The sequence below is a fragment of the Parasteatoda tepidariorum genome, chromosome 5 (assembly GCF_043381705.1).
Source record: "Parasteatoda tepidariorum isolate YZ-2023 chromosome 5, CAS_Ptep_4.0, whole genome shotgun sequence".
Classification (NCBI taxonomy): domain Eukaryota; kingdom Metazoa; phylum Arthropoda; class Arachnida; order Araneae; family Theridiidae; genus Parasteatoda; species Parasteatoda tepidariorum.
In genome coordinates this window covers 39,616,535-39,688,623 of record NC_092208.1, presented here as the reverse complement: position 1 = coordinate 39,688,623, position 72,089 = coordinate 39,616,535, and the positions used below count along the sequence as shown (strand labels likewise).

The 72,089-nt window shown below is 29.6% G+C and overlaps 1 protein-coding gene across 3 annotated transcripts; it reads right to left on the bottom strand.

The window, feature by feature from the left end:
- Positions 1–16,565: 16,565 nt before the first annotated feature.
- Positions 16,566–51,515, bottom strand: LOC107444614 (Lk6 kinase). 3 transcript variants are annotated; one of them, XM_016058826.3, is made up of 12 exons: positions 50,709–51,515; positions 32,801–32,950; positions 31,417–31,514; positions 30,148–30,269; positions 28,205–28,236; positions 28,023–28,127; positions 25,132–25,187; positions 24,112–24,204; positions 22,414–22,517; positions 21,682–21,772; positions 19,556–19,764; positions 16,566–17,497 (listed from the first exon to the last, which is right to left on the bottom strand). In XM_016058826.3, the coding sequence occupies exons 1-12, from the start codon at positions 50,863–50,865 to the stop codon at positions 17,269–17,271; spliced, it is 1,446 nt and encodes a 481-aa protein (XP_015914312.2). In that variant the 5' UTR covers positions 50,866–51,515; the 3' UTR covers positions 16,566–17,268. The 3 variants fall into 3 exon arrangements, with proteins under 3 accessions (XP_015914312.2, XP_015914313.1, XP_071037429.1); XM_016058827.4 differs by lacking the exon at positions 50,709–51,515 and adding an exon at positions 36,621–36,918; XM_071181328.1 differs by lacking the exon at positions 50,709–51,515 and adding an exon at positions 35,387–35,522.
- Between the last annotated feature and the right edge of the window lie 20,574 nt (positions 51,516–72,089).

Sequence of the window (72,089 nt, the reverse complement as noted above, 5' to 3'; positions counted from 1 at the left end):
TTAAGATTGAGTCCTAGAAAGTGAAAATTAGATCATTAGGATCAAAAGTTTTTCAGGTTGGTCCCTTTTTTATTTTGCGCACTGTACGTTAGACCATCTGTCTCACAGTTTTTACACAGCAAAACAAAATGCAATGTTTAGTGAAATACGTTAGTTAAAAACGATAAAAAAAAAATCGTAAAATGACACTCCTTAAGATTTTTTGATAGAGAGATAATGTACAAATGCAATCTTTAAAAAAAAAATGGGACTTCGTTTTCATCAATGATATCGGAAATGCGTTTGCAATTCTGTAGTTGAAAGATACTATTTGTCAGAATTATCATGGAATAGAGGTAAATTAACTGCGTTAAAAAACGAAGAAAACTGTTTCTTTCTTTTATTGAAACAAACAGATTTAATGGGATGCAGCAGCATATTTCGCTAGATGAATATAATGGTTTAAACCAGGTGTTCCAAGCTCAGAAATTCTCCGAATTCGGATCGAAAAAAGCACTTTAGTTTCGCAAAAGAAGTGGAAGAAAAGAAAGGTTTCGTGTTAAGTCAATGCACACTCTTTTTTTTTTTTTTTTTTTTTAGATAAAAACTAAATATATGAAGCTCATGTTTTAACCTTTACTAATTATAACCTTGCATTCTGAAGTCATTCGTATTTTATTTACCTGATAAATCTTTATACGAAATTTGTTTCAAAAATACTATCGTCCTGCAGCTTAAAAGGAAGTGAGAAAAACAGGTATAGCAATATTAATAATAACAGATAACTAATAGTAAATATTTAAAGTTATAATAATAACGTGCTGTAATAGTAAAAACAGGACAATGATTAAAAATGGTTACAAAGTATCATCATAACAGGTTATTTTTATTTTATTTTGCAATCGCCGTTGAACAGCTGACCCATTTCTGAATTGATGACTATCAATGTTCAACTCCGTAGCCTTGAACCAACACAAAAGACAAGGTAACTCATAGATCTAGTATTGGGACAAACTAGCCTTTGTGGAGGGCTTTTTTGAAGGAACTAACCAGTAATTGCGTAACATTGAAAGAAAATCCACGAGACCTCCCACGGTTACCCCAACGACAAGGTGACTCTAACCTATGATCGATTTACCAGTGAGAATATTTTGCGTCCGCACTGTAGTCAATGCGAGCCGGGAGCAAAATTCGCATCAGCCAGCCACTGCTGTGATTCAAACCTGGTTCAACTCATTGGGAGGCGAACCCCAGAACCACCGCGGCCTTAAAACAGGTTATTGTAATAACTAATAAAAATGATGCTACAAGAAACAAATAATAAAGAATTAATAAGAATCGTAACTTAAAAACAACAATTTCTTTTGCCAATTTCTGCATAGCTCATACATTAAATCTAGAACGTTTTTGAAAATATTTGTTTTAAAATGCTCAGACATGTAATTTAAATATTTATCTAGGTATCCATGTTCGTTTTTCTAATTAATTGTGCAAAAACAATGTATTTGTAAATACGAACTATTCCAAATTTTTAGAAAATTTTATTTTTATTAACGTGGTAGCTAAATTCATAGTTGAGTATGTGATTCTTAATTTTAAAAAAATATAACGAATTTAATTAACTACAAATTAAATAATTGTTCAAATTAAATAATTTAAAAAAATTATCATATTACTGAAATAATATTTCAAATAAATATAGTCGTTAAAAAAATACTTTTTTCTTATGCACGAAAATAAATGTTGGAATTTTTTTTTATTTAAATAAAGATCAAAAATGCTTTTATTTTATTTTTAATTCTTTGAAGGTTACCTATAATTTTTCCCATTTAAAATATAAATAGTGTCTTAAGCTTTTCAGGTGCAAAAGGGGAAAAAACTATCCCATTAAATTTTTACAGGAATATATTGTTGTTGTTGTTGTTATTCAATTACGTCGCACTTCAGATGCACAGTGGGCTATTGGCGACGGTCTGGGAAACATCCCTGCGGATGATCCGAAGACATGCCATCACAATTTTGATCCTCTGCAGAGGGGATGGCACCCCCGCTTCGGTAGCCCGACGACCTGCACGAGAAGTCGAGCACTTTACGGTAGAACAGTTTAACGAGGACCAATAACGCTCACCCTCAGTCCCTACGCAGACTGATCCAAGTGGTCACCCATCCCCACTCTGACCGCAGCCAGTGATGCTTGACTTCGGTGATCTGCTGGGAACCGTGTCTTAGCGATCAGTCCACTGCGGGACTTACAGGAATATATAAATCGCTAATGTTTTCTCTAAAAGCAAGCGTCCCGAAGTGGACTGATCGTAAAGACACGGTTCCCAGTAGAACACTGAAGTCAAGTATCACTGGCTGCTGTCAGTAAGCGGGTGGGTGACCACTTTGGTCAGCCTGTGTAGGGACCGAGGGTAGGCATTATCGGTCCTCGTTAAACTGTTCTACCGTCAAGCAAGGGAGCCATCCCCTCTGCAGAGGATCAAAATTGAGATGACATGTCTTTGGTTCATCCTCAGGGATGTTTCCCAGACCGTCGCCAATAGCCCATTGTGCAGCTCTATTGCGACGTTAATAAAATACCTACCTACCTATTCTTTAAAACTAAGCGATTTTTAATCACCGGTTCGAGGTCTCCTTGACTGGAGCAGTCTCGTCATTTTGCCTAACACTTTGTTGCGTGGGAGTAGCGGATTTGATTCTCTTATTAACCCTGGATGCATCTTAGTGATGTCCTTCTCTAATTTTTTATAACTGTTCGTGACAAAGGCTTATAAGCAGTCTGTTAAATGCGTAAACAAGCCTCCCTATGTATTTCTCTAAATAACAGAAAAACATAATGATCGTGGAGGTAGCGGGTTCGAATCCCGCTGTAACCCTGTGTGTATCTTCATGCTGTCCTTCTCAGCATTGTAGTTGTACTTTTATTTACGTCGCACTAGAGGTGCACAATGGGCTATTGGCGACGATCTGGGAAACATCCTTGATGTACAAATTACATTAATACACTGTCCCGTAGTGGACTGATCGTTAAGACACGGTTCCCAGCAGATCACCGAAGTCAAGCATCACTGGTTGCGGTCAGTGTGCGGGTGGGTGACCACTTGGATTAGCCTGCGTAGGGGCCGAAGGTGTGCGGTATTGGTCCTCGTTAAACTGTTCTACCGTAAAGTGCTTGACTTCNGGTCCTCGTTAAACTGTTCTACCGTCAAGCAAGGGAGCCATCCCCTCTGCAGAGGATCAAAATTGAGATGACATGTCTTTGGTTCATCCTCAGGGATGTTTCCCAGACCGTCGCCAATAGCCCATTGTACAGCTCTAGTGCGACGTAAATGAACAACAACAAATGTTATTTTAAAAGATTATTACTTAGAAAAATTACTTATCTTCACTAATAGGCCTTAAAGAAACATAAGAAAAATATTTTGACGTGGGAAGTGGACGTTCAAGCGTAAGGAAGCAAAATTCTTTTTATATTTAGTATTTATGCTTAAAGTGAAAAATTTTTAGAAAACTTTTTTTGCTAAAGAAACAATTATTGCGAAGGAATCATCAGGGCTGATGAGCGGCAGTCAATAGAGGGCTTAGCCCCCTAATAAGCAAATAAAAAAAATCACCAGCTGTCCATACAATAAACACAATACTTATCGCTCTTCTTGACTAAAATTTTGGTTTTAAATAAATATTTCTGCTCTGTTGCTCTGCAAAACGAAAAAAATGACTATCTCTTGAAATAAATAAACAAATAAATACTTAAGTAATCCGGTAAAAAAGTCCCATAGGACTCGCTCGAAGGAAATAGGATAATTTTTCTTTACGAAATTTTTCAAATTCTACTTAAAGTTCCGGTTTCAATTACAGTTTTAATGCTTCGAAGCGAAAAGAAGATTCAAATGCGAAGCTTCACTTTTCCGTGATAAATTGAAAAAAGAATATTAGCTGACATCCTGAGAAGGTGTGAAATATGAAAACGTCTTATAGATATCGTGAAAATTTATGCATGATTTCACATTGCAAAAATGTGAGCTTATCTTTAAAATTTGTATAAAATAGAGCACCATACCATTAATTTTTGTATGCAGAGGCCAATTTTCAGGGCAAATATAAAAAGCATATTCGAATTTTATTCCTAATATCGCATCTACCATTTATTTTAAAATATTGTTTTTAAAAAAAGCCACCTACATATCTGGGATATTAAATGCCCAAAATTTTCAAAAATAAATACATAGATAAACTTGATAACCAATTTAAGACTGTTCAAACTAGTTTTAAATTATTTCACTTTTTCGTGAAAATCCTTCTCTAGCCTTCATAATAAGAAGTTTACTCTAACAAATGTTCTATTCCTAGAGTTAATTCAATTACGTAGTTTAAGGCTAAGCATCACTCTCAAAAAGAGAAGAAAAAAAACGCTAGTATTTCAAATATTCATTACTATCCTTTGTCACAGGAAGGCTAGTTATTTATATCACCGAAAGAAAGAATTCACTTTAAGTAAACTTTTACAACTTTTTAATGAAAATTTAACGTCATTCCAACAAATAAAAAAGCTATAATCAGTTTTCCCCACCACCCTCTCAAACCACCCAACCATACATGGACTTTTCCAGCCCAATGCAATATAGTTTAATTAGTGTATATTTTGAATTTCTAGGAGACGATCGAAGAAATTCACTGATCTGTCAGCCAATCTTCAAACGGGAAACTGAATCTTAGCCCCCGACTTAACACGCCGACCGAAGGGATTCTGTACGGATGAATAAATATCTTGTTGAGCAATAAGCAGCTCAATTAGTAGTAGAGCATAAAGAAATCGATTCTAGAATATGTCAGAATTTGAATCTACTAGATCCTATGCTCTACATTGGTTCGGAGAGATACATACATGCCGCTTGTCCAAGAAAACTCCAGTTAGTTCTAGCTATGAGAGTGTATATTTGCAATTGTAGTAAGAACAGTTTCATATATGCAAGATGTACTCCTTGTTTTGCAGGAATCAAATCTGCTACTACCCCTTTGTAAACAGAATGTGCCTGGGCAGAAGGACAATTTTCCATTTTTAGTCAAATGTCAGTAAACTCTGGCATGTCATTCGATTTTAAATGTTTATAAGATTCTTCAGTGACTTCCACCAATTTGGAATTTTTTAGATCACAATCTTTGACTTTATTATCTAGGCTTCATTTGTAGAACTTCCCAACTGCATTTAAGGGTTTGAATGCTATTCGCTCGCAAACGCAAAAATTCTACTATAGTTTTGGTAAACCAACTAGAGACCTTCTTAGTAACAGTTCTTAGTAATTTCTGGACTTAATTGCATTCATACCTAAACAGGGTCTAAGCGCACGCTAAATTCGAGTATAAGAAGCAGAAATTAGAGGAGTGTGCTTTACACCCAGAAATACGACAAGAAACGAACCCGCTCTCCTCACTTCCCCTTTCAGAGCGAAAAGTTAAAAGACATTACCCAAATGGAGCCCAATGGAACTATTTATTAATGCATTCATATGCAAAATTTTGTGGGGTCAATACATAGAACGATAGCATCGCATACAAACATCTGAGATTACGGTAGAACTCAAGACTCAAACCTGCGACCTCCAGGTTTCAAAGTGCTTTGTAGAAAGATGATCCCCATCTGCCCTCTGTCTGACTGTTTACTCATTTTATTTGTTTATTGTTACGCATACATATGCCGATTTGTGTGCTCATCACAAAAAATGGTTTATAAAGCTCCATTTTTCAACTTTATAAACTCATAGTTTATGAATTTGAGGAACAGATAGCACAAGTTAGAGAAGGACATCGCAAAGATACATCTGCTATTACAGCAGTTTTAAAAACTCGCTACCTCGAAGCTTCATAATATTTTGGTGGAATGGCGAGACAGTTGGGGCTGTTGTTGTTGTTGTAGTTCATTTACTTCGTACAAAGCTGCACGATGGGCCATTGGCGACGGTATGGGAAACATCCCTGAGGATGATCCGACAATTTTGATCCTCTGAAGAGACGATGGCATCCCCGCTTTGGTGGCTGATGGACAACCTGCAAGTGAAGTCGAGCACTTTAAGGTAGAATAGTTTAACGAGGACCAATACTGCACACCCTCGGTCCTTACGCTGAATGATCTAAATGCTCACCCATCCGCTTACTGACCGCAGTCAGTGATGCTTGACTGTGGTGATCTGCTGGGTAGTTGTAGTTGTAGTTAATTTACGTCGCCTTAGAGCTACACGATGGGCTATTGGTGACTGTCTGGGAAACACCCCTGAGGGTGATCCGAAGACATGCCATCACAATTTTGATCCTCTGCAGAGGGGATGGCACCCCCGCTTCGGTAGCCCGACGACCTGCACACGAAGTCGAGCACTTTACGGTAAAACAGTTTAACGAGGACCAATACCGTACACCCTCGGTCCCTACACAGACTGATCCAAGTGGTCACCCACCCACACACTGACCGTAGCCAGTGATGCTTGACTTCGGTGATCTGCTGAGAACCGTGTCTTAACGATCAGTTCACTACGGGACGTGATCTGCTGGGAACCATGTCTTAACGATCAGTCCACTGCGGAACCGAGACTGTTGGGGCCGAGATACCTCTGCAAAAATATATTTATTTAATTTACTGTTAAACACAAAAATATTTTGGCCTGCATGCTGATAAAAAAGACGGCTTAAAAAGCCTCGACAAATTGAAGAACAAATAACACATCACAAAGATACATCCAGTGTCACGTCGAGAATCGAACCCGCTACCTCCACACTACAATTGTAAAACAAGAAAAGATTTCGTGAAATAACAAAAATAAGCAGACGAAAGCATATTTCCGGTAACTCAAACAGTTTCAGTGTATCGTGTTTCGTCATTCATTATTACCTGAAATAGTCAGTGCAAAATAATAAAGTTCCTTCAACGTGATGAATTTTTGTTTACAATACATAAACTCTTTAAACATGAGCGAACAACTCTACAATAGTGAAGAACCTACCAGCAACTCAGAAATTACAGCAGAAAATGCTGTCGTTTTCAACTCTAAATCCAACAGTAGCGCAATGGATTATGTTCGTGCAATTTCAAGTATCATTGGTTCATCTAAGATTCACAGTGTTTTTGATAACGGAGAAACATGCAAAGTGTACCTCAAGGATAAGAAACTCATCAATATTATCATTGAAGCCGGAGTCGCCTTCAAGGGTCAGTTATTTACACCGGACTACAATGTTCCACCAGGTATTAAGGTTTGCTTGCTGAATGTGGATCCTATACTTCCTAACTTTAGCTTGGAGTGTGTTCTTAGTTTTTATGGTACATTCGAATCTCCCATCATACGTCAGAAGCTTTCCGAGGAAGATGGTTTCTCACATATAGAAAATTCGACGAGAATAGTTTACATGAAAATATTCGGTGGTAGGAGATTGCCTAGCAAGATCCCAGTATATCATGCTGGAAAATTGCATGAGATTGAAATTACGATTGAGACCACAGGAAGTCCTTACGAGCCGCAACAATGTGAAAGCGATGTTCAAACTTTGGATGATTAGACATTTTTTTTAACTATTCACTGAAAGAACAACACTAAAATAAATATAAGAATCATTTTGTGTTGAACTGAGGGAAAAAAACTTTTTCCAATTAGATTTTTTGTGATAATAAGTTTAAAATGTTAAAGTTTGTAAATTGTTAATTTTGATGATAATTTGTTGCTGCACTATATTAAATTTAATTACTCCATATCAGAATTATGCTTAAATTGGTGTAATAATATTAGAATCTATGTCCTATTAATAACAGTTAAAATATTTTTAAACAGTTTCATTTTCTAATGGAGTATATATATANTGTGCATCTTATATTCAGACATGAAAAACTGAAAACTAACAATAAAACGGTTGTTTCGTGCGTGAAAATTAGTTTATGACAACGTTCGATCCCGCAGTGAACTGATCGAAGATCACCCAGTGGATCACCTAAGTCAAGCATTACTGGCTGTGGTCAGTGAGCAGGTGACCACTTTGATCAACCTGCGAAGGGACTGAAGGTCTGCGGTATCAGTCCTCGTCAAACTTTTCTACTGTAAAGTGCTTGAATTCGTGTGCGGGTCGTCAGACTACCGAAGTGGTGTAGCCTCCCCTCTGCTGAAGATCGAAATTCTGATGGCATGCCTTTGGATCACCTTCGATGTTTCCCAGACCTTACACCAAAAGCCTACAGTGTAGTTTGAATGCAATGTAAATAACATTAGTTTCCCGCAAATTTCAAACAATGATTTAACAATAAACTACATAAGTTCAAAAAAATTTAACGTTACTCTTAATAGGGATTTTTTTTTTAGAAAAGTTACAATGCTATCGTAATCTGCCAAACCAGTGTTTGAAAAAAAAAAGGGGAAAAAAACTAGTGCACGAAACGCTATAATGTGTGTGTTTGCGAGAGAATATAGGACTTCGGAGATTACTTTATTAGAAACACTTTTAAGTTTCAACCTGCAATCAAACAGGTTTTTGATGTTTTAAATACAAGTCTTTCTCAGTAGGAGATATCCTTAAAATTTCAATAGCGTTTGATTTTTTATTAATTAAATAGCAATTTACGATCCCCATAGTGAATATTTTTTGTCTTCATTTTTGTAAGATTTCTAAGAGTGTATATATTAAGGGTGATCTTTACGCAACATCCAGTGTACATATACAACAAAAACCAACACGTATGAGGAAATTCTGTTATTTACAAAATGATTTCAAAAATACCTATACATGTAATGATAAAACAAAAGCGAATGATTAACTATTGAAAACATTTATGAACCTTGAACTGAAGTCATGATTTGTGTAAGCAAGCGAAAAGAAAAGTTGGAATTTTACTGAAGACATTATATTTAAAAAGCTTTAAAATGATTTTTATCTTCTCAAACGACTAGCAACTTTTTCAAGCAACTAAAATTTTTTCCCTAGTTTTCGAATCTGAGTGTATTTTATAGCAAAAGAGAACATTAGTGAAAAACTACTTGAAACGCATTCCTAGTTACAAAAATACTGAAAAAAGAAAGAAAATAATTTCGAGATTTAAGAAGTAAAATAACGCTTGGATGATACAGAAAAGTTTGCGAATATGTTTCGATGTCTGATTATTCATTTTAAGTTTTTACTTAGAAACGAATTACGGCAAACGGTGCATGAAATGATTTCCTCAAAACTAAGAATTTTTTTTTTCACTGTTATTTTATTACCTTTGCTCATTAAATCATTTTGATAAATTCTGAATATTAATGTATCACAATTTTTTACTTTTGAAATGAGCTTATTAAAATGAAAACTTTTTGACGAATACAGTTACTAATAAAAATTTATTTGAAGTTTTCGGTGAGTTTAAAAGCATTATTCCAATGATTATACCAAGCGTAAAAATTAGTTTTAAAAAATTAAACATAGGAAATGAATATGGCTAATAATAAAAGGCATTTGAATGAAAATATATTTAACTTAAGCTTTTAATTAAAAAGGTCATTACGAGCTTATGATGATCCATTGCTGTCTTTTTAAAACTGAGATTATTGGGCTGCAATCTTTTATTACCAATAGAAAAACTACTATAAAATGATTATAAATTAATGGGAAAGTTAGCGAATATGATTTTTGCTTCATTTAATAAAATTTCAAAAGAAAGAAAGAAAGGGAAGAAAAAAAATCGCATATCTTTGTCTTCCAGTCGGTGTGATGGGTTAAGTCTTCACTAACCAAGGTTTGAACCTGCGTTTAATTCTCCGTGTTGTAGGCTGAGTGCAACTGATCGGATTGTATTTTTCTGATATTGTCTTTTACTGGTTCAGAATCTAAGGTAATATCCCCAGCAGTTTTAGAGCCGGTAAAATCCATGCACGGTTTGGCGACTGTTTACTACCATCCCTTAGAAAAAAAATAAGGTATTTTTGAAGTTGTTTTGAGGTTGACAGATGTTAAAAAATACACCCGAAGGTAGAAAATGAGGTTATGTTTTGCAACAAAAATAACCCCATTTACACCTCACAAAATCAACCTTGTATGTAAATAAATATATATACCTTGAATATATATATAGATATATATCAGTAATAATTTTAGTTTAGAACGGGTGAGATTACTCACTCCCCACATATACGTATTTGCTTAAAGTGTAGAAAAAATAATCCGTACACCTCAAAAACCTCCCTGAGCTGGTTGCTCGAAAATAGATTTTCATCAACCTCAACTGTGAATAAAACAACTTCATACACCTTGGGAGGTTGATATTTTAAGTTTGCTTTTAAAATCAGCTTCTAATAAACCTCAAATCAACCTTGACACCTCAAAACAACATCATATAAACCTCAAAAATACCTTCAATTTTTGTAAGGAATATGCCCTCCGATGTTAATTTAAGTTATAACCGGCGGCTCTGAGTTTACAACTCTCATCGTTTAACTCCGTAGACTAAGTAATTTTGAACCCAACACAAAAGACAAGGGGACTCCTGGACCAAGCCTAGGGAGAAACTAGTTTTCGTAAAGGAGTTTTGTTTTAGAACTAATCCGTATTTTCGTTGCATGGAGAGGAAAACAACAACCTCCCACTGTTTGCCCGACAACAAGAGGACTCTAACCCATGATCCATCTATCACTTGGGATATTTTACATTAGCACTATCGGTGTGAGTCGGGTGCAGAATACATATCGACCAGCCATCGCTGGAATTCGAACGCCACCTCATTGGGAGATCGCGCCTTATCACCTGAGCCAGTATATACATACGCCATTATTGTCTTTGTATCATTATTATCATGGATGAATCGCAAATATCCCATTAATGTAGCCCAAACCAACCCAAGCATAAAATTATTTAGAGTATTTATTAGAATTCAAACATTTTCTTATTTTCTAAAACTTCGTTTCAGTTTTACTCCGATTTCCTTCTTTCAAACGCAACAAACAAAACCAATAATTTTTTATTTTTTCACAATAGTGTTATGTTAGTTTTAATAATTGCAATAGTTTTAAACTAAATAAATCTGAAACGTAATGCTCATGATTAGGGCCTGATAGTAGACAACCAGCCAAATTTTCATTTTCCAACGTAGCTAAGTAAACTATTAATCGAGTTTATCGGATCATAAACAAAAACTAGCGCTGAAGCGAGCGAAGAGATTTCCCCTTCTTTATAAATAAACAAAGCAAAATTTGTTATGTAATGAAAATTAGGGTTGAACCTCTTTTCTTGCTTTGAGATTACATTACTTTTGAGGCATGTAACGAGGCAAATATTAAAGACGAAAAAGTTCAGCTCCATTCGCGTTACGTATATATAAGGAAATAGTTTTAAAATTGTACAAGGATTAGGCATTTTTTGTTTTCTTTAATTATATGGAGAGATTGCGCATGACTAAAATAACTGACTAGAAAACAAATAAAACAGAAAAAAACTAGATTTGAAAAAATCTATTCATATTTTAATCTTCTTTGTTTTAATAACACATTTTCAATTACAGTAAAAATTTTAACCAAGTTACCCTATATTTATATTCAACATCACAGCGATTATTAAAATTTATTTAAGTAAAATTTGACCGTAACAGAATACAGCTCATTTCACAATCTACAAAAATATGCAGACCTTGTCTTGCTTTTCTTCTACGTTCTGGAAATAACTCTTATATAATTATTCTGAATTCCAAAATCTAATTAACCCTTTTGAAGGCCGTGGTAAATATACTTACCACCACGTTTTACCACTTTTATTTTAGGTTTTCATTTTTCAATAACTTCAGCTTTCTTGAAGTGAGTTTGAATAAAATTGGTAACCATTTGTCACTTTTAAAATACGCATAATAGTTATAAAATACATAATTCCATTTGACGCTTGTAGCATTTAAGGAATTTATTTTATAAATAAAGAAAAATAAAAGTCAGTAAGTTCCTAANGGTAACCATTTGTCACTTTTAAAAAACGCATAAAAGTTATAAAATACATAATTCCTTTTGATGTTTGTAGCATTTAAGGAATTTATTTTATAAATAAAGAAAAATAAAAGTCAGTAAGTTCTTAATAGGTCATGCTAAATATATTTACCACCAAAAAAGTGGCATTTTTATAAACAAAATGAGTTTTTTTTTTAATATCAATTACTGTTCTTAAAACAATTTCAATTCCAAAAATACTTTAATTTACCTTTACTAGAAATAAAGGGCCCATTAAAGGGTTAAGCCAGTGTTAGAAAATTAACATAATTTTTGTATGCAATATATTCTCGTTTTATAGATATCACTCAATATTTGCCAAGAAAAAACCTAGAGAATTGTGGACAACATATCCACAATGGATTAAGAGAGAGAGCTTTAACTTTATGTTTGTCAAAATATAAAGTGGATGATTAAAAAACGCGTTGTTTAAAAGAAAAAAACTAGAAATTTTATTGGTTTATATTGTAAAAAAGAAGTGGGGCAATTTTTATCCCACCGCCCCTAAAAGGATTATTCAGTAACTTATACTTCATAAAAAAAAAAGCTAATGTTAATCCATCGTTTCCAAAGGGATCAAAAGTTAAATTTGGAAGGGAGTTTATCTTATTATCAGCCAAAAACCTATTTTTTCAGAACAAAAAAAAAATTATATATATATATATAATTTATATAGTTGACTCAATTTATTTGCCATTCAAAGAGATTAGTACTAGAACAGAAAAGAAAAAAAATTAAACATACTATCATATAAATTCAAACAATGCTTTATTCAGAATTTCCTTTTCATTTAACTAATTCGGAAAAAAATATTAAAAATAAAATTTCTATTTAGTGGTAAAAAAATTAGATCAACATTTATTTAAAACACATACTGCCTTTTAATTTGCTACATAAATTTGAATTTCCGAATCTTGTATGAAAGTAAAATGAATTAAAAAGATTTACATCAATCTACTGTACAGTTTTCTGAAAACCATTTAAATTTAACGGGAAATGTTCAATATTGAAAAATCATCTGCTAAAACTTGTTTAAAATAAATCCTAAATATTTTTGTTAATATATCAAATATTTTCTTCGTGTACATTTTAACCCGGGTTTTTAAAGATGATTTCTAAAAACTAGAAAACAAGTTAATTTATTTCTAACTAAACGATCCTTTTAATTAACTATTTGCTTTTAACGTAATTTAGTCAGCAGACATAATACTCATGGAGATTTGTTTGGCCACATAATAGTACAACTATAATACAGGGTGTTTATAAAGTCCCGGACCCATTTTGATGTTTAATAACTCATAAAATAATAAAGATAGATTAAAATTAATAGCATAAATGGTTAGATAGATTCAAAGAGTTCCATGACCCTTGTCAATGAACTTCCATGTGTGCCCTCTTCGTCGCACGGAGAATATCAAGTCTATAGTCAATTTCACGCCAGGTAGCGGCAAGCATGTCGGCATGCACAGAGGCTATTGCGGTTGAAATTCTGGCTTTTAGGTCATCAATGTTCGACACGATCCTCCTGTAAACATTGTCCTTTATAAATCCCCAAAGAAAAAAGTCCAGCGGCGTTATATCAGGTGATTTGGGTGGCCAAGGAATTGGACCTCCTCGCCCAATCCATCTTCCTGGAAAATGGTTCCGGACGGTCTCATCAGTCATATCATCAGTCAAGGTCTCATCAGTCTAGAGCTTCAGCCACATGTCTTTTTGCAACAAGATGGTGCACCACCTCATTGGGGTATCATCGTTCGTAGTTCTTTGAATGACCATTTTACATTTTTTCAATCAAAAACATAAAAAAATGGCAGAAAAACTTTATTTTTCTTATCTAAAAAATTCTTCTTTGTTTAATCAACACAAAAATCGGCAATAATATTCAATTTAGAACATTGTAAATAAAAATCATTCCAGTTTATTTTTTGCAAACTGATCAAAAAGCTGTTTCACTCAATTAAAACTATTTTAATTTAACTGATTCGTAATACACAATCTCAAACAGACACAAGTTATATCAATTTTCACCAGGGTTTGGAAAACTTATAACAAACAAAATATTACCAATACCTCAACAAATTTTCATCAACTTTAAAAGTTTTATTTTACTAACGTTCACCATGCAAATCTTTGGTGAAGCGACAAATTTCAAGTCTGAAGTCCAAATCTTGCAACACTCACTAGCAAAACATCACTCTCAATGGTAGCCAATGCCGGTTGTTATACTTCCTAGTAGTTCTGCTACACATGACACAGTGGCCACGAACACGTAATCTTCGATATAACTCCATAAAAAATATCACAGGGCGCTAAATCGGGAGAGGAAACTAAACCCTCAGAGGGAATTATGACACACTCAAATGTAAACATTAATATTGTCAAACCTTTAGTTAAAATGTTCTAAATTTCCTCAATTTTTAAAACAGAGCTGAAAGAAATATATTCTAACTCTTTTATAATGATTATATAGAAACTGAGTAAATCAATTTGATGGCAGACGCTTAAAAACAGAGTCTGCCAAACTAGAGTCTGTCAAAAATAAACACAATGAGTTACATCAACAACAACAAAAAAATTTCTGATTTCTTATTTTCAATTGGAATTAAGTTTTTTTTTCCCCTTTGTAATTGAATCTCACCAATTATTTGATGTGCAGCATGCAAGGCAGGGAAAACATTATCACAAGCACTAATTGTAGAAAAGAATGCAGTTTCTGAGCTAACTTCATGTTTACAGATTGTAGAGTGTGCAGTGATTATATGTATGCCAATTCTGTGTTTTACACATTTTGTCAGAAACATTCACACAGGCAAAAGAGTAACAGGTACATAATATATTCAAAGGTTTGCATAGCACCATTATCTACAATAATTATAATTATATAACTAATGGCAAGATATAGAATCCCTGTGTCAGAATTTTTTTGGCTTTTCTGCAACGAACTTCCCTAGCACTAATATATTTCGCGTTAAGATACTTTTAATTATAACAATTACTAATTGAAAGTGACAGAAACGTTGTGTTTACAAAAGAAAGTAGAAAATAAAAATGTATAAAAAAGTTTAATTGCAAAAGTAATATATTCTCACATTTTGTAGGCGAAAAAATGCACTAAATATTTTTTCCCCCGACTTTTGTAAATATTACACAAATTAAAATTCGTAAATAAATTAAACGATAATAAATTAAAATTCGTACATAAATTAAATATCGAAACATCCGTGCAGTAACTCCCAAAATAAAAATCACGAATTACGCGAATAGGACTCGGATACTCAAATAAGTGTATGTAAAATATGGTGTTCTTTAAAGAAAAAAAAATGAAAGAAAAAATATCACTTCTAGAGTGATGTATCTTTTAAACTTTCTCAATTTCTGAATTTTTTATTCAATATTATTAATTTGAAATTCTAACTGAAGCCAGTCATAACAGATTTTTTTTTAAAAAATCTCAAATGAGAATAGAAAAATCACAATTATTTCTTTCCTCTCTGATGAGCAAGAAAGACATCTTTGAAAAAAAATCTGCTGAAACAAAAACTTTTTTCGAAAAATTTTGCAGAAAGGAAAATCAAAATTTTCCCCTTCCCAATTGTAAAATCTTTCTGCAAAAACTCGGTAACGTTCAGCGACAATGTCGCAGCAATTCTGCCACATCCAATGAACTTTAGGTTGTTTTGTTACATACAATTTTTATATAAATTAACATAAGTATTCCTCTTGAAACATTGTGAAAAGAATACTTTTTTTAACAACTTTAATAAAATAATTTTAAAGGAATTGAGAAGAAAAAAATCTAATAATGGTAATGCACGAAAACTCAGGTTTATATTAGTGTTTTAACTTGAAAGCTGTTTTTCAAAGGCTCAAATGAAACTTTTTTAAAGCTAACAATATTCAATGCTAATTTTATAACTTTTACAAGTTCATAAATCAATTAGACTGTTAGGTTTTACTTGCATTTAGCAAATGCTTTGTACAATACGAAAATGATGCAAAATAAATGTTAATTAGGGGGGGGGGACAATTTAGCAAAAATGAAAACAAAAAAATTTTTTAATCTGTTATAATGTTTGAAAACTTACTCTAATGCTGCATTGTCTTGGCTCATAAAAATATGCAAAAATTGAAAAATTATTCATTTATTTTCAACAATAATCATCTGGGTGGAAAAATTTTTCCTAACTGATGATTTTTTTAAAAAAGGTTTAAATTTTTTTTAAATATTCAAACAATCTCTCTGTTATAAAGCCCAGGTAAGCAAGACGCTTACAGCTTTACAGCAAGATGGCATACCTGATTTAAAATTATTGTTATGCTTCAAGTTTACGACACTTAAACCATGGTTTTTTTATTTTCCTCAGAGAAAGAGCTTTGAGAAATACCCTTAAACCAAACATTTATCCAAAATAATATTCCAAACATTTCTTTGTTAAACTAAATATCTCATTACATCAAGTCTCTTAATAAACAAGTTTGTCAGTAGATTCTTTTTGCGTCAATTGCTACCTAAATTCTCTTAAACTGTTTCATTTCTCTCACTGGGTCAAGAATTAATTCAAATTTGTTATTGGGAAAGAGACAAAATCAAAATAAAACAAACAACAAACACAATTTTCTCAAACAGAGGTTCTTTATTTCCTTCTTAAACATACAAAAAAGCACCTTGCTCGATCACACACGATCATTTCAAAATACTCAGTATTTGTTTAAAGTAACTTTACTTCTTCAGCAAAACAATAATCTGAGAACAAACATTTCAAAATCACTCATCTCAGTGATGGTAAAAAACAAGTATAATACCCATGGACTATGATGACAACATAAAATACCCAATAAAATGATAAATCAAAAACTCTGGTTCTTTCAGCTTCTTCAACAAAACTTCTCATACATATCTCACACTTTTAAACATTTTGTACGATCTTTCAATATTAAACTTAGTATTTGCTGCAACTAATTTGATTAGTCTGATCTTTGAGGACTACGTTCAACAATCTTGAGAAATAGATCGCTTTTGATGAACTTTATTTGAAGTATAAAAAATAGACCATATCTGCAAAAGTTCATAATTTGAAGACTTAACAAAAATTTTTTAAAAATAAAATAAAATTAAAAAAAAAAAAACACTTAAGGGCACTTCATTGAGTTTTGCAACACGAATATAATGGACCAGCAAAACAAAAACATTTTTCTGAAATAAGGGGAGAACATTTACTACTACTCTTTGCATAGATTCATCTGAACTGTTAGTTGAGCCCTGACCCTAATTTAATGTCTAAATTTAGAGGAGGAAGAAAATAGTGGACTGGTAGACTTAACTTGGTTTCAAGCTCTTTTGGGATTGGTTGTCACGGCGACGTTGGTACAGAGACGAATCACTAAGAGGTGAAAGACTAAAGCCAACAGCAGATGAGCTGGACAAAGATGACATAGAAGAATGTTCTTCTTGCACACCAGCAGAAGGTAACGAAGCCCCCGAATGCAATCGTTGATACGCATTGGCATTTTCAGCAAATGTCGCCAAATCTCTGGCAGAATTATTTCTATAAGGAATTAGAAAAAAGATTAATTAGTTCATTTAAAGATAAACACTTGTCAAAAAATAGGAACAATATAATGTTAACTGTAGCTTATTTTGAATTTTATTGTTACATCAGTATTTATACAAAATGCTTCATGAAAAAAATTAACGGAATAATAACTTTTTTCATCGAATTCCTGGACATAAGATTATCTTAGACAATTAATTTCTGAAATAAACTATTGCCTTAGGAACATTACCTGATTTAGACTGTCCTCAGTTTCATGTGTAAATAAAACAAACCTCAGTTCATAAAACTGGCACTTAGTTGAAAAATTCAAAATTTTTGTTAAAACATAAGAAAATTTTACTTTCATCTATTTTCTGTTAAGATAATAATGCTGTTTAGTTTTGATAATTACTTTTAGGTACGCATCAAAAAAACTAAATTGCTTTTTCTAAAACTCTTCCACACAGTAAAATAAAGCTTATCTACTGTTACTATTTGTAAGAGATATCATCAAGAAATTGTCCTATTGAAAAAAAAAAAATTTTTTTTTTGTTTTCATTAAAAAACATCTAAATACTTAAAAAAATTAAAAATTTTGTGTTCTTTGTTCTTAAGTTCAGAAAAAAAAATCATTTTTTAAGGTTATAATAGAAAACTTAAGCATTAATCTTTGTTACTTCTTGTGACCCAGACAAAATGAGTAATTTACGCAAAATATTTTACATTGAATTAAACTTAATTGTTGTCAAAGCATAATGTTATGTTCTGTGTTATACACAAATCTTTTAAGAAGTGCCCTGCCTATTGCCTTTGGGAAAAAAAAGGGAACATGCAACAATTAAATTACTTTGTAATAAAAAGGTTAAATGGAAATAAACAAATCAAGTATTAGAAAAATCCCATGTTGTGTATGGGGCAATCAGAAAAGTGAATGTGCCTTGTTTTATGTACTTACATTTTTTACAAAGGAGCAGCTTTGTAATTCTTTTATTCTTTTTTAATACAATATTAATTGACTTGCATGTGTCTTGCATAGAACAAACAGTGCAATAACATAATAAATGTTTCAAAAATAATTTAAAGTTAAATAAGCAACTGGAAAATGTCTTTATTTTAAGCATTAGTAAATTAGCTGGGATTTTAATGAAAAATGTTAGTAATTATTTTAATTAATTTTTTAATAAAATCAATTTAATTAACTATTTATATTATATGGTAAAAATCATTAAGTGCTAATAATATACATTTTAATCTAAATTGAATTCAAACTTCAGCACTTATTAATTAATTGCATGTTTTCATGAGAGAAAAGATAGTACACCGATCTATCACATAATTACACTTCTTAAGTCAACATAACTTACATCTTTTAACAATTTACTTATGAACATAACAATATTAAACTATATTGATTCAACTATTAATACCTTCTAAGAATTTTTATTAGAAAATATTATCTATCACTTCCAATTTTAGAGAAAATTGACATTTGTGCAAACGGTTTTGTTTAAATTTAAAAAAAAAATTTTAAAATGCCAATTTTTCACTAATAAGCATTTTCTGAGAATTCTTTGGTCCAATAAAATCCTTTTAATCATGGATCTTTTCTCTCTTGTACTGCTTTTAAACACAATTACTTAGATATGTATTTATTAATTTGGGTTTGAGGAGAATTTAATTTTTTTAAATCTTACTTGGCAATGCTGCTTTTATGTTCTCTATTTTTTAAATTTTAATCAAAATTGGCAAATTAACCATGAAATTGGTATTTAGATAGGCAAGGGCAGATCCTACATGTGGTTGGTCAAATTTAAGAGAAAAACCAACAAGGAGATTTAAAATAAAGTATGTTAATGTCGAAAATAGAATGTTTGCTTACATATCTTAAAGTAATATTTAGAAATAAGCTTAACCACACAAAGTTGAGACTTAAACCTTCCATCACTACCACTATATACTTTGAATTCACATGCAATGAAGTGGCTATTTTTAAAATTTTTCATTTAGGAATAAATACAATATCAATAAAAATTCTATTTTACAAGTTTCACAGATAAAGTAACTGTTTACCTTCGAATCACTGATGGTGTGCCCAATAAGGTAAATGAGCCACCGTTGGCCACCCATGGATGGTGTAAAACCATTTCAGCTGAATACCTTTGGCTTGCATCTTTTACCAACAAATGACTTATCAGATCTTTAGCTTCATCAGATATAAAACTCCACTCTCTCTCAGGAAATTCATAGACACCCTCTTGTATACAATCAAACAGCATATTCTGCAACGAAAGAATGTTTAACGGATCTACATATCAAATTATGTATCATAAAATCAAATTTTCTACAATCTACATATTGTATTAGGCCATGGGCAAAATGTCTCTGTGTATATCAAACATAAACTGCTTGTTTGTTTGCTTCCATCCCAATTAGACGAAATCCATAAGTCCAAAAATGTTCAGAAAGTCTAAAAACAGATGAGGTTTCGAAAAAACCTCATTGATCTTAAAATCGATACAGTTTAGAATATGCTCGGGTGAAACCTGAGCAGTCCTGCATTTAGTGCAAAGTCCAAAAGCCTTTCTCCCCCGAGCATACAAGAGGCACCTCAAGTGACCACTTGCAAAGCGAGAGAAACAAGTCTGCTGGCTTCTAGGTCCCTCAAAAAGCAAGGCATCTCCAGGATGTTTTCCGGAATAACAACTATGCGGAGGAGGAACTCTCCAGAGGTTCATAAACATTTTTTTGCACTCTGCAAAGACCTCATTGAAAGTGGAAGATATATCTGGCTGTAAAGGTTCCAAAGAAGCATCTTTAGCCAGTTTTTTTACACTGAGTACTTCAACCTTGAAGTACTCAGTGTAAAAAAAAAATTTTTTTTGCATCAGAATGAAAGTGATCAGAGGCAATTTTATTTCTCAAATGAATATATTCAAACACTCTTGCATCAATAAATCCAGCTTCAAGTTAAAGGTTGATAAATTTCTAATAAATTTTGAATTTATTAGAAATTAGTTTGAAAATTATCAACTTGTATTTATGATGCACCATCTTGAATGCAATAGGTTGGAAGGATGGCTGTGTATGTTGAAGTATATATGCCTGGCAATTAGGAATGTATTTAGTAGTGAAATGAACTCTGATCAATCTTTTTGTATTTACATTTAAGTAAATTCCCAAATGTGTTTTTCTTAACCCTTTGATGTAAAATTTTTATCAATCATATTTTTCATACTTTTTAAATTATTTTGTATTAGTTAGATCAACATAAGTGAAATATTATATTTAGAAATTAATTACTTTTTTTAAATTGAAATTCAGCATAAGATACCAGCGTCTTTTTACATTAAAGGTAAAATTTTTCAAACAAAACCCACTTCCAAACAATATTTTTTTCAAATTTGCACTTATTTAGATCTAAGAGAAATAGTTATTCATCATTAAAATTTCTTTAATTTACATATTAAATGAATGGTAAATTTTTGAATATCATTAAAAAAGAAATTTTTGAAGCTACTTTTTTGGGATTTTATATTATAGTACATACATAATTCTGATATTCTAATAGATTTTATTTAGTAACTATTAAACTGTTTTTTATAATTAAAAAATACAAAAATAAATTTTTGCTTGTAATTAGAGTGTTAGAAAAAAATATATAAAAGGATGCATCAAAGAGTTAATAGTGCAAGGTCCGGCCAATTATAATTGTGCATGTATATATCGAGAAAAAGATATTATAAATTAATCAAAATAGATCATAGCTAATCAATAATTATCACAAGAAAATATTTAAAAGGAAAAAAAAAGGAATTTCATTCTTGGGTCACAAATATTCCGCATAAGATACTTTAAATCCAATCACACAGATTGGAAGAAATATCACTTTAACAATAGATTTCTGTTTTGTAAACTATAATTACAATGTTTTCTTGTTGCACATCTAAAAAGTGTTTCTTATAGTGCTCTCTAACAGCAAATTACAAATCCATACTAATCACAGTAGCATTTATCATTGATGTATTACATATATATACATAAATGTAAAAACAATGAATCGAATATTTAAAATGTATAATGCTTCCGAGAAGAAAGAAACATACAATGGTTAAAATATTTGTACAAATTAAAACAACATTAGTTTAAAATTAAATAGAAATTACTCATTCAACTATTATTTAGATGAAATGACTTACTTGGCAAGTTTCACACGCTTTTCCTCTTTCCCATCCACAATCACCACCACAGCAACCATAGAATGGAGGATAACCACACAGCAATATGTACCTATCAAACACATTTTTGTTTCATATTAATTATAGTTACAAATATTACATATAATAAAATGTTTCTACAATGCAGAACAAAAAAAACTAGCGACACATGGTGCTCAACTTATCTCTTTAAACAAATTTAAAAACTGGTAAACTTTATCATGTTAGTTTTTTTTTTTAAAAAAAAAAGAAAAGAAATAAATACAAATTGGAATTTTCAACAAAATTGCTGAACATTAAAAAAGTTTTTTAAAAAATCAGAAAAACACTTTCTTCTAGAGAACAATTTTTTAAATGTTTGCCATTTTGGAATTATTTTTAACATTACCAATTTCATACTTTTGCCTCAGTGGTGCATTAATTCTAGCCAAAGTTATACTATTATTTTTTTTCCCGAAGTTTATTCCAAGTTTCGTTTTTCTTTAACAAATCTGCATAAAAAAAGGTCTTTATTACGTGTGAATGAGAGAAAAAAGGTGCTGGTAAGGGTCCGAGAAAATTTTGCTCGAATATAAATTACTGATTCGCAGATATCTTCGAATCAACAATCTTGCGATTCTCGAAATTCCGCTAATTAGGGGAAGAATCACAAGCCCGTACAAAATTTTTATATTAGTGAGAAAAGAGTTTTATTAAAATAGCATATATACTAACATAATAACACCAAGACTCCACAAATCACAACGCTTGTCATATCGTGTAGCCTCTCCTACGAATCCACATACCACTTCTGGTGCCATGAATTCTGCAGAGCCAACCTATAGAACATAGGTTAAGCCAAGGTTTAGGCATAGATATGTATAAATATAAACATGTAAAGAATCAATTAGTCATCCTAAGTTGCTACATGAGAAATGTTTTCCAAGAAATAAATACAAACAATGCATATAATAATTAGAAAGAAAACTTACTCAATGCACTGGCATTGATGAAAAATATTTTCAGGTTATTATTATTTTTCAGTATCAAAATAAAGAAAATAAACATGTTTAGTAAATAAAAGGAAGAAGCAAAGAAAAATAACAAAAAAATATTTACAGAAATTTGAAGATTGTCATGATTTAAAAAAGAAACTAAGTGGAATTTAAAATTTTTGTAATTTTTTTTTTAATAATACAAACTCATTAAATTTATGTTTTGTTCTTCAAAAACTAATAGGTAAAATTTTGTATTACAACCAGCGAAGAATTTTGAGATATATCTAATTTTCAAATATCTAGTTAAAAGAGAAAAAAAAGAATTATTTTTAGATTTTCTGAAAAATGCACTGTTTGCTTAATAAACAGCTAACTTGTTAATATTAACTAACATTATATGCATTACAATTCAAAATCTAATATTTTGTTTAATGAATAAAAAATTGCTAGAACATGCTTTCAATCCCACAATTAACACGATTTTTAACTCTACATATCACTGATAAGACGTTCAAAAAGTTTTTTTGCTAGGTCTAGCAAAATTTAAAATATTTATCCTTGCAAACCTTTTTTAAAATATAAAGTATGTTCTTTCCTTTTTATCTCTAGAAAAGCTATTGAAAAATATGCTCTAGAAAGAATCAAACCCCAATCGCTCTAGGCATAATGATGATTAATTATTATAATAGGAAATTTTCCAGATCAATGTAACAAAGCATGAAATTATTAGAATTTCGTTAATGAGCTCTTTAAATACTATTGCATCAGTACACTGATGTAGGTTTAATGTTGATGTAGTTAACCCCTTTCCAATTTCTCAACAAAAATATACAAATTGCAAATGTCTACCCTTTTTTTTTATCAAATTGCAGTTTTCTCACCTAAATTCATTTCTAAATTACAAATGCTCATATTACCCTCTCCTCTCAGGTGCTTAATATTTCCATGACACTTTAACTGTTCAAAAACATTAAATTAAACAAGATTCAAAGTAATAAGAATATAAATAGATAGAACATGGGCGTCTGGTCATTAATTTATGTCTAAGTTTCAAGTTCTTTTAACAAATTTTAATTGATTCTTTCAAGCGAAAACTGTGTCCTATTCCTCTAAGTCAAGAGTATTTCAAAATAATATGTCAACTACATCTGAATGTAATAAAGACAACGATCAATGATATTTTAAGCTGACGTTAAAAAGAAAAGCAAATATTATAGAATTGAGATTTGACATCATTTCTATAAATTAAAAAGAAAAAATTTATTAACAAACTATCAAAATAAATTTTTTTTCATTGTTAATTAAAGCAAAAATTAATATTAGATGCTTAAAAAGAGTTATGGTTAGGTAAATTTATTATTAAATTTCAAAAAATAAGGTATATTATTCGAATGATTCCAGAGTACATTTATGCGTATAAACAAAAGTTTCTTACTGGACTGACTAGCTCAGGAGTTAGACAGGGAGTAGAAGCTTGATAAGCTACACCACTTCCCAAATCAAAATCACAGAGTTTCACGGGGCAAACCTAAAAAAAAAAATACAAGCAATGAACAATATATCCATAATAACCATTAGAATGGTAACAGGTATAAAATTAGTTTTGATTCTGAGACTAGTTTGAGAAACATGATTTTGAGATTTAAATTTAACATCATATAAAATGTTAAAGAAAATTTACTATATAAATAGCAACTTCAAAACATAACTATTTATTTCTTTTACTATGAAACATATTTATCAAACATTTACTCAACACAGAAACATTATAATTTAAATCTTATTGTGATATTGTGAGAAGTTCTGTCCTGCCTCACATACTCATATTTAGTACATAATTCTGACCAAGAGATACCATCACGGACATCACCAGTAGTGTGACATGAGATAGAGAGATCATTGGACAACTTCAGAGTTGTAAGACCCAAGTTTTCCTGAAGAAGCAAACCCTCAAAAAGGACTTTTTTGTGGGGATTACAAGCTTCATAAAAAAAAAAAAATTGCATCGTAAAATTAATTTAGAATAAGATTTTTTTATTAAATTTTGTTTTACAAAGAACCAAATTTTGCCTAATTTCAATGTTTTTCAAGATGATCAAGAAAAGTTTTTAAATCTTATCTTTATTTTTAGTAGTCTGTATTTTCTTACACCTAAATTGTTTATGAGATACACCTTTTTAAGTAATTAGCTTCATTTTTTTTATTTCTATAAGCAACAATTTAGTTAATACAATTGCTTGATGCATGTTTATATAAGTTTCAATAATTTTTGATATTTAAGGTAATTTAATGATCAGAAAAGAAAATATTTAAAAGTTTTAACTGATAGTAGTATTACCAGATGCTTGTTTACTAAATTGAATATTCTGTTGTACTAGCAAACATAATAATAGCAAATGTGCTTAGTTATAATAAAAAAGTAAAATTATCTAGTTCAAGATTGAATAAAAAGTACCTGATCTCTATTGACACAGAGAATATTTTCTGGTTTGATATCCCGATGAGCAATACCTGAAATAAAAATATTAAATCAAAACGGTTTCAATGAAGAAAATGAAAGCCGTATTAAACAATGATAATGCCTCAAAATCCAAATAAGGGTCTTCATATTTGAGAGCCATTTGCAGTCTGCCTAAAAAGTATTTTTTTTAAGAAATTCTAGAAACTTTAAATGATTTTTCCTTGTGTCATACTTATAAACAAACAGTTTATACTACGGGGAGTACAATGTTTTTAAAGTCCTAATAAAGAAAAAATAGTATTTTAAGGAAATGAAGGGATATAGAAAATACAGCTATCCAAAATTTCAACACTAATATTACCCGAATTACATTCCAATGACAATGCTTTCCAATCTCCTGTATTTTACATTTGTGTAAAATAAGCAAAATTACTTTCTAATACGATTATAATAAATAAAAAGCAAATTCTTAATCTTTTAATTAATAAAACACAACTGTCCAGAAATTAATGTCCTGTCCATTACCATATACATATTTAAATTTTTACAAATACACAGTTGGAATTCTTTAATGATAACATTTGTATACCAGTGAAAAATATGTTAATAAGAGGTAGTAAAAGTCATTTAGAATGTTTTTTATTTTTTGAGGGGCAGAAGCCTTTTTGTAGTTAGTCTTTTGACTATGCCATGTCTTTTACCTTTAATTGTACAAAACAAAATTTATTTTTCAGTTCTGCAAGATAATTTAGTTTAGTGAGATTTTATTCTCAATAGAACAGCGTTTTCACTACAGAGCGAGAACGCAAGAATCTCGCATTAAAAAATGATTACCGAGCGAAATTCGTGCACTCTATTAATAAATTTCAAAATATGCGAATCTCGTCCTTTTCAGAAAAAGTCTCGTCTTGCACCATTTTGAATAAAATCCGTTTCACTTTTCTACCTTGATCTTTCATTATTTTCAACATCGGTCCCTGTATCTAGCTGCTTCCTGATTTACCAGTACTGTTCAGAACCAGTGCGAATAGCGGAACACCATCCCTCGAACGAAGGAACCCCTTTTAGAACACATTTATCAGCAACCACATGTTCACTGCAGGTAAGGTTTCTTCATGTAAGACGTTAAAATTTTTTGTGACAAATGAAAATTAAACCTTTACAATAAGTTGTTTCAAGTCAGCTCTATTTTTAGCTATTAATGAATTACCATACTACCTCTTTGGTAATTTACAGCAATTTATAAAAGTTGAAGGCTGTGACATCTATGCTGGAAAACCTAACATAAAGTATGAACACGGAAATATCGAAAACGAACTTCACTATTCTATAGCAGAAGTAATTGAAAACCGTATGCTGGCAGATGTAGAGGATGGGAAAGCGTGTGCACATGCTGTAAATTTACTTAGTGATTCCGAATAGTTCAGCATCTGTCTTTTAGCACCCAAAACCGAATTAAGACAAAATATCGTAACAGATTGACGGATAAGCATTTGAGCAACATAATGAGAATAAGTGATGAAAAAGTAGACATAGAACATTTTCCATATGATGATACAATAAAATATTCTAATTTAAAAAATAGAAGATGTTAAATATTATAATTAAAGAAATAATTCTTTTCCGAGTCTATTTGTGTTTTTCTCATTTTTAGAAATCTTGCTTAACTTTTTGAAATCTCACCCTGTTTTTGAGAAAAGGTGAAAAATTCTCTTTTTTTTTCTGTAATGAAAACACTGTAGAATATTAAATATTTGATAGAATTATTTAGCCAAAAGAATTTTTTTTAAATATCTGTTACCGGTCATGTTTGATATCATATTTATGAACAGACATGACATATGTGGTAACAGGCATGACTGGTTACAAGATTGAAATTTTGAAGCGATTGTCTCTTTTCAAAACAAATTTTAAACAGAATATGGAATTCAGGTTCTTAATTGCTAATAAAAATTCTCCGTACCTGAATTTTATAATCTATTTTGACATCATTTGCAATTATTGTAGTGTTATTTTTTATATACTCATTTTAATGTTTCCTAATCAATTTTAAAAACGCATAAGTTTTTAGTGAATCATATTCTAAGAACATTCAAAATGTTTGAAATGCATTGTATCTTTATGAAATAACATAATTATATGTGTTAAATGCTATTAAGCTCTGCTTCCTTCCTCAAATTTAAGCAAAGTCATTAAGTCAAATAGGAATTTGCGACCAAATTTTTTGAGCAAAAAAGATGTTTAGCAGAGCAACAGTAGGTAGAAAAAGAGACTATTACACTTAACAAAATGAAAAGGCAAAATAGATATCGTTTAGACAATTTTAAAAAATCTTTATAAAATATTAGAAAAGAAAAATGTTTCTCTAAAGTTTTCATACAGTGCATTTACCATAATAAGTAAAGAAAATTAGCAGAGTTAGAAGAATTAGCAATTAACTTTTTTTTAAATACTAACAGTACTAATTGTAAAAATAAATCATTATCTACCAAACTTGCATAATCGAATACATCCGTAAATTTTAAAACGAAGATGTCAGTTGATTTGATTTTCACTAAATTTCATCATTAAAAGAAAGTCATTTATAAATTCAAACTCTCAAAAATCATGAAAATGGTATATTTCAAGAAGACTTGGATGAACACCTACCTACTAGATACAATCCTCTGTTATGGGTTTTTTTGTTTTTTTTTTTTGAAATTTTTTTTAAAACAGTTAATGAAAATAAAAAAAATTTTCAACCCAAGTACTAAAAAAGAACTATTTAAAAAATTTCAAAAAAAATTCGGACAAAGTGTAACAAATGGTAGTTAAAGTAAATACTACCTATTAATTTATAATTTATAAATAAAAAAAAAAAACAGAAATAGTAAAGTTTAACAAACCTTTTCCATGCAAGAACATTAAAGCATTAGCCAAGTCCTTTATAACCATGCTTGCTTCATGTTCGGTAAAATGAATCCTCCTTTGAATATGGGCAAGCAGGGGACCTATTAATTAAATATGGTACATTAGAAAAGGATACAGGCAGGAAAAATATATAAACTCAAAATAAGAGGAGACTTACCTCCATAACATTTTTCAAAAATCAACAGAAACCTATAAGAATAAACAAATAGTTTGAATGTTAAAAATTTAGTTAAGTAAAAAACACGCATAAATTTTTTTTTGTTTCTTTGTTTTTGTTTATTTATGTCTCAACTTAATGTACAATAAATATTTAATTCACATAGCCAGCTGAAAGGTTTAGGAAAAATTGATAAAAAGAGTTTTCATAATTAATTATATACATTCATTTTATATATTTATACAACAAATAACAAAAGATTTCCTTAAAGAGTAAAGACAGTTAAGTTTCGGATGAAAAATTTCAATTGCAATTTTTAAAATTTTTATTAAAAATTATGACTTTGGATTAATTTAGCAAAAGATCACTCTTTTAAAAATTTTGTAATTAAAAACATTTACAATTACAATAAATTCAAAACTGCAGACAAGGACTTAACATTAGGGAGTAAATCAAGGCATTAACTCTTAAAAAATTCTGTTTACTTCCTAAAAGTTTATTTTGTTTTATATAATTTTAAAATAGTACAATTACAAACAGTTTTAATTCTAAATCTTAATAAAAAATTTATTGAAAAAGTCAAAGCAGATATCAGAAAATTAAAAAAAAATACAATTTTAAAAAAACTATTTGCATTTATTTACTCCATTGCAGTTTTTTCAATGAAAAATTTAAATTAAAGGACAAGAAAACATAATTTCAAAGAATCTACATAATTGGGAATAAAAATGTATAATACAAAATAACAAAGCATATATTTAGACTAGTTATCACAGTTTGCTAACAAGGTGATTGTAAATCATTTAGTTGGTAAATAACTAGGGAAAAAGTTAAAAGGAATGAAACTCAGATAAATAGTTTCATTGTAAACTAGAGCACATTATTAGTTTAGAAATTTTGAAGAAATCACAATTATCTGTGAATTTTGAAGAATCTGTAAAAATTTTTATATTTTTATAAACAAATTTTAATCTACAAACACAAATAGTTTTAAAATTTTCTTTCCCTAAAAAATGAATGGGGATTACTTTGCACAAATCTATAGAAGCTACAACTCCTACTTTATGATTTAAAAGTAAAAATATGTTGATTAGAAGATTATCATCAATTTAAGTCAACTAACAGGAATAAAGATGTGCTTAAACACAGTTTTTTTCTTTAGCTGATTAACTTTAAACATATTAACAATTAAGAACTAATATTAATTTCAGAATAATTTTCTAAAATATTAATTTCATTACTAAAAAAAATCATGCATATTGTTGCTAAGAAGTGCAGCTATAAGGAATCAAGTTTTTCCTTATATACATGGCTTTATACAAATTTAATGCATGTAAATAGCTTTATTCCACCTCATTGAAGGGAAATTAAATTATAGTAATAAAATAATAGTAATAAAATAGTGAATAGTAATGAAATAATAATTTCTAGTAGGTTACTTAAAGGGAAAAAAAATTGAGATGATTTAGGTTCAAATTCGGTAGGTAAAAAAGTTTGAGACACAAAATAATCAGACACACTCATTTTTTTCAACATCAAAAATTATTTTTACTTCATTTCCATAATTGTTTAAAAAAATTTAGTTACACTACTGAATAACATTTATAAAAATGCAATTTATATCTTTCAAATTACAATCAAGGCTTTTTCAAAATTTTGAGAGAAAAATAACGCCTTGCTAGGGATTTTTTAAGACAATAGGAACCCTGCTAACAGTCATGTTAGGAATTAATAACAGTTATAAAGAAAAGCATATTTTTTCCAAAACAACATTTTATAAAAAGGAAACAGCCTTTAAACTGTCTTAAAATATTTAAAAATATTTGTAAAATAATAACTACACTCACACAGAATATGCAACATTATCAAATAAATATTAGTAAAAAAAGAAAACACTAAAGAAATAGTGTTGGAAATCTGTAAGTAAAATATAAGAGCAATACCTATCTTGTTCTTCAAAAAACTCAACAAGTTGAATGATATTTTGATGTCCTCTACAATGATGGAATGTTTCTATCTCCCGAAAAACACGTTCTCGTGGATGTCCAGGTTCTTTTATAATAATCTGTAAATATAATGAAATTTTATTAAAAAGGGTTTTCATTTAAAGTTAATATATATAAGCGAAGATAGCTTAATTTATTATCTGAAAGAGATTATTTAAAGTTCTCATCAATCAGAAAGGTTAGTTTGCAGTTAAAATATAATTATTTTTAAGTTTAGTTTTAAGATCCTTTTAATTTTATTCAGCGTAAAAGAGTTTTCATTTTTTTATGCACTATGCTATAACATACACATAACTAAATCGATACTGACGAAAATTCGATGCGAAAATAACTTAGATTTATCTAAACTTTTGCACGGGCGATTCTTAATAGTAAATTAAAAAGATTTTTATTAAGAGTAGTTAAAATTTTTGTGCAAAAATCAATTAAAATTTAAGTGGTTAAACTGTTTCTAAGAATTGTTTTTTAAAAGTGTATATGTAGTTGTTAAAGCCCAAAAGCTGCAAATACCGACTTTGCAGCTTTGAATGCAATATAAGTCAGCAGTCAACAGTTACTTTTGAGGTATATCTGAAAAATTTGTTAAGCATCTTCATTTTGAACTTACATCAGCAAATTATGGCATTTAACAATGGCAAATTTATAATTGATGAACATAAAGGAAAATTTTTTAGTTGATGTAAAAATTAATGCATGCTAAATGGTGACAATTGCCAGTGTAACTCAGACATAATGCTTGTTTGAATGGTGTTATTTAATGGGGAATGATGCCATTCATTATTTTCAGTTCCTTATTTACAAATTTTAAAAGAAAAAACAATAATTTGAATTTAGTTTATTACTTGTTCGACATGCTTGCCATCAATAGCTATGATGCGGCAATTAGTAACATTTTGCAAGACTTGTATACTATGCAAATGAAGATTCAGTATGCTTTGTGCTATGTATATGAATAGAGCTAAATAATCTGAACACATTGTACACAATAATAGCACAAAAATAACTCAATTTTAGTTTCAACATTGAGGAAAGTTCTTATTTATAGAGCTATAGTATATTCATTTTTGTGCCATTATTAATGCTTTATTCATAGGTAGGACTATTTTTATAAATTACTTTGGATGTTAATTTTGAAAAAATATGAATTTAATTTCCATTTCTTCAAAATATAATAACTGAACAAATAAAGAGAAAAAAAGAACTTACTTTGACTGCAAATTCAATCCCTGAGTTAATTTGAACACAAGTCCTCACAGATGCATATGCACCCTCCCCAAGGATCTCGTCTGTCATTCGATAAGAATCTTAAATAAATATTTAAGACACTTTATTAATTTCTTGTGAGAAAAAAACTGTATACCATAAATATACAAAGTAAAATTTAATTTTATAAAAGTTCAGGTAATATACATTATCTTATCATAAAATATTTAACAGTTAATCAATAATTTCAGCTTTATTATAGTTTGTTTTTGTCTCCAAGTTGGAAATTTCACGACTCATTTTAATCAAGAGTTACAGTTAAAAATCAAACAACTTTACAATCGACAAGACGCTTTTGGAAGAGCAGTTATCCTTTCTCACTATTTCTATACTACAAGCTCTTTCCTCTAATAAAGAAGTCAAGAGTTTCTGAGTGCTGAGATGCAAGACTTTGCTTGCGACTTTCCATAATAAAGTGTCTTCTGGTGAATTACCTCCCACTGTGGCATTGTTACAGGGAAAGAGAAGGCTGTCTACCTTACCAAGAAGGGTCTTAAGTTCCTCAGAAATCTTCATTAAACTTGCAATTCCATTCAGCTAAATTGGAAACAGCTAGGATTTTCAAGTGCCCCCACGAAACAACTTTGCATCTTTCGAGGGGAAAAACTTGGATTGCATTATTCTCTAAGCCACAACTTGCTCCTGACTTATCTCATACAGCTGCAGGGCACAAGCATCTCCATGCCCATTTTTATTTTTTATTTATTTTTCTCTAAATTGTTGACTTGCTTACAAGTACATGTTTTCTTTGTATGACTGGCCAGGAAATGAATAGCTTTGTATTTAGATGAGTGCCCTGTACTCTCTTCTTAAACTACTCAAGAAGAGAAATATTAGAGAGCCTGTAATCCAATGGCCTATTAGTCAAACGACTGGCATTTGATAATAAATCATTTCAGTTTTATTTCAATGAGTTTTTATGAGAGGGTACATTGGACAAATGTATAAAGCATAATGTGATTTCAGCAACAACAAAGAAATTGTCTCTGCTAAAGCCACAAGCAACAGCTACTATGAATATGAACCAACATTTTAAAACATTTTATGGAACCTAGCCATTAAACCTTTGAATAGATATAAACTCAGCACTTACTTTCTCACGAACAATAATCCAGAAGCCTAACCATGATATTTTTCATTTTACAGATGGAAATTAACAAATTTTAGAAAAATTGCCAAAAAAATTGGGGCAAAGTCTTCCAGGTTAACCAACTTAAACTAAACAGAAATTCCTTACAAAAATGTGCTACACATTTAATCATTTAATATTTTAAAATAAATGAATAAGATACATTGAAAGAGAGTATAAAAGGCTTGTATCATCTACCTGTAAAATTATCACAATAAGATCTGGTGCGTTTCTTTTTGTTGCGTCTTCGTGTATGCTGATTCTTAGGAATTTCTATTGGCTGGGGTGCTGATCGTAAAATTTCAGCAGAAGCTTGCACTTCACTCTGTATTTGCTCCAATATTTCATCTATCAAAAAGAAGAAAAAAAACAGTAAATAAATTTTTTAAAACTGAAAGTGAATGAATATTAGATGTGCTAAAAAGTCAAAGTGATAATATGCTTTTTAATGTAAATAAAATTTTAAAAATAAACAATTCTTGACGGCCATTTGTGGCAATGTCCAACACATTGCCACAAATGGTGGCAAAAAGACCTGCATTTTTTCTGTAATTTGATGTGCATGATATGACTATTAAGTGAATTAGGATTTAGTGCAGAAGTTTCATAAAAGTTTTGTTCTTATAAAAGATCTACACATAATTTAGAGAAAATATTTTTTAATCTGGTTTTGTAATCTTCTGAAAAATCACAAAAAGCAGTGCTTTGTTCTAAATTTTTGTAAAAAGAATCCTATTGTTTGGGAAAAATAAATTCATGATTTTCTGAATCTAAAACTATATAGAATTGCAACATTTCTACTAAGATTCTGTTTTTGTGAATAAATAAATAATATATATATATGAGAATAAGTTCCTGTTTTGGGGAGAAAATACAAAAACGACGTATTTCAAAAATTCGTAACTATTAAAATTATCAATTTAAGAGGATATCTACCTTGTATTTCCAAAAAGAATACTATTATGGATCCATTTTGAAATGAAAAATATTGTAAATGATACATTTTTAAGATAAAAAATTTTTATGAAAAAATATGTTTAAATGATAAAAAATAGATTTTAATGATAAAACAATTTGTTAAAAGTCCGTTTTTGAGGTGAAATATTTTGATAAAAAATTATGTAAAGGGTCATTCTCCTTAAATAATCCTACAAACATATGGAGAGAAAAAAATTGAAACAACGTTTGAAATTGTTGAAAAATTTTACAATTGTTGTTTGAAACTGTTGAAAATTGTGCAACGCCGTTTAAGAAGTCAGTCAAATCAATCAGCAACTCGAGCAAAAAAAAATATTTTTGCAACTACACAAGCTTTTCACACTTTTTTTTTTTTTTTTTTGCAACTACAAAATATATTTTAACATAAAAAGAACTTAGTTAACAGCTGAAATTTTTATAAAGAAACTGCACACCGAGAAAGATTTTAATAGATTAAATATCAAACAAACTTTTAGAATAGAAAACAATGAAATTTCGAGAATTCACCTAGATTCAACATTAAGAAGAGGAAATTATAACTTGTAAGCTGTTTTCTTTTCCTACAATTAACCAGAAAGCTTGAAATAATTTGAAATTAAATATAATAAGTTAATAAATAAATCACTGGTCCACAAACTAGTATCAGAAAACAAAAAAAAATCTTTTAAAATCTAAATTAATATACAATATGATTTAGATTAAAAATAAATATGAAGCTTAAAAAAACTAATAGCTTTCAAAAGTAAATAGTCGTTTATAGTTAATATGTTAATGGCGATTCAAAAAGTGTAAGCACATAAACCAAAGGAGGAAGGAAATTTAAGTTTAACTTCTTTTATTTTGAATATTTTTTAAACGTTAAAAAAGTAATAAAAATATTTACAAAAAATTACGCTTGGAAAAATTAAAAATTACATTTGAAGAAAGAAAAAGTTAGAAAAATTTCTTCCAACAACAATTTCAAATAAAAGTTTAAATCACAAAAAGAAAACATTAAAGATTTCTTAAGAATATTCTTCTTAAAATTTTATAAAATGAATTTAAATATAAATTTTATAATAAGCAAAATTATATCTTTCATTTGAACTTAATTCTAATATTATGACATAAAAAGTCCCTTAATAAAAGTTTAATCAAAAATCAAATAAAAAAAAGCAAATTTCTGACATAAACTTGGGAGAGGGGGATTTCTGATTTGCTTACTTTGCTGACAAAATGTTTGGCGGGTGGGTATAGATAACAATAGATATTTAACAAACGAAGCATAATAGATACTAATTTAAAGTAAAGTCTCTTAATTCATTCAATAAGTTCAGCAATAAAAATAAAATAAAAAACTGCAAACAGCCTTTATTTGCAACTATTATTTTATTTTCTGTCTGCGGAATCCCCTTGAAGTGTAAATCACTTAAAAAATAAATAAATAAAAAATTTATGCACACATCCAAATTCCTCTGTTGAATGAAACTGGATGTACTATTTAAAGAATTATCGTAAATCTTTTAGTACTAGCGTATACCAGTAGTAAATATTACTTGAGAAAATACAACCAACACGATATTAATTCTCTTAAAACTCAGCTATATTGAAAAATAAAAACAAATTGGAAAGAAAAAAAAATTATCTTAATATTCAAATCAAGAAAAACGTGAGCTATTCCCTTAAGTGTTGTAGCTAATATTTTTGAAAATAAAATAAAAATTAAATTCAGGGCCGAAAAACATGTCCGTTTTACTACGCAGAACCATTTTAAAAAATATATCTCGAACTAGTTTTAAAATGATTTATATTCATCGTTCAGGAAACCTGTTTCCAAAAGCTCGAATGATAATAATGTCTTCTGTGACCCGAGAAAGCAGACGCCAACTTGTAATAATATATCGCCAAAAAAGAAGAGCTCCGAGATTTGAAAACAATACATTTTGGATTAAATGCACCTGGAATTCCTTCCGCGTGCGTTTTAAGAATGACTCACGTGCTTTGGACGTTTAAAAGATCTCTTCAGCACCTCGTCAACTTATTACATGCGACTTACTATTTGAATATACAGTAGTAAATCCATAAAACTTTGGCGGAAACATAAATGAATAAATATTCTTCCAAACAAAAGTAGAATGTCGAAAACAGGACACTTTCAAATTAACATATTTGACGAAAATATTCGAATACATTTAAAAATGATTTCAAATAGTTTAAAAAGCAGTAACGGTATTATTAATTAGCATTAATTTTACGAAATCATATAAAATTTCTTTAGTTTTATTAGCATTTCGTCAACAGAATATCATTATTTAAATCAAAATGCCCACATTCTTAGTGGCACTATTCCTCCAGCTAAAAATAGTTTTCGTGTAATGCTGAACAAACAGTAGTGATACAAAACAAACTACAATTAACTAACAGTTCAATTTTCTTCCGTTCTAAAACATTTAATAAAATAAATCATATATATATATTTCAATAAAAGAATGTTATTACCATGAATTTTTTATACATCGATATTTAAATAAAATCGCAATACTTAAGCAGTTAAAAAATTAAATATTGTCCATACTTAAAAAAAAAATTAATACATTAAGATTTGATTATTAGTAATAAGTTTTATGCCATGAATTTAGGATGAGTTACAAATATTTATATTTATCATTTAGTTTCGACAGGTATCTTAAATTAAATGAATTACATACTGTATGAAACAAGTGTGAGCAAATATTTCCAAGGTGATATTTTAATAAAAAAGAAGAATATTTCTATAACTAAAACACGAATTCAAAGAAATAAAAACTTAAAAATTTATCTCTGTTTGAGAGAAAAAAATATTTAAATATTAATATTTTCCCCGCATCTTTCCAGATATTCAAATAATAAAAATTATTAGAAATTATTGATATTGTGTACACAAAAATTAGAGGATAAATAAAACAATAAAAAAATTAACCATAAATATATCTTTCCAAAAAAATCTATTTGGTTTAATAATAAATGGACATAATTTTAAAATAAACGTTTCAAATAAGTATGAAGTAAATTAATTACATACTTAAATGGCTTTTATCCTTCATCTTTTCTTTCTTTCTTTTCTTAAAATTGTAACACAACAATCGTCAAAATTCATCACTCAATGCATATAAAATATAAGAGACCAGTAAACTGTGTTCGATTGTTTACGTCGAAAACTGATTTTTGACATGGCGCGCGTAACCTGTCCAAATGTCAAAAACTGTTAGGAACCGTCAGAAACTGTTAAGTGAGGCAGCACATCTGCGCGTAAGCTATCTTAGCACAAAATGTAATATTTCAGAGCTAGGAAGGCACTTTTTGCACAATAAAACAACGTTTCATCGCTAATTTATCGGAATTGCGGTTGCTTATCACTAGAATCAAATTGCATGGTTAAATATTGCACTGAACCTCCAACAGATTGCATCATAATTTATTTAAAGATAAATTGGATGCTAATTGAAAAGTTCGAGTAATGGGAAAAGAAAGATGTTCAAATTGAGAAACACTTAAAAAAAAAAAATCTTAATAGAATTTTTATCTTAATCTTAGAAAAAAATCTATTTTAGTCAAGTAAACATTTTACACAGGGTTGTAAAAAACCTAACCGGGCTTTTTAGTGGTTTTATGGTTTTGTCAGGGTTTTATAGGGTTTCTTCATGATTTATTGAGTTTTTTCTTTTTCCATTATTATTATTCTCTAAATTTTTAGAATTATCATTCTCTACTGATAAATACCATTTAATTAATTTCTACTCATCTAGCTATATTTAAAAAAGAAAAAATATTTTGAAACGGTACATTACAAGACTCACAGATCTGAGAAAATAGTATTTAAAATATATTTTTATAAATAATTCCCCTTTCTCATTGAATTGTGAACTTAAAAATATATATAGTTTGTATCTTATTATAACAGTTTCAATTATATTGTGACGTAGTATCTCAACTTTTCGAGAAGGAAAAAGGTTGGGTTGAAAATTTTAAAGCAAAGTAGAATATTGAAGTTATGGAAATACGAATATTTCAATGTATCGAATTTGTATTTTATTTTATTATAAACTTAATATCTAGAGTTGATAATAGATTGCAATTATGAAAAAACCTAAGCGGATTTTTCACGATTATAAAATAAATGGCAATTATGAGAAAACTCGCTCGGATATTTTAAAGGGCTTTTTCAGGTAAGTTTTATGGGTTGAATAAAATCATAACTCAGATTCTATATAAAATGTAATAAAATGCTTCGTTTTCTCAATATATTATTTCCATAATCAATATAACAACTAATGAAATAATAAGCTAAAGTAAAAAACATTTCTGAAATAAATTTTTAATTATTCAATGTCTAAAAATATTCTATAATTTAGTGGTATTAATATCTATTATCAGAGAATTTTGGCTTGAATATAGATAATTAAAAATCTTTAAAATTATTTAAAAATTAAAATTTAAAATATTCAGAAAGTAAATCGATTTGCAATTCAATTACTATAACCTAACGAAATAATTCTGAATCAATAAGAAAAATAAAACTTGAAATTTGAAATTAACAGCATTGATTTCAGAATTATCTTATAACTAAAATATTAAATTAGAATATTTTAATCAGATCTCCTTATAAGTATAAAGAAATAATCTGATCCATTCAGGGTAGATATTAGTTCAAAAGTTTATCTTAAAGAATAAAAAGTTGCTTATCACAACGTAACAGTCAATCAACGTGTTTAAGTGCGCGCTTAATTTTACACTCCATCCAATGATAAAGATGATGATTTACATGTCGTTAAAGAACACTTCAACTAACACTATTTTAATCTTCTGGACATTAAGTTATTTGTAACAAACACATCTTAACATTCTCCAGTTAAGTTTATTTTCTAATTGAAACATTCATTAAGACTATATATTAATTCATTTTTTTAAGGATTTTTTTTCTTTCAATAACTACAAGAGTTTAAAGACAAAATAATTGGAATACTGTCTTAAGTTATACTGATCCAAACGACAAAAATTTAGCTAGATTCTTTACTTCGGGATCGTAAACAACATATCAGTTGTACTGAGAATTATCTACAATTAGGTAACTAAATTGCAGGTTTGTTTTCAATATTCTACTTTTTAAATATCCTTTTCCTCTATTAGCAATATCCAAAAATAAAGCATATTTTAACATATATGACAAACTTTTAATCATATATAAACTATACAACTGTTTTCCTTATTATTACTATTTTATTTTATAAGTGGTGTTGAGCAGTCGTTCCAATTATAAGCTTACGTCTGTCAATAATCAACTCTGCAATCTTGTAATTTTTGGTCCAATCCAGAAGACAAGGAAACTACTGAATAAAGCATATTTATATCCGCCGTTGAACAGCTGACCCAATTTTGGGTTTACGACTACTTATGTTCAACCCCGTAGCCTTGTAATTTTGAACCAATCCAGAAGACAAGGAAACTCCTGGATCAGTACCCCCAGAGGTATTGATTTGTTATGGGAACTTGGGAGGACATAGCGACTCAACAGATTTAACGTGCTTCAGTCACTATTTACTACACGGGGATTCTTCGGCCGGCGGGGATCGAACCCACGAACTCTTGGACATGGGTGCAGTGCCCTACCAGTCAGGATATCCCTGCCAGAATAAAGCATTGAGACAAACTAGCCTTCTCTCTGATGGAACAAACGCGAATTTGTGTTGCATGGAGAGTAGAAAACCACCAACGGTTAGGCCAACGGCACTGGAATTGTAACTCGTGATCCGCCTACCACCCAAACGTTGGAATTCGAGCCTGGATCATCTTATTGGGAGCCTCCTCGGCTCATTTATTACTATTAACGGTTCAAAAAAATTGTTGAGATATATTTATTAGTTAACATAATATTAGGGTGTCAATTATACTCAGAAATGTAAGGGACCTCCCACAATTTTCATGCTTGAAGGGGGGATAGGGTTTCCAGAAAAATTGTGACAAAGAAGTACAGTAACAACTAGTGTGATATCAGTGATTTTAGTTTTAAAAGAAATATAAAAAATTGGCAGATAAAAACATTTCATATTATTTTCATCTTTCATATTTTTGAATTCCCATATCTTCAAGAATCATGATGGTAAATGATTCCAAGTAATTTTTTTATTTTATGATTGTTCATATAAATTAATGTGATAAATTAAATGAAACGGCAATTTCATTACATAAAACTGATATTGAAAGGTAATTTATTATTATAATTATTTTAATTTCATCTATTAAAGAGCATCTTGTACTTCTAAAATAAAGATACTTAAATATAAGGCAAAATATATCAAATTCTAAAATGCTACCAAATTGCATTTTTAGTATATTATTATAGTATATTATGTTTTTTGTAGTATACCATAGACTTATTTTATACAAAACAAGTACACATCTGAACATAGTTTTGTTCACAAATGCCATTAAAACACATAGCTAAAGTTAAAAACAAAATTTAAAATATGATCAATAACCTATAGCTATGTGGTGGGGGAGGGGTAAGATGACGTGCGATTATTTCTGGCCAAGTAGTTGGGGGTTAAATATATATTTTTTTTTCTCCTCTTTTTCAAGTGTAATTTTATTTATTGTTAGCTCCAATGTTCGTGCTGCTAGTACCTATAATGTAACGAGTTTAAATACCAAATGCTAGAAAACTAATATGTAGCAAGTTCTAATTTTTTTAATAAGTTACCTTAAAATTGAAGCAGTCAATGTTAAAAGGGGTACATAACAAATCTGCACTTTCGAGAAAAATCAAAAAAACTTTTGCCAATTCTGAAAAGATTGTTTAAATTGCTTCCAAATTGTTGGATTCACTTCTTCGGTCAGTCTAGAAAATTACTCGGTATTTGATCATCGGTGATTGGTGTTCCAAAACTAACAAAAAACCTATTTTCGTAAAAATTGTAAATACATTGACAGCTTCAATTGAATTTAATGGCAATTTTTTTAAAGCTTGCAAACAAGGTAAATAAAGTGATTTCAAACAGATATAAAACACAGGCGAAAACTTACACTAAACAATGTTTAGATACGATAAACTAAGAAGCTAATAAAATTGTTCCAGAAAAAGAATGCATCTATAAAGTAATCGACATCAACGCTGAAACACGTTTTGACGAAGTTATTTCCTGATATTTGACCTTTCATTTCGACACCCTTGACAACACGAAGTTTTCCTTGATCTGCAAGATCATAAATAATGACCACTCGTTTCAAGACAAGCAAGAGAATCACTTTAAAAAGTGAAAACCGCTATGGTTAATTTTGAGTAAAATAAAAATTCAAAAAAAAAAATTTACACGTAATTGCTGATTATATAAATGGTGCTGATAGATTCACATCATCAACTGAATAGATGTGAATCTATAAAACTTAATTTAAAGTATTGAATAAATGCTAAGATCTATTTTTAAAAAAATGATTTAGAAATAAACTATAGATAGATTTAAAGACAGCACTTGAAACTTGAATTTTAATGTAGTAGTATTATCCAATCGAAAATAGTCTAAAATTTAGAATATTATTCTTATAACACAAAACCTAGCGTAAGCACATAGAGGTTGCATTTAGCTTATTTTAGCTAACAAGACAGAGGGAGGTAAAAGTCACGTAAAGATGCTTACGTAATAATAAGAACCACCTCAAGTCATCTTTAAATACATATACTATTTGCGAAACTTAAATATTAAAGTATGAAGCGTTTTTATGTTAACGTTCTTGATAAAGCATCTAATTTAACAAAACCTTTAAAAATTATTTACAGTTAAAAAAAATTTGAGAATTGCGGTCATATGCCACATTAAGTTTCTAATTTATTTATTTAAAAACTAATTTAATTAATTAGGCGAATAACTAATACATCGAAGTAAACTTTAATCATACTCTAATCAGTTGGGAAACTTTCTTCCTACTCAACAAAAATGAGGTAGTGGTTCGCGAGATTCAATATTATATGCTTAATGGTCCATAAGGTTCAAACATTAGCTCCTACTAGTTTAGTAAAACTACAGAGAATGGTAAGAGCCAATTTTATCAAGCTTTTCTAAACTTAAAAAAATTTATTGCTAAAAAAAAATACTAAAAACATTATAAATTACGCAGATGATATTACCCAATATTACTAGCCGTGGTGGTTCGGGGAATAGAGAGAGCTCGTCACCCAATGAGGTAACCCAGATTCGAATCTCAGCGGTGACAAATCTATACAAAATCAGCACCCAGCTCGCACCGACCACAGTGCTGACGTAAAATATCTTCAGTGGTAAACAGATTATGGGTTACAGTCCCCTTGCAGTCAGGCTAATCGTGGAAAGTTTTCAAGGTTTTCTTCACCATGTAACGCAAATGAAGGTTAGTTTCATCAAAATGTCCTCTTAGAAGGTAAATTTCGTCCAATACTTGATCCAGGAGTCCCCTCGTCTTCTGGATTCGATACAAAATCACAAGGCTAAGGAGTTGAATATTGGTAGTTGTAAATTCAAAATTGGGTCGGCTGTTCAACAGCAGTTATAAAATAAATACAATATTACAGGTCAATTCTTTTTAATAATATTATGGTTATCATACACGCAAATTTACAAAATCCGAAATAGACAGGACTGCAAGAAAGTTTACATGTCTTTTGTCGAATAAAAGAATTTGTTGTATTTGAATCCATTTAAATTTTATTGTGTTTAGAAAATTTAATGAGAGCCCAGAATTGTAAAAGTTTGGATTATTTCCAGGAGGAAATTACGTAAGCCCCAACGTATTAAGAAGACACGCTGGATGGCCAAACTACGCAACACATAGTTACTAAACTAAGTGGCGAAGAAACTAGAGTTCAGCAAACTTGGATAAGAGCCACGGAATCTACACTATTCATTCCAAAAACTGAATCCTTTTGTCTGAAAAATTTGATGCTGAAATTTCTAATACCTAAAAAAAAATTCAAATAAAAGATTGGATAAATCTTTTACCTAATTGTGACTTGCTTCAAGTGTGTCAAGTGTATAAATTCTGACAATCGTATTAAAAAAGTAATGCCAAGTTAATGTTAAAAATGTGAGTAGCGTTTATGTTCTGCAACTTTTTAGATTAACCATAAATCACTTAGTCTACAGAAAACGTTGCTTTGTGGTTATATATATAGGGGTCTGTCCAGACATTTTGTGAAAGGTCCGTTTTTGTAAAATTGTGAAAAAAATTACTCGTAATTTGTGAATGTAAAATAAACGTTAAGTCACATTCTTTCAACCAGGGTCCTGCTTTTGTGAATTTGTGCAAATAGGGTCCTGTTATTGCAAGAAACTTTTTCAATGAGTTTTTAAATTGTAAAGAGATACAAAATTATGCTCAACACTGTAAAATTATAATAAAAAAATAAAAAAAATAAATTTTCAAAAATAAACAGCAATTGCTGTTACTAAATTCGAGACGCAACATGCAAATATTTGGTATTTAGCCTATACTGCTGAACGCAAAGTATTCATTTCGGACGAATAAAGGAAGAAGCGTCTGCCGAAGACAAAACTTAGTTCGTTTACATCTTTCTCCCCCACCCCCACACACACACCTCTGGGAAGGATTTATTGGATTAACAAAACAATAATGAAGATAACAAATTTGTAGAGTCCGATAAGGATAAATTATTTTGTGAAGGATCCGTTAACGCAGTGTCCGCGGACCGGTACCGGTCCGTGGATCAAATGGTACATGACCGCCCATTTCATTGAAACTGAATTTAAATTCCTAGGTTTATACCCCAAATTAGAAATATCTGTTTTCCATTAAAATTTTACTTATTTCAAAAAAAGGGGCCCCCGAATTTAGAGACATAAATTTTTAACGTTTGTAATGTATCATTGTCTCCGATTACCCCCAGATGGAACCGCCTCATTGCAAAGAAACAAGCTCAGGGTTCTCATTAAATTTAACGTTCTAGTAAGTTAAAATGTTAAATCACTTAATATTTATTTCTTGGTGTAACTGTATTTTATTTTGAAGGCTTGTTTAAATACAATTAAATTTAAATTAATAAATCAAAATAATCTAAAATATAAACAATCAACGTNGTCGCCCCCCCCCCCCAGCGACCGCGATGAAATTATCAAACGTTGACAGGTCCGCGGTGATAAAAAGGGTGGGGAACACTGCGTTAACGGACTCAAATTTTTTCTAAACAGACCCCTGAAACGTCTCCCAATACTTAATCCATATTTTTCCTTGTCTTCTGGATTGGGTTCAAAATTAAGAGGTTATTGAGTTGAACATTAGTAGTCGTAAACCCAAAACGTTGGGTCGGCTGTTCAACGATGGTTAAAATAAAATATTTAGATATTATTTGATGTACGAACTCAAATACAAAATCTAAAGAAAGTGTTTTTTTTGTTTTTTTTTGAAGGTAAGTGAGAAANTATAGTGAACCGAAATTTCGGACCCTTGAAAGTTCACTATAGCGGGGTTTGACTGTATATATATATATATATATATATATAATTCAAATGTCTGATATATTTTACTCAGGATTTTTGATTTTTTAAACAAAATAATACTAAAAATTAGAATCAAAGATTAAAAATAGTGCGTCAAAGTTGAAGAAACTTAAAGCGTCAATACAAAAATCAATTCCGACACTGATAATTAAAAAATGAAATGATAAAAGAGAGAGAGCAACGTTTTATGATTTTGCATTTTTAAGATAAAACATGAATCACGACGTTTACATAGTATTTTAGTTTTTCTTCCACTTTTAAACTAAAATGGAGTTACTGCTGTTAGTTGTGGAAAGACTTGAATTACGTCAACCATGAAGATCGTTATCGAGTCACAACTCAAAGGGGAAAGAACTGCAGCTGCCAGCAAATACTTTCAGTTACTAAGTAAAGATAAAATTTAACTCGTGATAACAATCGGATTTTTCAAACTCTTGCATAATACGTGTACAGTTAAAATGTAATATACCTTAAGACACAAACGTTTAAACGTCATTCTCTAATAAAAGACATTTATTTATATCCCGATAATTTACTCAAGCGTATTTATTTATCATAATAGAAAAATCCTATTCTGAATCAAATATTTATTTTATTCCTTACATTTATATCTTATAAAAGTTTCCTCATAAAAAAAAAGAAAAACAGGTGCATCTTTCCTCAATTGTTTGATTATAAAATAGGAAGAAAATGAAAACTATCGAATATTATATTAACACTAGAAAGACTGAAACTTAGTATATATTACCTAATCCAACATTACCCTATATTACCCAAAAGCAGTCAAAATGATTGGATTGTAAAAGAATAAATAATGTGTAAAGAAATTTGTTTAAAATTAATTTGTAATATTTTTTATATTATTTTCAGTTATAAAAGAAGTTACTAGTAAATATTAACAATAAAAAAAATTATATCTTGCACAAAAAGTCACAAAATTCTAAGAAATTGCGTCATTATATAACATCATTGTTTCTCGAATTGAAATTAAAAAGAAAGCAATCAAAATGACTTCCTTGGACAATCTAGGGTTAACAAAAAACATGCAGACTTTTTTTTTTCTTTCATAATATAATAAATTGATATCATTAGATATAATTATTTTCAAAACTGTTCTTCCACCTATTAAAAAACAATCAGAAGCAAATAACAATAGTTGACAAAATTTTAGAAACAAAAAAAAAACGCAGAAAACACAATAACTTCTTACAAGTAATAATAAAAAGCAAAGATTTCAGAAAAAAAAGAGCGTTATTTTTAACACAGCATGAAATAAATATAACATAAATGTATAATATAATATAACATAAATGTATAATATAATATAACATAAATGTTAACTATGGCAAATTTAGTTCTAAGGCAAGTAAGTATCAAAAAGATTATTATTCAATTAAATATAAAAAATAAAAAAAATCCCTTTTCTATTTCAGTATGTTTTTTCTTCCTTTGAGAAACAGAAGATTCTTTGGCGTACCACATGTTTATATATATATTTAATTGAATAATAGATCACACACATATATATACATATAACATATATACCTATATACATATGTAACTAATTTAAAATAAAAAAAAGTGCTGTTTACAAAAAAAACAAAATATATTTTTTTTAATTAATCATGTAATTATTTCTTATTTTAATATTATGGGTGATATTCTCGCATTTTGTTGGGGGGAGGGGGCACTAATTATTTCCTTTTTAGCATTTTGTAAATAGTCATCAGAATAAAAAAAATTTTTAAAAATCTTGAAATCTGTAGCAGTAATTGCCGAAAAAAATTCGACGACGAAATCACACGAATCGGATCCCCCAAAAAGGGGTTACTCAAATGCGTGTTTCGTTTCACCATTAGTTTGTTGTAATAAGTGTAAGTATACAAAAAAAAAATATCGGATTAAAAAACTATGGAGAAATCGATAGCAATAACGGCCAAAAAATCGACAGAATCATTGCCTTAAGAAGTAAATACTCAAATACAGGTTACAAATTTTCCATATTGTTTGAAATATACCGGGCTATTTCAAAACCACGTGAAAATCAATATCAATAACTTTCCATCTTAGGAAAATTATTCTTTATTCAGAAATATCGCATTTATTGTAAAGGATGTATCCTGATGAAGACCTTTACGTTTTCCCAATAAAAGTTTTTCTAGTTTATTTCATTTTATTTTTTGTGTTTATATATACACTACTGGCCATTAAAATTGCTACACCAGGAGGGCGACACACACGAACGTGAAATTTGCAGGACGGATAAAGCTGGTTGTGGTACGCAAATTATAAACTTTTCAGCGTATTCAGGCGGTGGTAGAGACACCTACAATGTGTATAAAAAAGGAGATTTGACAGTAAGTTTCTCATACAGAAACTGAATTTGAGCGCTGTTCTTGGGTAATAAAATTTTTGCTATGCCTCGTGTAAGAAGGAGATATGCCTAGCAGTACGTGTCTGAGTTTGATCGAGGTCGAATTGTGGTCTACCGGGATTGCGGTTTATCATACTGAAGTATTGCTGCTCGAGTTGGTCGAGATCCCATGACTGTTAGCAGAATATGGAATCGATGGGTTCATGACGGTCATATGGAACGTCGTGCAGGATCTCAGCGGCCCCCATCACTTTCAGCCTCGAAGACAGACATGTTATCCATATGGCCTTAAGGGATCGTACAGCTACGTCACGAACCCGGAATCAACAAATGGGGTCATTTGCAAGACAAGTGTCTGCACGAACAGTTCGATGGCGTTTGCAGCAGCATGGACTGTCAGCATGGAGACCATCTCTTCGGCTACCCTTGACCCTTTATCACAGGCAGGAGCGCCTCCAATGGCGTGATCAATGACGAACCTGGACGCAGGAATGGTATGACGTCGACTTTACAGACGAATCCAGGTTCTGTGTGCAGCATCATGATGGCCGCATCCGTGTTTGGTGACACTGTGGAGAGCGTAGCTTGCATTCGACATCGTCATACTGGCCCATCACCTGGAGTAATGGTATGGGGTGCCACTGGATACACATCTCAATCACTTCTTGTTCGCATTGCCGGCACTTTGAACACCAGCAGTTACATTTCTGAAATGTTAGGGCCAGTTGCCCTGCCTATCTTCGAGGCCGCCATAACGCTACGTTTCAGCAGGACAATGCACGATCGTATGTTGGCCGCCCTATCCTGGCGTCCTTGGCATAGAACATGTTCGCCTGTTGCCCTGGCCAGCACGTTCTCCTGATCTCTCACCAATTGAAAATGCCTGGTCAATGGTTGCCGAACGGCTGACACGCCAACACTCGTCGCTACGGTCGACGAATTGTTGAAAAAGTTTGAAGCTGCATAGAATGCTGTACCTGACCATGCTATCCAATCTCTGTTTGACTCGATGCCCAGGAGAATAACTGCTTATTGCTGGCAGGGAAGGCTTCTCTGAGTACTGATTCCTCAGGATCTATACATACAAATAGCCTAAAAATTTAATCACTTGTTCTTCCAACTATAATGTATGTGCCCAATAAATATCATTCTGTTATTTGCATTCCTTCCTGGTGAAGCAATTTTAATGGCAGTTAGTATATATATGTTACTGTTAAAGTATATAATGCAGTTATTTCATAGAATACAATGTTATTCCATGAAATAACTGATCTTGTCCGTTAAATTGCGTAATATGTTATTAATTTGACACTTTAACTAGTTATTCTATGAAATAACTAGGTATTCTATAAATTAACTAATGAGAGATAGTTAAAGTGTAAAATAAACAATTTATCTAAAATGAAATAACTAGGTATTCTATAAATAAACTAATGATAGACAATTAAAATGAAAACGAAGCAATTTCAATTTTAAGGACTAATGCATACTGATTGAATTTTATCAGTGGTAGACAGATAGACATGCATATAATATACACAAATGCAGCTTGTGACCATAGCAGAAACTAATATTGCCTATTATAAAAAATAAAAAAAAAAGTGGTCAAAATTCCCAAATGTTATCTTTCAAACAATTTTACAAAATTTGAATACAACAGAAAATTTATTAAATCAATAACAAATTTCATAACTTCAAAAAACTAGAAAATGTAAAATAATTTATGCCAGTATAAATCAATGCTGAGTTTTATAAAACTAAAAATACATTTAAAAAAAAATCAGTGATTTTTGAACAAATTTTGTCAGAATTAAGTGGTGTCGAAAGAGTTTAAACTTTAGTTAAATTATAATTATTACAGCAGTTAAATTGCTTGCAGAAAGTTTTTATTCGCTTAAAGTTTTTCCTTTCACCTAAATCTACTGATAGAGAGTAAAATTAAACAAACGTCACATACAGTAATACAAGAAAATTCTAAGTGACATTCAGAAAATGCCTAAAATTTTCAGAAAATTCAGCAATTTTTTTTTTTTTTTTTTTGACCAAATTTTTATAAAAGGTAGCTCCAATGGAAAATTTGAAATGGAAAAAATTGCTTGGTAAGCAACTTCTTGCTGTTTCTAAATTCACTGAAATCCACAATGTTCTTTTACTAAGCTAAGCTCTTCATATAGTTCGTCTATGGAAAGAACTATTCTCACTCTTTGTCTAGAGCGGTGACTATGGTTATGAGGTTTAACTATTTTAAAGTTTAGTGACTATTTAAGACAGGTTCTGCATTGGGTTAGTAAAAGAAAGGGAATCTAAGAAGAGAAAATCTCCTCTCTTTGACATGTATATTACTTGTTTCCATAGTAGCAGACTGCCTTAGACTATGTGGCAAAGGGAGTTCTAGTTCTTTCATAGACAAACTATGCATTAACATTAAAAACTTGTTGCAATCTTTTAAAATGAAAACATGGATTCATAAGTCCACAAACTACAATAATAACTACAATAATAAACATAACATCTATCCAAATAAAACAGATTTAGTTTTCTGCTATGTGTAGTTTAAAATAAATGGTTAAAAGCACATCTTGATTGATCTTCCTCAACCCTATTAATCAATCCTTATTTTATTCCTTACCTATAACTTGTCTGTAATTTCAGCTGCATCGTGGTGTTTCTCTTTTTCATTCTATGCTTTGTCAATATGAAAATGCTGCATTATATAGTACCTGATATATGTCTCATATGTCTGATACATCACATATATGTCTGATTCTGTTTTGAAAACTTTATTTTGGCAATAAGTTTCAGATTAAAGTTATTTTTTAAAAAATGTTTTAAAAAACTGTTTTATTTAAATTTGTTCTTTAACTTTTGTTACAAAAATTACCAAAGTATCGTCTATGGTTTACGTCTCACCTGATTTTACTACATTATAATTTAAGCAAAAACTAAAATATTAATATACAAGCACACGTTTATATTCAAAATCTGTTTTAATATGTTTTATCATAAAACAATTGCTTAGTTATTACTGTTAAAATTGAGTTTTTACTGCTATTTTTTTATATATTTACATTTTATTTCATGAATTTATAAGAGAATAATGTAGTTTTACAATTTTTTCATTTATTTTGAATGGACAACAATCAACTTTATGATTTTGAAGTCAAATCAGTAAAGTAATATAGTACAAATGACTTTATGAATATTAACGATCCAAATTACAGGTAATAAGTTAAATTAAAAAAATTTTTGCTGAAAAATTAGTTTTTAGAACAAAATTATTTCATTTTATTCTTAGATTTCATCAAAATATAATGCAGCTTCATCAATTAAAATGAAGCATCACTTATTAATAAGGGTAATCTAATTTCCTTCTGATTTTTCAGTCAAATTAATAAAGATGAACAATAAAGGTAAAAATATTTTTTATTAAATATTGTGACAAAAAGGACTTGAAAGGCAATTAAATTAATACAATCTAGCAATTTTGTCTTTTTTTAAAAAGAAGTCTGAAAATACTAGATGAATATATTAAACAGTGCAATTCATAGCACATATTTCTAGGATCCTTTTTAATTAAATGAAATGGTAAACTTTAATGGTATAAATTAAATTATTATGGTATAAATTGGTATAAATTTAATAAAAATATTAAAGTAAAGCACAGTATTATTCCTTAATCCAAGGCAATTTTAAAAAATATTTCTGACATTAAATGTTCAAAACTAATATAACATTCGACAATTCTTTAAGTAATAAAGCTAATGCGCAATGATTGTTTACTTCAATAAAGTCGCCAAAACAGCGATAAACCTCCGATTTAAGTCCACCTATAGGTGTGACGATACAAAATCGACCGGCAGAAATGCATGTATCCATCCATTTGATTTCAAAGCAACAAAAAAAAGTTAATTTACAACGGATAACACAAAAGGAAAAACAACTAGCCTTATCTCAAAACAAAACATAATAAAATTATATTATTTGGCTAAATTAGATTAGAAGCACAACTCTAACAAAAGACATAAATTAGTCGAAACAATCAGGCAATAAAAATCAATAATAAAAGAAATGCTAAATATATATAAAATTAAGTGGATATTTAATGTACAATGTAGGTCAACTGATTTACTAAATCTTATTCAATAAAAAATTCCTATCTTAGTACCATGCTAATATTTTGTTTACAAACAAAGTCAGCCATGTTGATTTCAGTTAAATAATTAAAATTTGCAATATGAGTAAATAATCATCTTACCTGCAGTAATATCAGATCCAGGAGTACCAATGGGAGTATTTTGAGGTGTATCCAATAACAGTATTGATACCGGGTCTTCGGTGGTTGATTTCGTAGATGAAATAACATTGGCAGCCGTTTTAACATTGGGCGTACCGACAAACACTTCGGTTTTCATGTTAAATTTAATGTAGATCACCGGGTAAATTAAAATAAAATTGAAATGACAATAACTTTTTCTTTCAGATGAACTTTAAAATATACGGGTGAGACCAAGGAAAAACAATTTTAAGGTGTAAATAATAACTAAATGTAAAAATAATTTTGAGGTAAACTGCAGATAGAACAAAGGTAAACAAAAAAAAATAAATCTCTATAACTTGCCCGTCTCACAACTTCCACAACATTTCCTTTCAAATTAAGAAAGGAAATTCTCATCCGATGTTAAACCCAACGAAATAGCTAGGCTAAAGCCTGCTATGAGCTTTGAACAGCTCGGCTGAGGAGCTAGCTACGCACCTACTTTTCGACAGCTACAACACCATCCCTTTCCACACGTCTAGATTTCTGACTAAGAATATTGCAACCCCGCGGCTCTTTATAGGTGTACTGGAATAGAAATCGCCAAAGGGTGGATGTGATAGAGTGTTTTGTTATTTTCTTCTTTTTTTCTTCGCTAGATAGATATGCGTCGTAGAGATTGTTTTGTTAATTTATTTTCGACTAGCTGGCAACTATTGCATATCCGCCGCTGTTTAAGTCAGCTATAAAAATTTGTGACACTTTTCCGAAACTGACTACGAAGAATATATTTATATATATTTAATGGATTGGATAAAAATGACAATGAGTAAAAATTATCTTTATTAAGTGTTTTCAAGATTAAAAAACGCATTGTTTTATTTTGATGATATTTCGTCATCGTATCCCTTATTTGTATTTGCTTGAGAGATGGCATGTTTTTAAAAATATTTAGTTTTAATTTTTTTTTAAAGGATAAAAATGTAATTTTTTTGAACAATTTATTTATAAAAAAAATTATATCATGCTTAGATTACATTGTTTTATGTATAATGTAAGTGTGTTACTTTTGTTGTAAGTTTTTTTGTTGATTTTGTATGAAAAGTTAAGCATCAAATCATTTTTTTAATTAACAAAATTGGATGAAAAAAATTTAATTTTAAATAAATAAATAAATCTTTTTAAGAAATGTTGAAAAGGTATTTTTTCTCTCTTTAAAAAAATATTCTTGAATTTTTTTTTTTTTTTTTTCAATTATGAATCGATAAAGCAAATTTTTAGATTTTTTGAAGCCAAATTAAAGAAATATATTCGAAGCAAATACTATAATACTGTTAAAATAAATAAAAAAAATAAATAATCAATAGTATTACCGGAAATTCTTTAGAAAATTGGGATTCAATAAACTTTTACTCAGACTTTCCTGTATCATACTTAGAATGTTTACTTAATTAAAATAATAACGTTGCTAGAAAAGTTTATGAAATCTCAGTTTTTACCCAGAAATTTTCTAGTGTTTCTTCTTTTTTTTTTTAAATTTTAATTAGATATTTATTTATTAAAGATCTTGAGATACATCATTAAGAAATTATTTATTATTAAGAAACATACTATCCATGAAAGAGAAATGATGAAATAATATCCATGATGGAAAAAAAAAAATTTCCCCAATACAAAAAAGTTCTTGAAATACACCAAGTACGTGCTAAACAGGAGAAAAGCTGTCCAACTGACTTAGGTCTACTAAATCTCGAAAATCAGTTATATAAACTTTATTTTAAATTTAATTTTCTTAATTTTCATATTTTTTTCTTTTGTATTTTCATTATATTCCCATAATAGACTGAAAGCAAATTATGTCCTTAATTTTTTACTATTTTCGACATTAATATAATTGTTTAAATGTCCATCGAATATGGGGAGCGATTGTCCTTATGTCTATTTGTAATAACTATAAAAATATTAGATTGAAAATTTCAAAAAATATTTTTTTTAAAAATAATAATAATAATGTGACCAATTAGTATATGCATTTTATTTATAACCAATCAAATCGAAGCTGTACATTAATTATGATATTATAATACAATTTCCACAGGTTACCTATATTAATGTAAATTTATTACTAAATTTCAGTGTTGATTATGACTATTCAGGTTGGCATTTTTTTTCTTCTTTTTTTTGTGCATTGCTTAACATTAAATTTTCATCTTTAATTGCAACAACACCAAATACCTACTAACAAAAATATCTCGCATTCGTATATCCCAGGGGTGGCCAAGCTCCTTAATAGTCGAGCCATTTTTCAAAATTTGAAATTTTTCGCGGGCCGCAATTAAATACGTATTCAAAAGGTATGCAAAAAAGGTGTTAAACATTTTTTCACAGAAATTATACTTATTGAAAACATATAAATAAAAGTGCGAAATATGTGTATTGAACTTAAATATTAAACACATTAATTTTACTTCTTTTGATAATTCTTCAAAATTTGGTTGATAATAATGGTTGACAGCACTTCTCAGTAATTCTTTGAGATGCTTGTTAGTTAATACTGATCGGTGTTTGGATTTCACGAATTTCAAAATGGAATAAAATTATTCACATAAGTACGCTGTTCCGAATATTGAAATAATTCTACAAGCAGCCTTTTATAATTCAGGATGTTTCGATTCTTTAACAAATTTCCAAAATTTAGTATTACGTCGAATTTAGTATTATTATTACAAAATTTAGTGTTAGTAATTACGTCGACTTATATTTTAATTGTATAGAGCTTGATCGTTTTGCATCTCTATTAATTCTAATTCTTCAGATGCTTTTTGGGTCATAATTATATTGAAAATGGAAAATTCACCTTGAATTATGTTAATTTCAAATGAATTCAGAAAAAATATTAAAATATAATAGCTCAAAAATGAAAAGGGAACTTGGGTACATTTATCGCGAGAGCCACAAATAATTCTTCAAAGAGCCGCATGTGGCTCGCAAGCCGCTGGTTGGCCACCCCTGCCATTTGCCAAAATTCTTCTTACCTTAAGAGTGCGCGGCTGCAAAAATAATAATTTTTCTGAGATTAATCCTTCCTTTACAACTTAATATTAAAAAAAAAGAGCCGATTAAAAAATCCGAAAAACAAAGATAAAAAATAATTCCAAAATTAACTTGAAACTGAAACAAAAGGAGAAGTGTTGCACAACTGTTATGTATTTATACGTTTATTTAATAAACATATGTGGACGTGAAAAAATAACAAAAAAAATTATTATCTTTTAATAGTGAGTTAAGAGGTAAAAAAAAAAAGTATAAAAATAAAAACATTTTGATATGAGATGATTCAAAAATAAACGTCTGCATCATTAATAACATTTTCATATCCGAATATACCTTAAACATTTTTATAAAAATGTATAACATTTCACATTTGTTCATTCAATAGTTCTTAGTTTTTGCATAAGGAGAGAGGAAGGCTTCTCTCTCTCTCTCTCTCTCTCTCTCCCCCCTCTCTTTTAAAAAAATATACGTTGTGTTAAATTTCCATGGATTAAACTTCCGAGAATCAGAAAAAGTTCTCTTAACATTTTTAGTGCAAATATGTAACACTTCTTATTTTTCATTTTATTCGTTATGTTTTTGCGTTACGAAAGAAAAAAGCGCTCAATGAAAATCGAAAATAAAGAAGTATATTTTAAATAATTTTTAGTTGTGATAGAGTTTTTTATAAACTCAACCTTCCAGAATCAGAAAAATTTCTCTACATATTTTCAACACTTCTTATTTTTTTATTTTATTCAATTGTTTTTGTCCCATGAAAGAGAAAAGAGTGAAGGGAACATGGAAAATAGAAATATATATTTTAAATAATTTTTAGTTGTGATAGTCTTCTATAGACTAAACCTCTCAAAATCAGAAAAATTGCTCTAAAAATGTGTAGCATTATCTATATTTTTTTCGATAGTTTTTGGGTTGTGATAGAGAGAAGCACGTGGAGAACATTTTCTGAAACAACAACCTGTACTTTGTTTTTTAATAAAGGGATATATTTTAGATAATTTTTAGTTGTGATAGTATTCTATAAACTAAACCTTCCAGAATCAGAAAAATTTCTCTATAAACAGGGCTGATTGTGCTCCGTAAAAAATCCGGATTTCCGGATTTTCCATCTAACCGTGATCCGGAAGTTTCTGGAGATCAAATTTTCAAAGGTGAAACTTAAAAACACAGTTTATTTTATTTGTTTGAAAGGGAGAGCCAGATACTTTATAAGCTTATATTGAAGATTAATATCAATTTTTTATCAATAAATAGTTATTATAATCATAAACTCAAGAAAGAAAGACATATTTTTAAATTTCAATTACTTTTCCAGGTCATCATAGGTATGTGTAAAATTTTAAATATATTTTAAGTAAACTAAGAAATATTGAGAAAAGGGAAAAAACCTTGTTTAAATTTTTTTCTAATTTTTCGATTTAGACTTTTTATTTTTATTTTTTTTTTAATTTAAGAAATTTTCCGGAATTTTGACTTGAACTCACAATCACCCCTGTATAAATGTGCAACACTTCTTTTTTCTTATTATTAATATTATTTATTTATTTTAATTGTTTTTACATTATGAGAAGTGCGCGGAAAACATTGAAAATAGAGAAATATATTTTAAATAATTTTTAGATGTGATGATGCGTTAGATGTGAGAAATTGCTCTAAAAATGTGCAATGTTTCATATTTTTTCATTTCATGCAATAGTTTTTACGCTATGAGAGATGATTATGCGTGGAAAATATTTTCTGAAACAGGAACAAGAATTTTTTTTTATTACAGATATATATTTCAAATAATTTTCAATTGTCATATGAACTTTAGTTGTCTATGAATTACAACTCCCCGAATCAGAAGCATTTCTTATTTTTTCACGCATAATTTTCCGTTTTAAGGGAGAGAGGAAAGCACAGGGAACATTTTCGAAAACAATAACAAAGCTAAGTTTTTCTTTCCTTTTCTTTCTTTCTTTTTTTTTTTTTTAAAGAAAGAGAGGGATAGGTTTATTTTTAATAATGTTTAGTTGTAGTCTTTTTTTCTATTAAACCTTCTGGAATCAGAAGAAGAAAAAATTACTTCGTTACCACTTTTATACTTATTACTTTTGTTACTCTTCTGCCTTCTGATATCTAGGACCCTTCCACCACAGCAAGACAAAATAAATACTGATAAAAAATCCAAAAAAACAAACGATGAAAATATGAACAGCATTATCTACAATACCGTAAAAAAGCAGTTTGAAAAGCAAAAGTTAAAAAGACATTATCTATAGTTAGAGTGTTGTGTTATTAACTGGACTGATACCACGATTGCGTATTAGCCGATACTTCTTTAGCTATCATAATTCATTTTATCTCTTATTTTTATCTACTGGACGTATCTTTCGATATGGTTTCATTCCACTTACCCTCTTCTCTTACTTAAATACCTCCATTAAAGGTTCGAGAATTTTTTAATTTATTTCCCTGGCATACTAAAAAACTCATGGTGCGCATCGTCCTCTGAGAGCGGGAAGGACGACGGGATCGTTTGCGATAAAAAGGCAGCCGGTAAAATTCGCGTACATTATCGACCTTGACCTTGAATGTCTTGAGAGGATGACAGTAAACATTGAAATTTATTTTTAATATGGTTTAAGGTTGCGGAACAATAACACGCTGTTGTCCACGCCGTAATCTTATCAACAGTTTTAAAGCTGATCAATGAAATAATTGCGATTTAGTTTTTTTGATTTAAATGATTAGATAACTGTTGTAAAATGTAAGTAATAATGAATACAGCTCTTTTCTCTAATATGAAAAAAATATTTTAGATATAGTAAGTTCAATAACACAGGTCTAAAACCAAAAAGAATATTTATAAGCCAAGCCAATAGTCTGTACTGTTAGATTTTTAGATGTTAATTTCAGGAAAAATAGGTAAGCAATGACACGATGTTGTCCACGATGTAATCTTATCAACATTTTTTAAACAGATTTTTGAAATAATACCGATGAAGTTTTTTTTTTTAATTAAATGATTCGATAACTGTTATAAAATGTAAGTTATGATAATGAACTAAACGCTATTCTCTAATATAATTTTTATTTTGGGATATAAGGAGCTCAATAACATTGGCCTGTAAACCAAAAAAATATTTAGAAACTCTGATACATCTTAGAATACTAATTTCAGAAAAAACAGGGAAGCAATAACATGCTATTGTCAACGACGTAATCTGATTAAGAGTGGTACTCTTAGATTTTTGGATGCTAAATTCAGAAAAAATAGAAAATCAATAACATGTGGTTGTTCACGGCGTAATCTTATTAACAGTTTTAAAACTAATCTATGACATAATTGTGATCTAGTTTATTGATTTAAATGATTCAATAATTATTTTAAATAATAGATAAACGCAGCTGTATTCTCTTATGCAAAATTTTGTTTCGGATATGAATAGTGAATAGGCATATGAGTATATACATAAGGTATATTTAATTATATGAGTGATTTGTTAGCTTGCATCTCTAATGAATTAATAATTACTTTATCGCACGTTCTTAGGAATATCTCAAGTTTCCTGTGTTAGGTTATCACAAGTAAAATCAACGTGAAGAGCTGTGCAACGTTTTGACAGAGAGTCACCGTAAGTGTTTTAAAAGGTGTATGAAACCACGTGTTTCTTATATTGATACTTTCCCTTTTGAAACGCATTTCTAAAAACTCAAACAATGGAAACTCAACAAGAACTAATGGAATAATTCTGAAATTATCAATTAAGGTATGGGAAAAATTCTGAAAATCACATTTTAAATTATACTATATGCATAGGTAATCTTTCTTTTAGTGAGTTGAATTTCTAACTCATATAATCCATTAGTATTAGGTCGCACCCGAATATACCATAAATAATAATAATTAAAAAAAATCATAACGAAAAGTAAATAATAATAAAGAAATATATAATAAATAGTAATAACAAATAATAATCAAAACAAATAATAAAAAAATAATAACAAATAAATAATAATCAAAACAAATAATAAAAAAGTAATAATAGTAAATAAATAAATAAAGGTTGGGTATTAGGTGCCATGAATGAGAAGGTTGGTGAAATTTGGGGGCATTCATCAGCTTCGAAGGGTGGTACCACAGTATATTAGGCATACACATTGGTATAGAAGGTTCTCATTTCCTTAGCACTCATAACTGCAATACCAGTAGTAAATACCACATTTATTAAGCACCACTGGCGTCAATTACATTTTTGGCGATTTTTTTGGGGGGGGGAATAATAAGTATTCGAAATAAGTATCGACATTAGTTCTTTCGCTAAAAATGATTATAAAAATATTAAAGTCGTTGCTAGTTATTTTTGCCATTTTCTATTAATTTTCGTGATAAGTACAAATTGAAATAAAATTTTTTTATTAAACTGCTAAATTAATGGCGTGTATGTACTTATTTATTTATGAAAATCATAAAAAATCGCCTTATTCTTAAAGCCTATGATGCTTAGTTAATTTTAGTAACAGGTACTATTGATATTATGCCAGTCGATGTTTTTTAATAAGTTCTAAATATACTAATATTGGTACTAAGATACCTCTGTGGATATAGATTTTTACGGCCCTACGAAAGGGATGGGTACAGGAGAAAATTTTTAATTATATTGTAATTTTTAACTATCAGGAGTTGACCTCGATCAATAGCATTATGCCAAATGATACTAAATATAATTATCTTTATTTTGAAGGGATGGATTCTAAAAACATGATTTTCTTAATCTGATAACATAAAGTTACCAGGACTGGTATAAGTAACGAATAGGTGCCTGAGAAAATTGTTGATTATAGAAATTATTTTCTATCAGGAGTTGTTGTTGTCGTCGTTGGCCCTTATGGCACTAGGGGGGGGGGAGGTGCGATTGTTCTTGTTTTCTAGTGGCATCATCTATGGCCAAGATTTCAACTTCTGCCATTCCCATACGTCACACCCGTTAATAGGGCTGACCCATTCATACATCTACTGATCGTAATTTTGACCTGAACCAGAGAACGATCAATCGGCAATCCAGAACCCCCAGAGGTTTAATTTGCTATGGAGGACTTTGTGACCCGACATATTTAATGTGAACCAGTCACCATTTACTACACGAGGAGTCTTTGGCCGGCTGGATTCGAACTTTCATTCTTACGAAAGTGAGTTCAGCGTTCTACCAACCAGGCTATCCCAGCCTCTCTATCAGCAGTTGACCTCGAACAATAGCCATAACCTCGAACAATATAATTAATCTTTATTTTGAAGGGATGGACTTCTAAAAACTTTTTTGCTTAATCTGATAACATAAAGTCACCAAAAAGAGAGAAAAATAAAAATTTTAAAAAAATGCAGCTGTTTTAGCTTAATTAATTGTGTTGATATTGTAGAGTTGATTAATACTGATTCATTATTCATTTACTTTATACCTCCGTATGCAGAACTGGTATTCAGTTATTTCTCCAACAAACAAATTTTTATTTTATTTATTTATTATCGTTATTACTATTATTATTTGGCCACACATAGTTAAAAAAACACAGGACTGTAACCAAAAAAGTAGTATTTAGAAACCAACAGATGATTCTGATAAATTTATGAATGCTAATTTCAGAAAAAAATAGGGAGAAATTTCTATCTCATACCATTTTTTCCCCCACAGATTGGAAATATTGATTTTCGTTGCTAGCAAATGCGTTGTATCGTAATTTACTTAGAAAGGGATAAGCATTTAGTGTCATGTCATGAGCTGCTATTATATTGGCTACTCTGCGATACGAATTCATAAAAACAAAATTTTTAAGTAATTACCCAATGAGCAATTTCTTTATTTGCTAGATTTCGATTATACTGGATTTTACTTCGAGGGAGAAACTTACGTATTCCTGTGTCAATCAAAAATTGCTGTTTCCGATGTATTTAACTAAGCTAAATTGAAGAAAAGCGTAAATAGTTATATAGGAATAAATCTATTAAACTGTACTTCTTATGCGTAAAATATAATAACGTTTAAATTATTTAACGCCTGTCTACAAAACAATAGTTCAGTTTCTCCCCACCGCAGAATAAGATGCAAAATAAGCGTTTCTCTTTATTTATTACAGTCTAGTTTGTAAAAAATTATTTTGTGATTGAAAAAAGGGGATACCCTATTTGAAATCAACTCACCAAACTATATAAAAATAAGCATTACAAGCACTTTTCTTAACTGAAATTTTGCAGGCCTGTGTAATTAATGTAAAACATCAAAAGTAACAACAAATATAGCGACAAACAGCACAACAAAATCTTTGGAACATTCTTCCAAAAGTAACGAATGGAATATACGGTTGCGGATTAGTTGGTCGACAACGATGACTATAATTATTATAAAACGTGATTTACTTATTTGAAAACTGGCGCTATTTTCCTTGACAGAATTTTTCGAACGTTCGTAAAGGGATCATCAAGAATCTAGATGTGAATCGAATCATAGGTCAAAGGAAAATTCAAAATTGATTCGTGTACTGTTTATATAAATATTTATAAAATAACCATTTTAATATGGTTTTTTTAATGCATAAGAAATTATAAATTATTTTTTAATGTTTAAAATAGAAAGTAAATCGATCGTTTTCTGGCAGGATATTGTAAAGAATTTTCTAGATGACAATATATTTAACATTAATTGACAAAATTGAAAAAACGAAGAATAATTTTTAAATCAAATAATAAAATGATTTCAGTACAAGATCTTTAAATGCTTAGTTGCTGGCATTAATATCTTAGTAGGGCATTGTTAATTTAAAACGATTACCAAATAACTATTAACAAAATGCTTTGTAAACTTTTAAATAAAACATTTAAACAGTGCTCGGTTCTTATGTTGTGTGTTTAGTTTAGAAAAGGGCTCTTTTCCACTGTGGACTGATTGTAAAAAAAAGTTCCTCAGAGGTCTGATCGTAAGACACGATTCTTAATAGATCACTGGAGTCAAACATCACCGGCAACTGTCAGTGAGCGAGTGTGTGATCAGGCTGCGAAGGGACCGAATGTGTGCGGTATCGGTCCTAGTCAGACTATTCTACCGTGAAGAGCTCGACTTAGCGAGCCGGTTGTCAGGCTACTAAAGTGGGAGAGCCATCCCCTAAACAAGGGATCAAAATTGCGATGCCATGTTCTCGAATCAACCTCAAGGATATCTCCCCAACAGCCCATTATGAGGTTGCATTAGTGCGAAGTAAAGTGTTTTTCCATTTTCTCCGAACAGTGGGGTATGCAAAGGGGGTTAAAGCCCTTAGTTCTGGTTTCTGGGAAACGAGAAAAGTTAATTTTAGAAAAAAGTATTTCTGTTTTATTTTCTGAAGAAGAAAATTTTTTTTTACATAAAATAATATGTTATGAGATGAAGAAAAAAAAGGATCTGCATAAAAAAGTGAGTTCAAAATTAAAATTATTATTACTCTTTACCCTTCGGACCTTCTTTCAAAAGAGCAATAAACGATGAAAATTGATTCTAAAGCATCCAATAACGTCCATAGAACTTTCTAACCTCCTGAAAAAAAGCTGCCCGTAAAATGTCCCCTATCTTATCCGTGACCTGTTGTTCTTTTGTCTTTCTATCAATAACTTTTTTAAACTATCGAATTTCAATGGAATCACTTTTATGTCTAATTTTTAGTCATAATTTGCCTCAGACAGAGAATTAATTATCTAGAGACGTAAGAAATTAAACTTTGAAAAAAGAGAGGAGTGAGAACTTTGTTGAAATTTTTTGGTGTTATCCCCTCTAAAAACTTTCTAAGGGACACTCATTTTAAGGGAGTTCTTCACTCAATACCCCCATTTTCTTTGTTTAAGTTTATTCTAATCGATTATTAATTTTCTAATTCAAAATTTTTGTTTATTCAAGGGCACTTTTTTGTTGACTTTTATTTTAATTGATTAATAATTATTCTAATTAAAATTATTATTTGTTTTATTATCTGGTTTACAATAAACATCCGATAGTTTTTATCACATTTTATTACCTTATTCGTTCTATCAATATCTGAACAAATTGTGTGCTATTTTTAAAAAAAGGAGCTATTCACCAAATGTTAAAAAGACTCCCAAATAAATTAATTCCTTTGCAAGTAATTCCTTTGTTACATTAAATAAATTTATAATTGGGTATTCATTTAAAGGTTTGGATTGTATTATAATATTACATACATTAAGGCAATTTTATTTCATAAATGAAATTCTGTTTTTATTTGCCTTTATTCCTTTATTTTAATAGCATAGGCAATGTTATTATTATATATTTATGAAATTGATTAATCGTTTAAATTTTTATAATTATATAGTGAAATTATAAAAATAAAACAACATTGTTTTTTTTTTTAAACCTTTATATCGCATTTAACAGTGTTCCCACAACATGGAAAAAATAAATAAGTGGTAGCTAAGATTGTTTAGATTTATCATTATCACAATCATTAAATTTATCAAAATTCAAAGGATCAAATGGGCAGGCCACATTATAAGAATGGAGGATAGCAGGACAACCAAAAAAGTTTTCTGTGCCAGGCCAACAGGCACAAGAAAAAGAGGACGACCAAACCTAAGATTTTCAGACTGCCTTGAAAAGGACCTACAAATTTTAAAGATAATTAACTGGAGAACCTTGGCTAAGGGAAGAATGTCTTGGCATAGGCTTGTTGAGAAGGCCAAGGCCCATCCTGGGCTGTCGTGCCAATGAGAAGAAGAAGATTGTTTAGGACTGCTGAAAAATACTTAAATTTATCTTTCATTATAGAATTACGAAGTTATCCAGAGGTATTTTTTTATACCCGTGTATATTTCTTTTAAATTAAGCATTTATTGGCAGTTTAAAGCATCTAGATTTACCTCATTCTTGCTACTACTTTAAAAAATTGTCCAGACCGTGGAAACCCTAATTTATTTTAACAACGTTGTATTAAATTTAATTATAAGCAAAGTTTTGTTGTCAATATCGACGGGAATATGTCATTTAATTAATTTAATGTAAATAAATCATTTGAAAGTTAAAAATTTTTCAGTCAATGAAAAAAAAATTTTTTAACAAGAAAATATTTGTTTCAGTGGTAGTTGCTTTCATTCTGTTAGAGACAGGGACCTATCAAGACAAATTTAGGCCCAAGGTCCACCAAATTCTCCGGGCCCCTTACAAAATATTTTGATATTAAATATTTCTGAAGAATACAGGGTGCGTTCTGAAAGTAATGCGCATTTTCTTGAAAAAATAGATTTATTGATCCTATGGGTACAAAGGGTTAAAATTCTTCAAAATAGTTCCCTTGTGCATCAATACACTTGCGGAGACGATTCTGCCACGCCTGGAAGGCACCCTGAAACTCCTCGATAGGAATGCCTCTCAGGAACCTTGTAACATGAGCTTGGATGTTCTCCACCGACTCTCAGTGCTTTCCCTTCAGTTCTCTTTTCAGTCAGGGGAGCAAAAAAAGAGTCACACAGCGTCAAGTCAGGGCTACAGGGAGGCTGGGGCACCAACTCATCAATTCCAGCAATTCTTCACTGCGCAAAACTCGAACTTCTTTTTGCTCCTCCGTCAACACCTTCGGCACAGACCTTTTGCGTTTGCAAATCCCCCGTCACAATCCCATGTATCACACATTTTGACAAGTTTTGGGTGTTAGCGATTACCTGAATGCTTAACCGACTGTCTGACTTCAAAACTTCACGCACATGCTGGACGTTTTCATCGGGTCGGACTGTTGTTGGGCGTCCAGAACAAGGCTCGGACCTTCTCCCGACCCTCCTTGGAGGCCTTGTACCTCCTTCCACACTGAGATTTCGAAATGCATTCCTCCTTAAAGTCGTCTTAAAGCATGTGATGAGTTTCCGTCACATTCTTCCCAAGTCGCACACAAAACTTTATCGCATACCGCTGTTCCAGCGAACGAACATTCCATCACGCCGTGACTCGATCGAAAAAAAGACTTAGCGCGAAGACACGTCCTACCGCTCCTACTGCTCGGAGTGACCTGAGACCAGGCTTGTTTGGAAGGACAAATCCCCCACCACATGTTTTGACCAATCTGAGTGCGCTGCGATGAATTGTCGCGTCACAATAAAATCATGCGCATTACTTTCAGAACGCACCTAACAATAAAAAAGAATCTATTGAACTGCATGATTCAAGAGAAACATTCAAAGAAATTTTGACAGTTGAAGATTATTTTTCTAAGATAAAGTTTCAGCATATGTATATTAAAGCAAAATATAAAACAACAAAACAATGTTGTGTCAAAATAAAAATAGTTTGGAGACCACAAACAATTGAAATCAGTGATCATTGCTAAAAGTCACTGATTAGCTGAATTGTTTTTTATTGTAAGCTGTAATTATTCTTTTATTTAGTACTTATACCAACACAAAGCTAGCCGACTCTTCATTAGATTTAACTATAAGTTCAACATGTATGCTAAGATATTAAGGTTATTAATTATAATTTTTATAAAAAATACCCGCAAAAAATATCCAAAAGTGTCAAAATTATAGCTACTCATCGAAAATTAAAAACTCATTTAAATAATAATTTATTTAAATATATAACACTTTTAAAAAAATTAAAATTTATATTCAGTGCATTCATTTAAGCCACTGACGTAAAAATTGCACCAATTCAAATTCAGCTGTACTTCCGAATTTGATTCGTGTAATGTTTACACAAGTTTGGTTTATCACAATCTAAAGAAATTTTGAAATAAAAAATGCATTTTTTTGAGAAAAGTTGTTTCTTTGAGTATTTAAAAAAAATAAATAATATTGTGCACTTTTTAATAATTTTTGAGGGCCCCCAGAAAGTGTGGGCCCTAGGCCCATGCCTATTGGGCTTAGGTGATAATCAGGCCCTGGTTAGAGAGCTTTAAATGGTTATAAAATAATTATTATTATTTTTATCTTGTTTAAAAGGAATTTAATTTATTTTGAATTTCTTACCTTCATTACACAAGTGTTATATATGCTGCAGTATTACACGTGTAAAATGCTTTAAATGAGTATTCTAAATTTGATTTCCTCATACTACTTGTAAATACCTGAAAATGAATGAAATTGTTAATTAAGTTTAAAAAAATTAATTGAAACTTTTGAGATGAGTTGAATCAGTTAAAAAATTTTTATTTTGTTATCGCATCTTATATGATAACCACAGTATGTAGAGCAAAGCTATAACTTCAAAACCTCAACAATTTTATTCTCTTCTATCTGTAACCCACCTTTTTAATACGTTCCAGGTTGACATTTGAGCTCTCTAAATTGTGGGGAAACGGAAGGAATTTTGATAGGCTATAAATTTCCTTTGGTGACAAATTTTGTAAGTAGCAATCAATTGTAATGCCATTTATCACAAAGCTCCAAATAAAATTTGATTTCTTTAGCGTGGAAAAATTAGGAAAGTGGTAAAAATTTTGGTTGAAGATCAATTTCTTTTGTCAACAATCTCGCACTAAATTCTGCTTTTAGTGGTCAGGAAATTGCATTATCTTTCACCCCAAAATTTCCAATAAAATTTGAGTGCTCCAAATTGGAAAGTTATTGGGACTTAAATTAAATTTGCTTTAGCAAAAAATTCTACTACAGCCGTCAGAAATTGATTTAAACTTGAAAAGTCATCAGGCAGGTAGATGCAATAGATTTTATTACTCCAGCTGTTTGGAAAGTGGTGAAAATTACGATTTCAAGATTCCAGCCTCAAAAGCTCTTGACGTAGTTAATAAATACTTTGCTATAAATATAATAGTAAAAATTTTTTTTTTTCGGACAGAAAATTTAAGTGGAATGTTTTACGTCATCTTATATCTTAAACAATTAAAACTAAGTTCAAATAATAGAGATATATTTTATTTCTGTAATATAATAGAGAAATTTTTTATGTCCTTTAAGTAATATTAGCTTAAAAAATACTTTCTTTTTTTGTGACAAAAAAATATTAACAAAGCAATTTTTGGTAACAATTACTATAGCTCAATTAAGCTCTTATATTTGACTGTAACTTCTTTTAAAAAAAATTTCAATTCAGAATATGTGTGTTAAAAAATATTTTATATAGGAAAACGAGTGGAAATTATCGTATCAAAGAATAAGAAATTCCGCGTCGCAAAAAGCTGAAAAATGTTTTTGGGGGATTTTACTGTTATATATTTCTCGACTTTTCAACAAAATTTGCAACGCACTACTTTGCACAATCAAGAAAAAAAAATTAAAAATGTATTTTAATAGTTTTAATGAATAATATTTAATTGCTTCGCTACCAACACAATTTTAGAAGGGAGGTATTGTCATTTTAGGACAAACAATCATAAAGTGATTGCAAGAAAGATGCTTTGTAGGTTTCGAAACAAAACAATTATTTAAACAATACTTAATTTTTATATTACTTGCGTAGTTTAGAATAGTGGTTCCCAGAAGGTGTTTTGCGGAACCCTTGGATTCCGTGCGAGTAATACAGGGACTTCAAGAGTAAAGAGCAATTTAAATTCAATAACAATATATTGAATAAATTATGAAAAGAGTAAGCATTTATAGAAAAAAATAATCAAGTATTTCTGATTGAACTTTTCAATTCAAAATAAAATAACTAATTTCAAAAATACAGAATCTGGTTTACGACTACTAATGTTCACGTAGCCTTGTAATTTTGAACCGATTCAGAAGACAAGGAAACTCCTGAATCAGTACCCCCAGAGGTATGATTTGTTATGAGAACATGGAGGACTGTGCGACTCCACATATTTAACGTGCATCAGTCACCATTTACTAAAAAAGTTTTAAATAAAAATTTTGAAAATAATTAGTACTTTTTTGTTTTGTTTTGGAAACATTGACAACTGCTAATTAACTTTTATTTTTGCCGCCAAAAGAAGCTCAATCATTTGGGATCTGTTGCCGGGAAAAATTGGGAACCGCTAGTTTCGAAGAATAGATGCTAAGCGTAGATACCATTGTCAATTGGATACAAACAGAAACTCAAAAGAGAAAAATAATAATAATAAATGAATGAGATTTCTGTAATAAAGTATCTACTGTACTGTATCTACTTAAAGTATCTAATGTTTCTCGTCAAATTAAACACTTATTTTTGACTGCCGTAGAAAAATTTATAGCACAGAAATTAAGTGCAAGATACCATTTTACAGATGAACATGAATAGGACCTATCTAACAAGTATGTAATATATATATATATATATTTCTCTTACACGGCGACCAAAAAAAGCCTCATTACAACTCCCCGAATGGCAACGCTAGAAAATCGACCAATGATTGCCGCTAAAAATGTCACATGCCANTAGAGCCCGGATTTTGATGACCTAAAAAATCTCAATTAATGCCCTTAAAAAGTGCAAAAAATGCCCTTAAAAAGTGCAAAAAAATGCTCTTAAAAAGTGCGAAAAATGCCCTTAAAAATGCGAAAATTGCGCTAAAAATGCCTTATGACATGTTTTAAATAAAGTAAAAATATTGAACTAAAACAATGTTTTACGCTTTAAAATTATTATGAGTCATTTCAAAAAATATAAAGCAATGCAATACTTGCTCTACGTAATTAATGTTTGAAAAATATGTTTTATATCCGAAAATAACAACAAAAAAAAAAGGAAAATATATTGACTCCAAAACATTTTCCTTTTGTGTAGAAACTTTAAAGAATATAACAACTTCCATCTCATAATATTACTAAATATCAGAATTACATTGGATTATAAATTTTTTTTTGATATTTTGAAATGTAAACGAGCGTCTCTTGTCTGAAAGTAAATTTTTATACCTGGAGAAGCTTCTTTCAACGTCTACTGATGTTATTGGTGTGTACTTGAAAAAGACGATCTCACTTACCGACAATTCTTCTTCAATTTGAAAAGATGTTGCTTCACCTGTTAATATCCTAGAGATTTTCTTCATTGTTTGGAAGTCAGTGTAATAATAAAAAATGATAAAAAAATAATAAAAATTGGAAAAATTAACAAAAAATTTAAAAAATACTTTAAAATCCAAAATACGCCAAAAAATTTAAAGAAAAATGCCCTATAAATCTAAAAAAATGCTCTAATAGACAAAAAAATGTCCAAGGATGCAAAAAAAATGCAAATGTCATCAAAATCCGGGCCTTAATAATAAATGAATGAGATTTCTGTAGTAAAGTATCTACTGTACTGTATCTACTTAAAGTATCTACTGTTTTTCATCAAATTAAACACTTATTTTTGACTGCCGTAGAAAAATATATAGCTCAGAAATTAAGTGCAAGATACAATTTTAAGATGAACATGAATAGGACCTATCTAACAAGTATGTAAATAAATAAATAAAAGTTTTAGTCTAAATTAGTATTTTTGATTAAAATACGCTGTCTAAGAAATTTAAGAACCTAAGTTTAAATGCTAATTTGATGGCAACAAAATGTCATTATGGAGATATATTAGCAATTTACATCTTACAATTTGCAACGTGATTGTATAATACGTTTTTTGTATCCTTTGTTGTTTTTAAAAAAATACTAAATCGTTATATTTTGCTTTGATTTTTTTTTTTTTGTGACTAAAAGACATTTTAATCAATTTTAGTGTAGTATCCATTGTGCCATACATCTTATTACCTTTCTTTGACTGACAATTTCAGAAATATTTACAACTCGGAAGTAAATTGTAGATACTATTTTAACCCTTTGATGTAGATGGGACAACAGTGTCCCTTTTCACAAATTTTTTTTTCTGACCCTATAATTACAAGCAAAGATATATTTTGATATTTTTAATTATTATAAAAAAACAGCCTAATAGTTACCAAAAAAAAAAACTGCTGGATTATAAAATTACATATAATAATATCGAATAATATTTGTACTCAAATATAAAATCCAAAAAAGTCGTTTGAATTCATTTTTCATTCATATTCAAAAATGCATCAATATTTGATTTTGCAGATTAAATAAATTTCAATGACAAATAACTGTTTCTCATAAATATTAAATAACTACAAATAAGTTCAAATTTGAAAAATTATTCTTTGTAAGTGAGTCGTGTTAGAAAAATTTGACCTATAACACAAGAAGACACCGGTGTTTCATGCTGTATTTCATAACCGAGCTAAATATAATATTTTTCACTAATTTTGACCTGAATTATTACAAAATAATGAAAAATATGTTTATAAGTTCTACGTCAAAGGGTTAAAGATGAATAGAAGTAGAAGCTATTTATCTCAAAAAATTTAGAATTCCGTGTTGAAAATGCTTTAAAAGTATTTAGTGTCCCATTGCATCATTACGCATTAGGTTATATTTTTCAAGAAAGTGATACTTACATGTAACAACTATTATTTTATTTCTTTTAATGAAACGGGAAAAAAATAAAAAATAGCTAACACAATGTAAGAAACCCTTTTAGGAAAATTAAAAGTTTTGCTGTGTGTTTTTTTTCCAAATATTTTTATGCGTTCATTGCAACATTAGGCTACATTTTAGCCAAAGTATATCCTACATTTCTTTTTATTTTAAGCTGATTTGTTTAAACATACAACCAGGTATAAATATATACGTGGATTATTTGTATGCCATATGGTGATTCAAAATCATTTTAAATCTCATTTATTAAACTTAGGATCAAATTTTAAAGCGAATATATTATTATTACTGGAAAATGTGTAAGTTATTTCTCAGATTTGTAGCCAATCTGCTACAAAACTTTTATTTGATTGATTAGGAATGAAATATCCACATGTGACATTTTTTATATAATTTGATTAAAATTTTATAATTTCACTGAAATATATTGATGAATAATTTATAAATTTGATAATATGTTTATTTATTTATATTTATGAAACTTTTTTTAAATTTGATTATTAAAGCAAAAATTTGATAATTTGAAATAAGACAAATTTGAATTTTTGGACTTTAATTAATATATTGTAATTTGTAACTAATATTTTTAAAGGATAAATAAAATTTTTTTGATTTTATGATGGTCCAATCAGACTGTTTCAAACGACTTAATGTATACTTTTGAAGGCATTTTTAAAATCTTCTTTTTCGTAGCACAGACCAGGGCTGTACCGCTGAATTTCAATAAAAAAAATAATAATAAAAATTAAATGATAAAAATAAAATTAAAAATGTCTTGGATAGAATTTTACTCAATATGCTACATTCAAACACCGTAAAAAAAAGAACACTTAATTTTTCTTTACTATAATTAACCTCTTATTTCATTTGGACATAAATCTGCGAAATATATATTTATGATATATGCAAGAATAATTTATTTTTTATGTGACACCTGTATGTATTCTGTTAAATAACTGCTGTCTGTAGATTTTAATTTATTTGCATTGCTCTGATATCAAATATTTATTTTTAATATTTAGCAGACATCAATGTGTCATCCTTTTATTTACAACTAACGATTTTACAAATTTTTATTTACAGTTATTATCAGTAATAATTGATAACAAAATTTATCTTAAAAGTTTTATGATATTAGAACACAAAAATATAACATTGGGTGTGTTTTTCTATTTGTTTTGAAGATATAACAGATTCTATTTTATTGATAAGATATGATTTGTTTAAACAACGTAGTAAACACGAGTGCAAGATGTTTCCAAGTGAATGTGATGGAAATAAAAGGAATCAGCCGCATCGTGTTGTCAGGCATTTTATTTAGAAGTTCAGAACTTTATAAAAAAATTTATGGTTTCAACCCACAAATTTCTCACCGAAATTTAATTTAAGTATTGATGTTCGTATTATTTTGTTTATTTATTTATTTGTCGTTAATTTATTTTCTTCTCTTTTGTAAGGCAAATTAGAAGAGGAATAAATCGTCAAAATGTAGAAGAAAAACTTTCTCTATTATTATTTTTAAAAATAAAATAAGGAAATAAGATATTGAATTACAATCTATCGTTTTCTTTTGTTCCCTTTCTTTTTTACTCCATTTTTAAACTAATCACGCAAAAATATAAAAATACTTATCTATAACTATTGATAGATGGCAGCACATAATATGTCAATCGCTGTTTTGAAGAAACTCATTGCTATATTCCATCAAATTTTTTTCTCGTCACGATTCAGGTTTTCTTCACTGTGAATTTTAATGAAACTAAGATGTGCTTCACAGTCCACATAAATGATTTTTTTAAATTTTTTTTTTAAAAATTAGACAATTATTAATTTTGGAATGAATTGCTTATGATATCTGAGATTTAGTGTTTTTCAGTTCTTAAAATATACCAAGTCGATAAGCTTTTTATTTTAGTCATAGCTCAAAATCTATGTTAAATAAAAATAACACAAATCAAAATACGTGTTTATAAAAATGGACACAGCACAAAATACGCAATCAGGAAAATGGACACATATCAATAAAAATAATATGTATTTATTTGTATTTTATGGTGATCAAAATCATTTCTATTGATTATATTAATAATTCATAAACATTAAAACATCGGGTGTTTCATTAATTGCTCAGTGTACGTATTAACCTGGCGGTATAGGCGTAGTGCCCCCTTCAATTTTTTGTCAAAATGCAAAATTTTCCTGAATTGACTGCATAATTAAATAACATTGGCATAATTTTTTAATAGCTGAACAAAAATTAAGATAATGACACCCACTATCCCATTTTTTCTATTCAAATCGTCGCCCGCTTATTATTTTGACTTAGTTTATCAAAGATAAAAGGTCACTTTTAAAAAGAGCAAGAGATTTTAAATTATTGACTTAATAATCGTCTGCATCAAGGTTTTTGCGTATTTTGTTCCATGCACTAACTCAACTCGTGGTTGCTGGTAAATGCAGCTGTTTGAAAAAGCAGGTGAAGTGAATATCGGTCTATTTTTTTAAATGGATAAATATGGAATTTTTTTAAATGGATAGTTGATTATTAATTTAGACTTTCTGGAATGTATTTGTCCATAAGTTAAGTTTTTCAAAGCAATATCATTTGTTTAATTTAAAATTTGAATTTAACACTCGTAAAAAAAAGTCATTATAAAAATTTACTCTTTTATATAATTTAAAAAAGATTACATTTCTCTTAAGGTAAGTAAAATATTTTTATTTTAGGAATACAGAAAAATTATTTATTTCAATTGAATTAATTACATTTATGTCTTGTAATAAAAAGTAATTTTATTTTTCGAGTTTATCGTTACTTTTTTTAACCAGTCACTTTTATCGGTATACTTAACTAATTTTATCTGGATAAGACATTAGATAATAAATGTTTTGGATTCAGAAGTTGAATCAAAACAAAACAGGGCATAAATAATAATAAAGATAAT

Excerpts from the sequence above, each read along its gene's own strand:
- LOC107444614 (XM_016058826.3), bottom strand. The coding sequence starts at position 50,865 with ATGAAAACCGAAGTGTTTGTCGGTACGCCCAATGTTAAAACGGCTGCC. Across the intron at positions 21,773-22,413 it reads TGGAGTCTTGGTGTTATTAT|GTACATATTGCTGTGTGGTT; the intron begins GTTAGTATATAT and ends TGTGTTTGATAG. Across the intron at positions 17,498-19,555 it reads ACACCATCAGTGATTCGAAG|AAATAATTCTGCCAGAGATT; the intron begins GTAAACAGTTAC and ends AATTCCTTATAG.